At 37.2% G+C, this 72,089-nt stretch overlaps 1 protein-coding gene across 1 annotated transcript; it reads right to left on the reverse strand.

The window, feature by feature from the left end:
* Positions 1–32,825: 32,825 nt before the first annotated feature.
* LOC122734976 (tropomyosin alpha-3 chain-like) lies at positions 32,826–33,614 on the reverse strand. The gene has a single exon (XM_043976191.1). It carries the CDS (start codon positions 33,612–33,614, stop codon positions 32,868–32,870), a length of 747 nt encoding a protein of 248 aa, XP_043832126.1. The 3' UTR covers positions 32,826–32,867.
* Between the last annotated feature and the right edge of the window lie 38,475 nt (positions 33,615–72,089).

Here is a 72,089-nt window from a genome sequence, read left to right on the forward strand (position 1 = left end):
GTTTATATCTTTGCATCTGCAGAGTTTCCCATTCTGATGTTTCCTTATGGCATGGAAGTAATCCTAGATTGTTAAAGGCTATGTTAATATAGTAAAATTCCTGACGGGTCTTTTCAAACTGGAAAGTTATGGAAAGAAGCCTAAGAACAGATTATTATCACAGAGGTTCATTAGCCACCAGGCTATTAAATTTAGTGATGGCATCACATGAAGGCATAAAGAGGTCAGTGGAGGAATATCCACATGTATGAAGTTATGGATCTTTCAGGTAATGAAGAAGAATCTCTGATGCTCAGCCTAATACCTTGCATATAAATAGGCACTTAATATTCTTTTTTTTTAAATATGGATTTCAATTAAAGGATTCTGCTAGACTTTCTAATTTTATTTCTTTTTTCTCATTGTTTTGAGTGAAAATGTTCAGATTTTTTTAATGACTTTAAAAAGTCATAATTAAATGAAAATAATTCACCATCTGGATTGGTGGTTAACAGTATAAGTATACCAAGTATATAATATATGTGTGTGTGTATGTGTGTGTATGTATATGTATATGTATGTATATATTTATATTACAAAATTTAAGAGGTGAATGAGCAACAAATACTACGAAGAATTTTAGAAAACTTAAAGTGGATGTACTAGAACTACTGGCATAAAAATGAGCAAAGAAATTTAAATTTAATAAAAGGAGAAATTGCTAACCAATGATGTCTATTTAAATGTGATGCTTTCTGTTAAAGGTGAAATCTCTATAGCTGGAGTCATATAAAATGTAAGCAAATAAAACACTTGAGACTATGCATTAGGGATCAGTACTGCTTTGGCAGAACATGGTCTAGATGATCTAAGGTTTTTTCAGGGGGGTTTCCATCTTCAGTTTCTATGATTTTATAAAAACCGCCAAGTTAAAAACAGGTTACCAATTTGAATTGCCAAGTTAAATAAGACTCATAGTGGGCTAATTTGACCTCCTCATTGGATTTATAAACCCCAGCTCTTTGCTTATCTTGGCCAAATAAAAGCTATTCCTGAACTCACAATTTTGCATCACCTAACTCTTTTAGTATTTTTGTCACATTTCACATCACAGATGCATTTTTTTCTTTTACCAAGGGTCAGACATCCATTTCTCTTATAGACAGATGCTAGACAGACAAGTGATGAGTAGTGTATGCACTATACATACAAAAGTACACAGAGACTACAAACAGAAGTATATACTCACAAGCAGATGCTAGATAATGCTGGCCTAGGCAACGCCCAATTCATCATTCATGCCAAAAACCAAACTAATACATATGCAGTGTTCATTGTTCTCTCCATCATCTCAACACTTCCCTCTCCCATCCCCATCTGATCAGATAGTCACCATGCTTTTATTCATCCTTCTTACATAATCATGTATTCTTCCCTTTTATCCCCACTTTTACCCCATTTTCTATTCTCCCTCCATTAAAAAATACCTTCACTAACCACCATATATACCCCATTTCTAATCTACTACCTTTACTCAACCACACTTTCTCAATTGCACAGATCCTTTCTAAGTTGGCTACTTTTGCTATTTGATTCCCCCCTGGATCTCTCTCTCCCTTCCATCCTTCCAAACTTGCCCTTCTCTTAGACAAACTCTGATTTCTAAATATGCAAGCAAGGGACATACTCTATTGGGGAATAAAATTTTCAGGTGTGGGATAGGCTAAAGAAGACAGGGAGCCTAGTAGGGAACTTTGTGGTCAGGAAACTTGTGTGATAAAGGGAAAAAAGTTCAATAAGAGGCAAGGCAATGAAGGTGAAGAGTAGTTCAGAGGGAATATTTCTCCCCACCCTCTGCTGGTCAGGATATTGACTTTATTGCTAATTATGTTCATACTTTATAAAATAATAAGATGTAAGAGGTAGAAGGAACCTTAGTAATCATCCCAGTCTTACTGCCACACTTTACAGATGAGAGCAGGATGAATCATAAAGGTTAATCCCTGTGTTACAGAGCTAATTAGTGATGAAGCTTTAACAAGAAACCAGGTCTCCTGGACCTCAGTCCACTGTTATTCTCCACTACAACATATTGCCACCTCACTTGTTTTCCTTTATTTTGTTCTGTTATTTAAGAAGGTAACCTACTCAGTAAAAGATATCATCATGAGCCTTCAGCAACTTGAGGAAAGTCAGTCCTCACTGTGTCTTTGCAAAGGAGAACTTCATGATCAGAGCTTTCCTAAACAGATACAGAAGCACATTCTCACAACAGACCTCCTGAATATAATTTTTAAGCTAATGCATTCTAAAATGCATTCAATTTATAACAAAGAGCAAAGGATAAACAATTACACATCACAGATAATAGAAATCTAAACCCACCTGCCAACAATCAAACCCAATAATTAAAAATTTCAGAAGAATTCACATAAGCATGATCTCTGTTACAGTTGTATACACACACACACACACACACACACACACAGAGACAATTGTATTAAAGGAAGGGGGCATTTTCCTAATTAATTGCCTTCCACTGGCACTTGCTTCTTTTCTTTACATTAAACAGACGTGAGGCATTGTCAACTATGTTTCACTTTCTTTGAAGAAAAGTAGATCCCATTCTGCCTCTCTTGGGCAGGCTCTCATATACAGATGAATGTATTTTGTTATTTAGTTTAATAAACGTAGCGTTTGAACAGATGTTAAAACCTGAAATTGTCCAGAAAAGGGAACAATCCAGGTGGCAGCAATGCAAGTCCCCCCTCCTGCTGAGTTTTCTTCTTTGTCTTTGGAAGAGTTGCTTCCCCTGGTGAAAAGGCATCATAGTATTCAGAGCCAGTCAATTCTTCATCTCTGAACTCAGGCTTCTAGAAAGGGTGCTAATTAGTACCTGAAGTGAGGGAGGAGGTGCAGGTTTTTATGACGTTGGCACCTGGCCAGTAAATTGGACTAAGAGTACTAACAACACCTTTTATGGAAGCCTTCAAAAGCCAGCCATCCAAAGTGTAGTGGGTGAGTGTGAATGCAAATAAAAAGAAATACTTTATGCAAAGCCAGAATACTTGGTATGGCTATATCAGTGATTTGTCTAAGGGCTCAAAGCTCTTCTTAATCCTTCCCAAAGCCCTTGCAACTTCATCATTAAATTATACTTATTTTAGTGCCTACCTGGGAAAAGCTACATGATACATTAAGCAATCACAGTACTTAACCTTTAGGAGTCAAAAAACAGTGAATACTGATAGAAACTTCAAAGGACATGCAAACTCAGAATATATACTCCTCTTCATCCTTTTACTTTAAAGCCATTTCCACCTAGACTAGATCTACGCTAACAAGATTTAAAGGCAAAGGGGCAGCTAGGTGGCGCAGTGGAGAGAGCACCAGCACCTGGAGTACCTGAGTTCAAATCTGGCCACAGATACTTGACACTTACTAGCTGTGTGACCCTGGGCAAGTCACTTAACCACAACTGCCTCAAAAAAAAAAAAGATTTAAAGGCAAGATAAGCCCACCTACAAAGATAGTCCATAATGAGCTACTCTTCCTAAGGAGAATAATAATAAGGCCATTTTCCATTAGAGCATATGTTTTGGCCTTCTTGGGGATGGGAGAGGGGTTTGGGTCCCTTACTAAAAGACACTGTGACCTTATGTGCTTCCCCCACCCCATGCTGGAATATTAAATTTAAGACGATTGTGCACAAGCCAGAAAAAACAGTGTACTTAGAAGACCTTAAAAGCAGCATCTCTGTCTTCTTTCACTCTCTATTGCCATCTGTTGAGCAAGCGAACACTCTCAGCCTCTGTCTAGGACCATCCATAGAGGATAATAATCCTTTCCCACCAGAAGCTATAACAACTGTATGCACAAGGCAGTAAGCACTTGTGCTGCTTAAACTGAGTTTGAACTTCAGGCCCCTGGATGCCTCATCTGCTTTATGTTTCTTTCTTTGAAATAGGTGACCACACTACAATTCTGAGATTGATTTTTCTGGCTTGAAAAGCAACCTCATGAAGTTAAGAAGTAGAGATTTCTTGTATTCTTCAGTAGGGAGGTGGTCCCTATAGCTATTAAAATGCTTCTCAGTTGAGATAATGATTGCCAGGAAGATGTGACCTAGCTTACAAGAAGATATACATATTTAGAAAGTCATTTAGATAATACAGAGATAAGGTGAGGGGAAATGACTATGCAAAAGTCCCACAGAATAGTTCATGTTTAAAGTACCCAGGTCCATGTTTTAAGACTTTGTCAATGCATGCTTATGAATCATTTATATTTTAAATGTACTTTTTATGTGGAAAAATTAATTCTGGCTAAAATTGATGTACACATTGAATACCTCTTTGATCACTTTTGGGAATTCCCTAAACTTAAGACAAACCTAAACTTTAAATGATTTTCCCTGGGCATCTACTAGAAAGTATAGAGAGCCAAAGATTATAAGAAAGAGGCTGACCCATCCCTTTGGGGCCAGAATACTCCCAGCATTGAGCTTAGAGTCTGTTAAAGCCTAGAATTCAGGTCTCTTACTGTATAAAATAGCCCCAAATCCCAGGGCTAATGCTTCTGGGTTACATAAAACTATTTGAAGGCCTACATGTAGAAAAGGGAGTCTGCTTTCTCAAAAGGTCTTCTCCCTCTCACATATATCTGTGTATTCTCTGTGTTACAAAAAAAGTTTCTACTGACCTTCTTATTAACAATATGTGATCCTTTTACCATGATACAAGAATATAGAACTGTCTTTACTTCTGGATCAATACTGGTTTTTGAAGGTAATTTTTTTCAAGTAGCATCTTGTTTCTGTTCAATATTGAACGTTCAATGCCTCCAGTCTCAAATCATCAAATGGATCTGTGATAATATCAATACAAATGTTCAGTACAATGTTACAGATTCATCCATGCTTGCTCATCCTGTGCAATTCTTGACCATCTTCTTTCATAGATTTATTGCAAGTGATCCATACAATCTTCTGGAGATGTCTTATTTGTGCCCATGTGTCATCAATAATTTATCTCTTGCCCTCCAAAAATACTACAAACACAGCCAGAAAACAACTCCTGGAGCAGTAAAACCCACAAAAAAGACAGCTGAGATTATTTTCCAGCTAAAGACAACTTGGAATTTCAACAAAAGGAGGAGCCGGGCTGGAAGTGGAGTCAAGCCCCAGGAAGGCTGCACCAGAGAAACTTACACCCAGCTTCTGAATCAGGGGCAGTGCCAGCATCTTCTGGAACTAAGTTCACTGTCTGGTAAGAGGGCTGAACAGCTGACAGGGGTCGGGGGGGGGGGGCAGAGTGTACAGGGGTATATGCAGGAGCTAAGGGAGGATTTGGATATCCTACCCTAGGAGGGAACCAGGAAAAAACATTGAGTGCTGGTGGCCCAGGTGAAGGAGGAGTGCAGGCTCATCAGAACTAGCAACCACAACACATAAAGTTTTTCTGTCTGGTTGATTGGCGAGTTGTCCTGGGGTTATCTATGGAACAGAGAAAGGGACAGGCAGGTGAAGAAATTGTTCCTCTTTAAATTACAACACCTCCTGGTACCTAACAGATTGGACAATATGACAAAAAAGGAAAATAATAAATGTTGGAGAAGCTGTGTAAAAAAGTGGAACATTAATGCATTGTTAGTGGAGTTGTGAACTGATCCAACCATTCTGGAGAAGCAGTTTGGAACTATGCCCAAAGGGCTATAAAGTTGTGCATACATACCCTTTGACGCAGCAATACCACTATTAGGTATTTTTCCCAAAGAGATCATAAAAAAGGGAAAAGGACCCACATGTACAAAAATAATTATAGCTGCTCTTTTTGTGGTGGCAAGGAATTGGAAATCAAGGGATCAATTGGGGAGCGGCTGAACAAGTTGTGGTATATGAATGTAATGGAATACTATCGTGCTATAAGAAATGACGAGCAGGCAGAATTTCAGAGAAACCTGGAAGGATTTACATGAACTGATGCTGAGTGAGATGAACAGAAACAGGAGAACATTGTACACAGTATCAGCAACATTGTGTGTTGATCAACTGTGATATCCTTGAGTCTTCTCAGCAATACAATGGTGCAAGATAATTCCAAAGGACCCATGATGGAAAATGCTCTCCAAATCCACAAAAAAAGAACTATAGAATCTAGATGCAGATTGAACTATACTATCTATTTTTTGTTGTTGTTTTTCTTTTTTTGAGGTTTTTCCTTTTTGCTCTGATTCTTCTTGCACAGCATGACTAATGCAGAAATATGTTTAATGTGATTGTACATATATAACCTATATAGGATTGCTTGCTGTCTTGGGGAGGGGGAAGGGAGGGAGAAAAAATTGAAACTTGAAATCTTAGAAAAAACAAATGCTGTAAACTATGTGTACATGTAACTTGAAAATAATAAAATACTTTTATGGAAAAAAGAAAGAAGAAGAAAAAAAATCACAACACCTGGGATCACCTGAAGCTTGGGACAGTATAACCTGAAAGCAGGACCTCACACTAAGAAGGAGCTAAAAGTCAAGTGAAAGACAAGCAGGATGAGCAGGCAGAGAAAACTGTGAACCATAGAAAGCTTCTTTAGTGAAAAGGAAGATTGAGGTGTACCCTCAGAAGAGGATATCAACATCAGAGCCCCTATATCTAAAGCTTCCTAGAAAAATATGAATTGGTGTTAGGCCATAGAGGCCCTCAAAAGGGACTTTGAAGATAAATTAAGAGAGGAAGAGGGAAAAGTGGAAAGAGAAATGAAGGTTATGCAGGAAAGACATGAGAAAAAAGTCAACATGAAAAGCCAAATGGAAAAGGTCTCTGATGAAAATAGTTCCCTAAGAATTAGGATTGAACAACTGGAAGCTAGTAACTTTATGAGAAACCAAAAAACAATAAAGCACGTCCAAATGAATAAAAAAAAAATAGAGTGCAATGTTAAATATCTTCTTGGAAAAACTGCTGACCAGGAAAATAGATCCAGGAGATATCATTTGAAAATTATTGGACTACCTGAAACCCACGATCAAGGAAAGAGCTTAGACATCATCTTCCAGGAAATTGTCAGGGAAAATTGCCCTGATATTCTAGAAGCAGAAGGTAAAATAGAAATTGAAAGAATCCACTGATCACCTCCTGAAAGACAACCCAAAAGGAAAACTCCAAGGAATATTATAGCCAAATTCCAGAGCTCCCAGGTGAAGGGGAAAATATTGTAAGCTGCCAAAAAGAAAGAATTCAAGTACTGTGGAGCCCTACTCAGGATAGCACAAGATTTAGGAGCCACTAAATTAAAGGATCATAGGGCATGGAATATGATATTCCAGAGGGAAAAGGAATTGGGATTACAACAAAGAATCACCTATCCAGCAAAACAGTGTATAAACTTTCAGAGGAAAAAAATGGGACTCCAATGAAAAAGAGAACTTTCATGTATTTGTGATGAAAAGACCTGAAATGAATGGAAAATTTGACTTCCAAATACAAGACCCTAGAGAACCATAAAAAGGTAAACAGGAAAAGGAAATTAAGAGGGATGTTAAAAGATTAAACTGTTTACATTCCTACATGGGAAGATGATATGTCTAATGTATAAGAACTTTCTCAGTTTTAAGGGAGATGACAGAAATAAATTTAGACAGAGAGCACAGGTGGGAACTGATTATGAAGGGATATCTTCAAAATATTTATCTTTTGTTTATTTCTTTTTGTGGGGTGGTTGGAATTGGGTAACATGCCGTGGGGTTATTCAGTGAGTGAGAGCCTTGTGTCTGGGGCTGGATTTGTGTTCTGGTCCTACTGGGTCCAGGGTGGGTGCTTTGTCCACCGTGTCACCTAGTTGCCCCATAATGACATCTTTAGGGTAAAATTGAGAGTTGAGAGGAATGCATTGGGGAAGGGGGAAGGGGAGAGTTAGAATGAGATGAAATCCAACATGAAAGAAACAAGAAAGGGCTTATGGAGTGTGGGGTGGGGGGGATGGGGAGAGATGAGGGAATAGCAGGGCAATAAATGAACTTTATAATCTTCAGAATAGGCTCAAAGACCTGAATTTCATCAGAGTTGCCTCAAGGAGGGATTGACATAACATGCTTAATTGGGTGGAGTAATCTATCTAACACTACAGGAAAATAAGAGGGGAAGGGGATAAAGAGAGAGGGACAAAATAAGGGAGGGCAGATTGGGGTAGGGGGCAGTCAGAAGCAAATCCCTTTCTAGGAGGGATAGGGTGAAAGAAGATAGATAATAGAGGAAATATCATGGGAAAGGGAATAGGATGGAGGGAAACAGTTAACAATAGTAATTGTGAAAAAGAGAAAAGGGAAAAAAATTGTACAAAACTATTTATAGCAACTCTTTTTGGTGGCTAAGAATTGGAAATCAAAGGAATGTCCATCAGTTGGGGATTGACTGAACAAGCTGTGGTATATGATAGTAATGGAATATTACTGTGCTATAAGAAATTACAATCAGGGGGCCAGCTGGGCGGCGCAGTAGATAGAGCACTGGCTCTGGATTCAGGAGGAACTGAGTTCAAATTCAGCCTCAGACACTTGACACTTACTAGCTGTATGACCCTGGGCAAATCACTTAATCCTCATTGTCCTGCCAAAAATAAAAAGAAAAAAGAAATGACAAGTGGCAGTTAGGTGGCACAGTGAATGAAGCACTGGTCCTGGAGTCAAGAGGATCTGAGTTAACACTTACTAGCTGTGTGACCCTGGGCAATTCACTTAACCCCAATTGCCTCACCAAAAAAAGAAAGAAAGAAAGAAAGAAAGAAAGAAAGAAAGAAAGAAAGAAAGAAAGAAAGAAAGAAAGAAAGAAAGAAAGAAAGAAAGAAAGAAAGAAAGAAAGAAATGACAAGAAGGGTGATTTCAGAAAAACCTGGAAAGAGTCATATGAACTGATGTATAGTGAAGTGAGCAGAACCAGGAGGACACTGTGTACAGTGACAGCAGTATTCTATGAGCAATTGTGAATGACATAACTACTCTCAGCATTACAATGATCCAAGACAATCCCAAAGGTCTAATGATGAAGTATACTATCCATCTCCAGAGAAAGAACTGATATTGATTGAACACAGACTTTAAAAAAAAAGAATACTTGTGGATTGTACATATATAACCTATATCAGATTGGTTGCTGTTTTGTGGAGGGAGGAGGAAAGGGAGGGAGGGAAAAAAATGTGAAACTCTAAATCTTATAAAAATTAATGTTGAAAACTAACTTTACATGTAACTGGAAATAAATAGATGATAGATAGGTAGATAGGTAGATAGATAGACAGATAGAGAGATGAATGAATAAATAAATAAATAAAAAATGAATGAATGAATGAATGAATTGATTAAAGAGCAAACAAACAAATAAAGGAATGAATGAATAGATAAACAGATAAAATAAATAAATGGGTAAATAAATAAGTAAATAAATAAAGATAGAAATAATAATAATAATAATTTATCTTTTGCTTTTGCCATTTGAACAGACAACTTTATTTTCATTCATAAATATCACTTATGGGATACTCTGCTGTATTTTTAACTTCACTATTTCTATAAGTTTTCCTGTGTGTAATGTGCTGCAGCCATATATACCCACTGTATACTTTCACTGACTTCTGTGTGACACAAATTTTCAGTTCTTCCAAAAATGCAGTGTTCTATGACTCACAGCTATATAACAAGACCAGAAAAATTTTAATATTGGCTCTTTGTTTCTAGGAGAATTTGGGGTTCTTTTAAATAATGCTATAATGTCTCAAAGTCAATCCTATTCACTCACCCCCTTCTGTTCAATTCTAGGCCCAACTCATCCATTTGTAGTGTTTTTTACTGTCTGGTCAAGCTATATGTATACACATACATGCATGTTTGTGTATTTTTGTAATAAATTACAGACTTAAATATATATATATGTGTATATATGCATACGTGTGTGTATACACACACACACACACACGTATGCATATATACACAGAAGCAGATAAGTTCTAGAGGTTGTCCATTCAATTATACATCATTGCAGTTTGGTAAATAGGCATTCTTCTTGCACTTGGTATTTCCTTGAAGGACACTTAAGCACAAACTTGGGAACATCAGTAACTACTGACCTAATTTTCAAATATTTTACAAATATTATTTCATTTCATAAAGAGAATATAAGACAACACTGTACTTGTTGTCTGTTGAATATTTAAAAAGAATTTGATTCAGTAGAACAAAACGCTCTCCTCCAGTGAGAATTTTTTCCATTCATGAAGATTTTATAAGATTCCCCAAAAGAACTTTTCATGATGACCCTCTGATCATTAACATCAAGCAAAACAACAATATACAAACAATAGGAAGACATATGTTTGACAAAGGTAATTATACTGTCATAGAGGGGATCTAAAGTCCAAATTGAAAAGATATTTCCTTATATATGGCAATAGCCTTCAGATACTCCTGTTTTCATATTACATTTGTGCTGATTGTACCAGGCCCCAGATCATTGCAGAACCTCCTGGATGCAATCCCATTTCCTTCAAATATCATTTCATAAAGACCAGAAATTTTTTCTGTAGTGCAGACTTACACTAGAAATTGTGAGAGTAACATTGGTAAATAGAAAGCAATAGGCAGAAGGATGAGGTGATTTGAAGAGTTCAGTCTGTAATATGTTAGCAGCTACTGGAAACATGTCAGAGAAATTCTGTCAGGTTAAACAAGGATAGGAGCAAAGCAGCAAACCTGCAGTGTTGATGTTTCTTCATGTTCCAGAAAGTACAGAATGGTCACAGCAATTTCCAAATGTTATGAAGACACTATAATGGAAAATGTTCCAAGTGTTTCATTCTTAACAAATATGCTTCTTAGGCATGTCACAAATTTTCAAAAAATGCAATGATGGCCACACAATACAGTATAAAATTGGCAGGTTTCAAGAATTAATGAAATAACTTCTAAGAAATGTTAACCTTGAACATGGCAAATCACACATGCTGGCTTGTTGACTGCATTATATCCTCAGCAAGAAACTAAAATTATCAACAACACCAAAACAAAGACAAATAACCCTAGCCTAATGAAATTAGGAGTCAGTAAATTTGTTCTTAACTTGTAAGTTACAAATTCTTGAAAGAATAAGCAGTTTACCAAGGGCTGCTAAAATAAAATTGAAAATCTGTGTAGAACAAGTTTAACACAGCAAGCTAGAAAAGCTACTTCCAGGGAATACTCTAAACATAAATTTGAGAAAATAAGTAGAGAAAATTTCAGCAATCAACTCCCTTAATGCCATGTTTAGAACTGTGTGCAGTACTTCTACCCATGCTATTTTAGAGGGGGGCTGTTGATTGGGCATTTTTTTTCAATTCTTAGTCACTACCATTCAAAAAAGAAGATGGAAAAAGAGCCACCTGCCTCATGTTTAGTCAAATCATCATGTCTTATCCATGTAAATCAATATAAAAACCAGTTTAGATCTTCCCACCGCAACTTTGCTATACAGGCTTCCAGAAATACTCTGGCTAGAAAGTTCATCAACCTGAAGTCAGTGCTAAGTCTCTCTCAATTTAACTAAGCCAGTCCTTGGACAACAAGGTAAGACTAATACTTAAAGTGATTTCAGATTAACAGGAAATGAGGGTTTTCTCTGCTCCATTGCTTCTGAGAGGCTTGGATGACATCAATACCAAAATAAGACATTCAAGTAAGACTTTAGTAGAGAATATACACTACTTTAACACACTAAGCAAAAACAAATAAAAACCCTAAATTATGTAATTACCTTTGATTAGCAGCAATTATTTTTCAATGGACAGATGTTGGGTTTTCAGGATGCAACTTCATGTCTGATCTGGGTGAATTAAATCTAAATCGTCTGACAGACTCCTTGGCTGTCCCATTTATCAACTCTTACTTTTATGGTCAACTAAATGATCCATTGTTTTCCATTAAAAGTAAAATTGAAAAACATTTACTACAACAGTAGTAAAATTGAGGGTGGGGGGGCAATGGGGGTTAAGTGACTTGCCCAGGGTCACACAGGTAATAAGTGTCAAGTGTCTGAGGCTGGATTTGAACTCAGGTCCTACTGAATACAGGGCCGGTGATTTATCCACTACCCCACCTAGCTGCCCCACAGTGGGAGCATTTTGAAGAAGGGATAGTGGCATTCACTTATTAGAATTTGAAAGAGTTAACTATGTTCTCTTCCATGAATCCATCTTAAAGTTGAAGTTGAAGTTATACAATTAAAGAGAAGTTTACTGAGTGCTTTGAACTCTTTCTATTTTAAAAGATTAAACTATAAATTAATTAATTCTATATCATTTTACACTCCATCTAGCAGTATAAGAAATTATATATTGGTCTGGTTATCTTCTAGAGTATTAAGAGCCACAGAAGTGTATCATGAAAGGATTTACATAATTTGCTGAGCATATTATTGAACACACATCATAGTTGTTGTTACCATTATTGCTAATATAGTCATGTGAAATTTGACCTAATAGAAAACTAGGTTGCAAGGAAAACAAAAAAGCAAGACAAATTAAAACAGATTAATTTTAAAAGGCATTTTTACTAGTCCAAAGAGAATATAATAATATACTTGAAGCTTACAGTTTATTCTGAGCACAACTAAGTCAATTGTGTTAGGGAAAAGAAGACTTGGTAACAAGATGCTTTCTCCCAAAGTTCCGTTTTCTGAGCTCTAAGACCATTCTTCCATACACAGGAGATATTCAAGGTTCGTTCTCCCCCACCAAAGTCCTCTTGCAAGATGATATCAATGGCAGTGACTAAAGAAAGATTAATGTTTAAAAGGAGATTTGGGGAAAGTATGACTCCCCCCAAAATGAGGGTAGAGGTCAGACTACCTAGTCCTTCATCTCAGAAAAAGAACTCCTTACTCCTCAGGCCACTGCTAAATAGAAATTATGTTTTAGACAAAAAGAAAACAGAAAAATCCTAAATATTATATCATATTTCAACAGGAAAATTTCCTAGAAATATTGGTAATAGAATACAGGGTACATTTTTTCAGGACAACTGAGAAAAACCACAAATTTACATTAATCAAGACACTGATCAACCTTCAGAACTAAGACATCATAGAACAGATGTTGCTGGCAGCCAATTAAAGCCCTTCAATTATAGTAATAGCTAATATCTCTATAAGTGCTTATTATGTATCAGGTGCTATACTAAGCACTTTATAGTTATTATCTTATTTGATCCTCACATCAACTCTGAAAGGTAGGTGCTACTATTGTTCCCATTTTACACATAAGAAAACTGAGGCAAACAGAAGTAACTTGCCCAGGTTAGTACAACTAATAAGTTCTGAGGTCCGTTTTGAACTTAGATCTTTTTTATTTCAGTCCCAGTACTGTATCCACTGTATCACCTAGCTACCCAATTACTAAGAAAAATAAGTTATCAGATTACTCTAAACTACAATTAGTTTATGAGAAATAAAGTGGAAAATGGAGTATGATATTTGAACCAGCAAAGAAACCCAGTTTGTACTTCCAAATAATGTCCTATTATAACTACCAGGTTATACAATTTCCACAGAATTGAACCACGAACAACTAACTGCCTTTTTCTCTATGATGCTGCAGGGAGTCAGCAACTTTTTATAATATCCACTTTTCTGGGGAAGCACTATCTCATTCTAGAGGGATATGTATTTTTGGTTTTGCATATCAGATATTAGTTCTGATATCCATTCATCCACTGGAGAATCCAGATTATTTCTTGAAATTGATACATTTCAAGGAGAGCTGATCATGTGATCCTGTCAAATGGAGTCAATTCTACACAAGCTTGCTTGAAAGCTGTATGAAATTCTTTTTATTAGTAGTGCATTATCAATAAACAGATACTCCATAATAACTGGCATATAATGCATAAGAAATCAATAAAACATCTACCACGTCTGAGAACTTCATGGTCTCCTGATCTTCAGAAACTTTTAAATTCCCTAAAAATAAAATTAATCCAAATCAAGGAGTTCTAGGAAATGTTCAATTTTGATCTCCCCTGAGGCAACAAAAAAGTATAACAGTGTAGATCCCAAAGAATATTTGACTCCAGTTCCCAGAAAGTCTGATCACCATACCACTAAATTTCTGAAGGAATTATGAACCTGAAATTCATAGCACAAGGGAAGGATTTGGGATTCAGATGCAATTAGGGTCTAAATTTAGCTTAGTACATGGAATTTAATCCTGTATATATTATTGCTGGCAATGATTTCTCACCTCTTATGATTCAGCCAGGCTATCATTGGGCAGAGTGAGTAGATTCAGGGGATGGTCCTGACAAGAAATCTGTTGATGCCACTGTACCCTAGTGACCCCTCCTTCCTTGAATATATCACACACTCACACACACACACCACTTAAGCTAAGTTTTATCATTTACTGTCTCCCATCCCAAGATAATATTCCCTTAAGAGGAAAACAAAGGGGGCAGCTAGGTGGCACAGTGGATAAAGCACCAACCCTGGATTCAGGAGGACCTGAGTTCAAATCCAGCTTCAGACACTTGACAATTGCCAGCTGTGTGACCCTGGGCAAGTCACTTAACCCTCATTGCCCTGCAAAAACAAAAAAACAAAAACAAAAACAAAAAGGAAAACAAAGTGAAGGTACAATTCCCCAAAGATGAACTGAATTAAACCAATTATTTTAAAAAAAATAAGACTTTCAGGAAAAGGAAAGATTTCAAGTCATGTTATTTACAAAAGAAACTACAATTGTATGTGTCTATTTCAATTGTGTTTTGTGTAAATAACATATTGTTGGATTCTGGGTTTTAATTTATTCAGCTATCCATTTCTATTTTATGGGTGAATTCATCCCATTCATATTTTAGTTATGATTACTAACTGTGCATTTCCCTCCATCCTATTTTCCCCTGTTTATCTCTCTCTCTCTCTCTCTCTCTCTCTCTCTCTCTCTCTCTCTCTCTCTCTCTCTCTCTCTTTACTTTGTCACTCCTCAAAGGTCATTTTTGCTTCTGACCCTTGCCACCCTTAATCTATCAGCACCCCCCCCCAATTTTTCTTAACACTTCCCCCTCCTACTTCCCAATATGGTAAGATAAATTTCTATACCCAATTGAATATGTAAGCTGTTCTCTCATTGAGCCAATTCTGATGAAAGGTGAAAGTATAGTTCAAGAATTGCCTGCCACCATACACATCCATCTTCCCCTCCGATGAAAAAGCTCTTCTTTTCGACTTTTTGCCTGAGATAATTCCCCTGTTCTTCCTCTCTCTTCTACTTTCTTTCACTGCATCCTTTTCTCATCCTTTAATTTTATTTTTTGCCATCATCCAATCATAGTGAACTCATATCCATGCCTTCTATGTTTACTCCTTCTAACTTCACTAATGATGATAAAGTTCTTAGGGGATACAAGAATCATCTTTACACATAGTAATGTAACAGTTTAACTTTATTGACTCCATTATGGCTTCTCTTTTGTATTTATCTTTTTTGCTTCTCTTGAGTCTTGTATTTGAAAAGCAAGTTTTCTATTCAGCTCTGGTCCTTTTATGAGGAATTGTTGAAAGTCCTCAATTTCATTAAATGTCAAGTTTTTCATCTATAGGATTGTTATTTTTGAGAGGCAGATTGTAATTCTAGCTCCTTTGCCTTCCAAAATATCATATTCCAAGCCCTCCAGTCCTTTAATATGGAAGATGCTAAATCTTGTGTGATCCTGACTGTGGCTCCACAATATCTGAATTGTTTCTGGCTATTTTAAATCTTTTCTTCTTGACCTGGGAGCTGTGGAATTTGGTTACAATATTCCTAGGAGTTTTCAGGTTAGGATCTCTTTCAGGAGGTAATCTACGAATTCTTTCAATTTCTATTTTACCCTCTCATTCTAGAATATTAGGACAATGTTCCTTAATAATTTCTTGAAATATGATGTCTACACTCTGCTTTTGACCATGGGTTTCTTGTACTCCAATAATTCTTAAATTATCTCTCCTTGATTTGTTTTCCAAGTGAGTTGTTTGTTTTCAATGAATATTTCACATTTTTCTTTCATTTTGTTTCCATTTTTTACTTTATTTTATTGTTTCTTGATGTCTCATGAAATCATTAACTTCTACTTGCCCAGTTCTAATATTTAAGGAATTATTTTCTTCAGTGAGCTTTTGTACCTCTTTTTTAATTTAGCCAGTCCTACTTCTTAACTAATTCTTTTCTTTTGTGATTTTTTTGTACTTCTTTTTTCCAGTTGATCAATTCTGCTTTTTAAGGATTTCTTCTCTTCACTGGATTTTTGTTCCTCTTTTACCATTTGGCCAATTCTGTTTATGAAGCTGTTATTTTCTTCAGTATTTTTCACCTCTTGTACCAAGATGATGACTCTCTTTTTATAATTTTCTTGCATCAGTTTCATTTTTCCCCTACCTCTCTTATTTGATTTTTAAAATCCTTTTAGAGCTCTTCCAGGAATTCTTGTTGAGCTTCTGTCCAATTCTCATTTTTCAAGCTTTGCTGCAGCTTTTTCAATATTTTTGTCTTCTGTGTTTGTATTTGATCTTCCTTGTCACCATAGTAACTTGGTCAGGTTCTTTTGTTGTTGTTTGCTCATTTTTTCCAATCTATTTCTTGACTTTTAACTTTATATTAAAGTTTGGCTCTGTTCCATGGTGGAAGAAGCACTATTTCAAGCTTAAGCTTTTTTCATGCTGTTGTTTTCATAAATAACTCTGAGAGTCTGTAAGTTTTTGGTGCTTCCAAGGAGGTATGATCTAAGGAGATGCATGGTCACTGCTCACCTGGCCTGTGCTCTGGTCTTTACACAGGAAGGATTTTTGTTCTCCTGGAGTCATGAGTGCTATCTCTCCTTTTGGCCCTGGAAATGTGCCTCTGGTCCCTGCTCTCTTGCAGCCATAAGCACTAATGTCCCTTTCTGCCTTGGAAATGAGATCACTAGCTCCCTTGTGGTTGATCAAAAGCACCCTTCTTCACCTTGAAACTATGAACAAAGCCCCTGTTCTCCTGCAATTGCAAGAGGTTAGTACTCCTCTTCACCTTGGAACTGCAACCTGGAACTGCATATGGACATTACAATATGGTCCTATACCCATTGCCATCAAAAGGACCTTTGTAATCTCTTTTTGACAAACTGTGTCACCTTATTAGCATTTGTGGTCTAAGAATTCCCAAAGCTGCTACTGCTGCTGATGCCACTGCCTCTACGGCCTGCTGATGAATTTCCACAATAGCCTGTACTGCACTCTGGGCTTGACTACCACCCCAATGTGATAATCCTTTCCTGTTGACGACCTTCATTATTTTGGGCTGGAAAATTGTTTCACTGCAAACTTCTCTTGTCTATGCTACTCCAGAATTCAAATTGAAGAATTATTTTAAAGTTGTTTGGATGGGAATTTGGGAGAGTTCAGGTGAGTTCCTGACTCTGCTTCACCATCTTGTCTCTACCCTCTCAATGCTATTTTCAATCACTGATCCTTCAAAATTACCTGAATTTACTCACTGAATTTTCACTTAAAATTACTTTGTTTTCTCTTTCTTGAGCTAAATATTCTCTAGAATATAATGTTTTCTTTATCCATACCTTACGTGATAATTTATTGACTATAGCTCTACTTAGATAATTATGCTGGACATCACTTTAAATTCAAATCAGTATTATCAACTTATAAAGAAAGATAAGGGATTCCCACAAAGTGACTTTTTTCAGCTCTCCTCCATCTGAAGTGGATTATGCACTCATAATCAGGTGTGCACAGCTTAGTTATGCTTACATTGAGATGTAAAATATGAGAACACCTTAAGGATTTTTTAATCAAACTTTATTTGCATTTCCTTTGTGTTAATCATTTAGCATAGAAACCTAAATTCTGAAGACCCAACCTATTCATTGAATTGGAGTGGGGGGAAAAAAAACCTCAACAAAGAAGACTTGCTCTAAACCAAAAATACCATTCCAGTATTTTTTGTAATACTTCATTTTTAAGTGTGGCCTTTTCCTTTCTCATTCATGTACATTTCCTCTTCTCTTTAAATAACTACTTCTCTAACTATTGATAATACTGAAAGTGAGTCAGTCTGGGGAGCTTCAAGGATATCTTTATACCCTTAGTTTTCTCCCAGCCACCTTTATGCATCCTTTCATCTTAGATTCAACTATTTTAAAGCAGACATCTTAAACTACACAAAGGCTTGAATAGGAATACTACACAATTACAGAAGGAAATTCTCTCACAGTTATTTATAGTTTTTAACTATATCCAGTACATTACAAACACAAAGATGATAGATGAAACTTTGTAAATATCATTACCTTATCTCATTAGCAGTGGGTGTTTTTTAAATGGTGTAAGTTACAAATAAACATTTATACAGCAGAGCAATTAATGAAATTAGGAAAGATTAACACAAGGAGTAGGAGCAAGCAACAGAAATGAGGAGATGCAGCAGCAATTGAGGCAGAGAAATCAGTGTGGGATCAGGAGCCTCCCCCTATAAAACTTATTCCTGAGTCCTCCCTAATTTCTTTTTTTTAAGGGAGTTGTTTTTATTCTTATTTTCCTCCTGACTGAGCTGCCCCATCACCACCACTACCATAAAGGCTATCTTCATGACCCCCTGGGAATTCACCAGCATTCCCTAGGCTTAGGCTGGATGACTGCTGGTCAGGAATATTGTCAAGGGGTCAAACCACATGCTTCCAGGGGCAAACATACTGGAGAGCACTGGGCACCTGAGGACAGGAGCAGAAAAGTGTCTCCCTAATTTCTGATCTTCTCTTTCTACTTTTTCTTCCCATTAATCCTATGAAATTCTCCATCTATTGTTAAAAAGGCCCACTTCATCCTTAATATCCTTTCACATTTTTTCTATTTTCTGGTACTTATTCAAATGTAGTGGGGTTTTTTTTTCTCCTAAATACAATATAGTTCTTGGCACGCTTTCCAAGGTGATGCACTCCTTTCCTCATATCCCCTGGCAAGGAGTAAGCATTTTCCTTACTTCAAACTGACATTTTTAGAATTTCCCTTGGCCGCTATCATTCAATAACCACATCTCTTTTAATGTTCATTGTCTAGATCCTTGTGTCTATCATTATTCCACTCTCCCCATCCTCCTCAATAAGCTGACCTATGTCACAATCTTTTCAAATATTCTGACTGCCAAGTTTCTCTATTTCTGCGACTCCTATTACCTATGTCTCTAGTCGATGTACAGAACCAACACACACACACACACACACACACACACACACACACACACAACCATAAAATACAACCAGCTAAATCTTACCTGCACACTGGGATTCCTAGTCCTAATATATAATAATATACAAGAGAAGTAGAAGCACAAAATTCGACTAAATTTATCCTCCAGTTATGTCTTAAGCCCTGCACTTGGCATTGGGCAGGCTAAAGTGAAATAAGACATAATCCATACACTCAAGGAACTCATACTCTAAATCAGCAACTAGACAAATAACATGGAAGAATGTGGTAAATTCAAAGGAGAAGGCCAAAAAATAGTTCCATGATACACATGAAAAGAAAGAGGTCAATTCCAAGTGGGAAAGCCAACCTAATAAACATTTGTTGAGCATCTGACAAGAGCATAGCAATGTGCTAGGTCCAAATGGAAGGAAGGAGGAAAAACAGAGAGAGAAAAAGACAAACAGAGGGAAAGAAGGAAAGAAGGAGAAGGGGAAGGGGAAGGGGAAGGGGAAGGGGAAGGGGAAGGGGAAGGAGAAGGGGAAGGGGAAGGAAAGAAGGAAAGTTTTCATGGAAATATTCTCCAAATTGAGTCTTTAAAAAGGATAAAGATGTCTACAGACAGAGAAAGGATGGGGAGAGAAGTGAGATACAAATAAGAGAAAGAGGTAGTTTTGTTTTTTTTTTTCTTGTGTAACCTAAAAATATTATAGAAGATAAGATTTCATTGCTCATAATTTTTCTAGAAATTATATATCAACATGATTTATTTGTTCATGTTTTCAACAGAACTTGCTATACTTTGTAGAGTCAGATAGATAAGAATGTTACATCTGACTGTCACAGAATAAATGAAATAAAAGTTAGTTTATAGGTTCTACTTTTTAAGATTTTTATTAACATTTTTCTTTCTAATGACCTAGTTCGTTCCAGCCAATGTAATTTCTTTCTGGCTGTGATCTCATTTTATTTTTCATAGCAGATGTGTAATGGACAAGCCAAATAGTAAATAGTTCAAATTAGGGGTAAAAGAAACCCCTGCTTCAATTGTATAGTTCTTTTATTCCACCTATCCATCAACTAATACTAGTGTGATAAATGATGCAGTTTGGCAGACTGATTGGGATGGGCCACACCTGGCCTGTCCTGAGTCAGCAGGAGAAACCACTCTCCACAGGCAGTTTGAAGTACCTCCCCGTTTGGGGGAGGGAGAGTAAACGCTCTCTGAGGAGAGCTCAGTCTCTTTCCAGAGTCACTTTCTTTCCAGTGGTGCGAGCTGCAGGAACGAGCAGAAAGAGATTTTTTTTTTTCCTGACAGCTTGTCCTGTGGGCCCTGACTACAAAGCTCTTTCCCATTGAAGCTATGGACCCCAGATGGTGAGTTAACATACAGCCCTGCTCTTTTGAATTAGCTGAACTGCAAATGAGTTTGGGGATTGTATAGGATTTAGGTTAGAGGTAGGTGGATTATCCATTTTTCTTTTTCCGTATTCCCTTGTCTTTGATTTTATTAATTTCACCTTTGCTGTTTATTTTATTCCTATTAATAAAACCTGATTCATTTTTGGAAAAGAGGCTGTTAGGCTCCTTTCTTATTGGCCTGGGAGAAATATCTAAAAAGGCAGTTCAGAGGGGAAGGGGCTTTGGGCCTAGAGGTCCCTCATTATTTCCTGGACCCCAATATTACGGCAAGCCACTCAATTAACTCTCCCTATATCAAATTTGGCCCCAACACTAGGAAAGGTTTTATTTTATCAAATGAAATCATTTTCTATCTTTGAATTTTGAAGAGGGATTTAAAGAAAAAGTGCTAAATAGCATAAGGAGATATTTCTATGTGCAAGGAAGAAGGAGGCAAAAAGTTGTCAGTAAAGCCTTTAACCACATGGGAGAAAGGGTGAAAACCGCAGCAACAGCTCACAAGGGAAGAAGAGAACTAGACAGAACTGAAAAAGCAGGAATGCAGCAAGAAAAAAAATCAGAGGCAGGAACTTGTGCTGTGGAACACCTGCAAAAAACATCTGCAGACAATTTTGAATCCCAATTAGGAAATATGATTTTTGCCACCAGGGTCAAAAAGAGACTTTGACTACCTTTAATTGTTGCAGAACACAACATACGCAGAAAACTTACTCCTAATTGCTACACAACAATCCCAGTTCAGCTCACCCAGCAGAGAAAAGATGATAAAGCATTTAGCATTGGCAGAAATAAAAGAAAGTTCTTTCATCCATCACTTTCTCTATAACACTGCTGACAGGCAGCATGTGATAGTGAAACCAACTTTGAACTTAGAATCAAGAGGGCTTGGGCTCAAAATCTGGCTCTTCTCTTAGACCTTGGGCAAGTCATTTGACCCTTTTGGACTTTAGATTCTTCATCTTTACAGATTTCTACAATGAGGGTATAGGAGCAAGTGAACTCTGAGGTCCTTTTCAACTTTAAAGCTCTGATCCTGTGAACATACTTGCCTTATTTCTTTCTCTATTGTAAGCCAAAATAAAATATTTGTTTCCAAAAAAGGAAAATAAATTGATTTAATCAACTTTTCAAAGAACATTTTTTTATCTAATACTAGGAAATTATGTAAAGATTCCTAACACTTTCAAAATGGCAATCAACATACTAGTGGTTATGACAAAGGTACTAACAGCTGGAGGAGCAAACTCATAGAGCACACAAGTCACTGTCTAAGGAGTGATACTTATGATCAGGCTGGCCACCTGGAAGACTAAACAAGTCATTAATGGACACAGCTGTGAGACTTATCACCGTCTGCTCCCCCATATCTTTCCTGCTCTATACCCTTCCCTTCCAGTGCTTCATATAATTCTATTTACAGCTCATTCAGTGCTAATGTAGTGGAGAGAAAGTATAATAATATGAGAGACAGAGACAGACATAAATCATCCAAAGGAAAAGATAATTCCTTATATTGAAAGGTGGAGTCCATAGTTAGAAAATCATGATGTCCATTTCTAGACATGCATTACTTTTTTTTGCTCTTGTCGAATCAATTTTTCAGATGAAATCTGCTCTTTCATCGCCAGCTTCCACCCACACCAAATTCCCCCTAAACAATCCTTAAAGGTATTTTGATTGAGATGCTAAAAATCTCTAAACATGAATACCACCACCACCAACAACAACAACACTACCCAAAATGGGCCAGTAATAATACATTTTTAGGGAGAATGAATGATTCACAGAAATGAAGTTACTATGCAATTGATAAACCAGTTTGATGACTACCCAAAGCTCCTCTTAGAGACAATGCTTTAAAATTACAAGATCATCCACTCATGGACAGGAAATATGAAAGACCGGGAACTTAAAAATACATCTAATTACAGCATCCATACCTAAAATTCACATTTCTGGGATCTTTATGATACCAAGGTAGAGGAAAAATCCTTACTTTCCCCATCCCCCACTGGAATCATATTTTATTACCTGGAAACCTATAATCAAAGGAATATTATCTAGAAGCCATCTCTTCTTTTAAAGATGGTAACATTTCTTTCCCTCCCCATAGTTTCTGGGTGGAAGAACAACCAAGGGACCACTCAGAACCTATTTTGTCATATTAAATGCTATGTAATCTCAGCTACAGATCACCACATAACTGCAAGCAGCCCTAAAGTTTCCATAGAGTTGACCAGAATTAAGTGTAGAGTATCTTGTTCATATTCCATGGAATGGCACTCATTACAGTAGAATAATAGACTCTTAAAATCAATAGATTCTATTAAATTAATAGAATCTAACAATGGATTCTATTGAATTAATAGAAGCTATTGATTCTAACAACTTAGCTGTTCAGACTTTAAATATGAAATCCTTGTACAATGACTAATTAATCAAAATCATACTAGAGGAACCAAATAATATCAATCCTGATACTCTTCCTATAAGTCCAAAAGAAAGAAAAAAAAATGAAGCTAAAAGGAAGGATGGTTGACAGGTTTTCTTTGGAAATATAAAGGAGTTGGCAGATGTAGTTTTTTTTTAAAAATAATACACCTAAAATCAACCCAAAAAACACCCACTACTTTTTAAAATTTTTATTTTAAATTATAAAAATATTTCATTATTTTCTGGTTATTGGTAAAGATAGTTTTCAACATTTGTTTTTTATAAAATTATGAGTTACAAATTTTTCTCCCTTTATCCCTTCCCTCTCTCCTCCCCAAGACTATGTCCCAAAGCTATGATTCCACCCTAGGTCCACCAACTATGAATGCAGCATCATTTCCACTAAAGCACACTTTAGAGAAAAATCATAATAGAGGAACTAAAAACAAGAAGTGAAGCTGAACTAGATCAACTGTAAAAAGGATATCCTTTTTGGAGATTATATAACCAAAGGTATTAAAGGATCAATTCATAAAGTATCTTAAGAAGATATCAAAAGCATGGGGTGGGGGGTAGAATCTTCGGTTATATTAATGATAAAAATAAAGTAAATAGAACACTTAACAGCTGCCAACTTAAATGCCTACTTACCCATCTGTGTAACATTTTTATTAGAATTATCTCTAGACACATTGAGGGCATCAATGATTAAGATTTTAGGAAATACATGGTTTTTAGAAATAATATCCTATAATAGAACACATCTGAATAAAAGATGTCAAGATACAGGTTTCAGATAAACTTTTTTTTGTTGACTTTATATAAGCAAGTATTTAGGGAGTCAGAGTCAGTCAATAAACATTTAAGTTACTACTATGTGCTAAGCACCTTACTAAGCCCTGAAGATGCAAAAAGAGGCAAAAAACAGTGCCAGCCCTCCAGGCACTCACAATCTAATTGGGAGACAACAAGGAAACAAATATATACAAACAAGCAATATACAGGATAAATATGAAATAATTAAGTAATTAAAGATACTAGAGTTAAGAAGGATTGGGAAAAGCTTACTGTAGAAGATGAGATTTTAATTGCAACTTGAAGCCATGAAACCCAAGAAGCAGAGATCAGGAGACAGAGCATTCCAGGCATGGGGGGCAGGGGTGCAGCTGGAAAAAAATACCAAGAGCCAAGAGATAAAGTGCCTTATTTGTAGAACAATAAGTTATCACTGGACCACATAAGGCAAGGAGTAATATTAAGAAGACTGGAAAGGTTTTAAATAGAATTTTATTTTTCAAAATATATGTTAAAACAAATTTTAACATCAATTTTTTTAAACTTTGTGTTCCAACTTCTCTTCCTCCCTCCATTCCCACCCCCTACCCACAAGAACTCAAGCAATTCAAAATAAGTTATACATGAGTAGTCATAAAAAAATTCCCATATTAGCAAGTTGTGAGAGAAAACAGTAAAAAAAAACCCACAAAACTTCAGATTAAGGAATTGTCAAAGAGGAAAAGAAAAAAAAATAAATATGTTTCCATCTGTTTTCAGATACTATCAGTTCTTTCTCTGCAGATGGACTTCAATCTTCATAATTCCTTGGGGGTTATATTGGATCATTGCCTTGCTGAAAATAACCACGTGCTTCCCAGCAGATCATACCCCACTATCACTGTTATTTTGTATATAGTACATTTCACTCTGCTTCAGTTCATGTAGGTCTTTCCAGGTTTTTCTGATAGTATCCTGTTCATCATAACCTGTATATAGTGCCTTAAACTTTTCAGAGAATTTTCTTCATAAAGACCCAGCAAAGTAGGTACCATACATTTTGCCATTTAAAAAAAGGGCTACCATGGGAGCCTATGCTGAGTATAGCAAGACTGTCAATGTGCTATCATGTTGCTGTCCATTAGGGATACCTTATCTTTGGCTACCATGACCCCTTGCCTTAGGTTCTACTTTATTAGATTGATCTTGTCTTCTCTCAAAGGAACTCTAATCTCTGCTACTTCTGCTGAGATGCTTTCAATTTTGATTCTATTTCTTGCTGTTTTGCATGTTACTACTTTCCATGGTGTGCCTCCTAATACCCTTTTGTTTTTAGTTTCTCTGACAGCTGCTTACCCAATATCCTGGAACCCCAGTGGCTAACACTAGCCTGTTGGTTATTGGACACCACTAACATTTTTCCTTTGTATGGCACATTTGCTAATGCCTGACACAATTTAGCTTCAAATTTCATCAAATCAGGGTTTCTCTTTACTTTTCTTGAAAGATTATGGTAAACTACAATGAGGATAGATGACAAGTTCAGATCTAATAAATGTTTATTCAAATGAAAAAAAAGAAGACTGGAAAGGTAGGAGGGGCTAGATTATGAAGGGCTTTGAATGCCAAACACAGTATTTTGTATTTAATTCTAAATTCAATAGGTAGTCACATATCTATCAAATGGGGGTGGGAGGAGGGATTACATGATTGCATAGAGGTGGTAAATTAATCTATGGAAGCTAAAATGATCACTAAGTAATATAGGGAAAGGAGAAGAGGGAAGGAGAGGAGAGGAGAGAAGGTCTAGGACAGAACCCTGTGGGACACCTATTTTTAGAGGGTGTGATCAAAAGAAACTGAGAAGGAATGGCCATATAGGTGGGAGGAGAACCAGGAGAGGGTGGTATCTCAAAAACCTAGAGAAAAGACAGCATAGAGGAGAAGAGATGAACAACAATGTCGAAGGCTGCAGAGATGCTGAGAAAAATGAAAATTGAGAAAAGGCCATTGGATTCAGCAATTAAGAGATCATTGGTAACTTTGCAGGGAAAAAAATGATAAAGTCAAAAGCAGATTATAAGGGATTAAGGAAAGAATGAGAGGAAAGTGGTGGTACCTGGTATAGATGACCTTTTGAAGAAATTTAGCCACAAAAACCAGAAGAGATACAGGATGATAATCAGCAGAAGTGGAAAGATAAAGTAAGGGGTTTCTGAGAATGGGGGAGATTTGAGCATGTTTACAGACAGCAGACAAAGGCCCACCAGACAGGAAAAGACTGAAAATAAGTGGGCATGATAGAAATGGCTCTCTATTGGAGGAGGCTTGATGGAATGGGATTGGTTGTGCAGCTAGAGAGGTTAGCCTTTGTAAGGAGTAAGGCTACCACTTCATGTGAAACAGGAGTAAAGGAGAAGCTAACATAAGAGGCATCCAAATGATATGACATTAGGAAGAAATAAAAAGAAGAACATATTGTCACAAGGAGTTTTATAATAACTAAGAAATCAAAGTCTAAGTGAGGCAATTTCTTAGCAAGGCACACAATTACAGAACAAATCAGGTTCAGGGTCCCCTCAGGAAACATAATGTAAAGAATTAATTGTTATTTGAGGTTTTTATGCCATGGTGAGCATTGGCCTAGGGCTCCACAAACTGCACGGTGCTCCACCCACTGGTTGTAGCCGTTGCCATGGTGCTGGCACCTCATCACCACTTGCGGATGCCTACATGGGCTTGGCAAAATTATAATGATTGGAAGCCTAGTGAGGCCAGTCATGTGACTGTCAGAGTGGCCATCCAATTGGCAGGGGGCTGGGGAGTTCTGGGATTGGGGGAGGAGAATTTACCATTCTAGCTGGACACTGGAAGGTGGCAGGAACTCTGCTGTGTATTCTCAGCTGATTCCTGGGCAGTAGTATTTCTTCAGGTTGTATAGAGGATTAATTTCCCTTTCCCCGTTTTTTTTTCCTTTCCCTTGATCCTACAGATCCTGTTTGTGTGGTTTTTTTAAGTTCATTCTTGTTAAAATAAATCCTATTCTATTTTGAGGGAGGCTGCCCGTCTCCTTCCTTGCCCCAATATTGTGGTGAGCCGCTTAGCTAACACTCTCCAATTAAAAATTGGTCCCCACAATAAGGACCCCAAAGAGAAATTTACAAAAGTTTTTTTTCTGTTTAGAAATTTATTTTCCAAATTACATGTAAAAACAAATTTTGAAATCAATTTTTTAAAACTTTGTGTTCCAACTTCTCTTCCTCCCTGCTTCCAAGCCCCACCCCAAGAATTCAAGCAATTCAATGTAAATTATACATGAGTAGTCATGCAAAACATCTCCATATTAGCCAGGTTGTGAGAGAAAACAGACAAAAATAAACTTCAGATTAAGGAACTATCTAAAAAAATATGCTTCAATCTGTTCCAGATACCATCAGTTCTTTCTCTGTAGATGGATTGCACTTTTCATAAGACCTTCAGAGTTATATTGGATCACTGCATTGTTGAAAATAATCACGTGCTTCTCAGCAGATCATCTTACACTATTGCTATTCTTTTATATACAGTATATTTCACTCTACTTCAGTTCATGTAGGTCTTTCCAGGTTTTTCTGATAGCATCCTGTTCATCATAACCTTTATATAGTACCTTAAACTTGACAAGGAATTTTCTTCACAATAGCCCAGCAAAGTAGATACCATACATTGTTCTACTATAATCGATCCTCATAACTATTTCCCTCCATCTTATTCCCTTCCCATGATATTTACTCTATTTTCTATCTCCTTTTACCTTATTCCTTCTCAAAAGTTTTGCTTCTGACTGCCTGCTCTCCCACTTTGCCCTCCCTTCTTTCACCATTCCCTCCTTATCCTCTTCCCCTCCTACTTTCCTGCAGGGTTAGATAGATTAGCCAACTCTGATGAGATTAAGGTCTTTGAGCTAATTCTGAGTTCTAAATTTCCTTCCTCACTCCCTTCTCAACCCTCCCTATGAAATCAAGTAATGTCATAAAAGTCATACATGTACAGTTATGCAGAACATCTTCACCTTCCTCAAAAGTGTTTTGTTATTTACTGTTCCCTCCCCCAATCTGGCCTTCCTTCCCCTTTCCCCTACCCCCCCCACCTTATCTCCTTCCCCTCCTTCTTTCCCTCAGAGCAAACTATATTACTATACCCACTAGAGTATATATGTTATTCCCTCTTTGAGCCAATTCTGATGAGAGTAAGGATGACTAACACTCCCATTCCTTCCCATTCTTCCCCTCCCCTCCATAAACTTTTTCTTGTTTCTTTTATGTGAGCTACTTTTCCCTATTCTACCTCTCCCTTTCCCTTTCTTCCAATGCATTCCTCTTACTCCTTAACTTTATTTTAAATATGTCATCATGGGTTAGCTAGATGGAACAGTGGACAAAGCAGCAGCCCTGGACCCAGGAGGCCCATGAGCCCAAATCCAGCCCCAGACATAAGCCACCCCACCCTGCCTACTCCACAAAAGACAAGGATAAATAAAAAATAAATGCTTTACAGATATCATCCCTTCATATTCAGTTCCGACTTGTGTCTTCTGTCTAAATACATTCCTTTCACCTGCCAGAATACTGAGAAAGTTCTTATGAGTTACAAGTATTATCTTCCCAGGGGCACCTAGGTGGCACAGTGGATGAAGCACCATCCTTGGATTCAGGAGGACCTGAGTTCAAATCTGGCCTCAGACACTTGACACTTACTAGCTGTGTGAACCTGAGCAAGTAATTTAACCCTCATTGCCCCACAAAATAAAAAAAGGAAAATAAGAAGTATTATCTTCCCATGTAGGAATGTAAACAGTTTGTTTTTTTAATTTTTATTTATTTATTTTTCCCATATAAATATTTTATTATAAGGTGTCGGTCTATACCTAGTTTCTGCCATACTCTCTTCCAGTTTTCCCAGCAGTTTTTGTCAAATACTGAATTCCTATCCCAGAAGCTGGAGTCTTTAGGTTTATCAAACAGTACATTATTAAAGTCATTTACTACTGTGTCTCCTGTGCCTAGGCTATTCCATTAATCCTCCATTCTATTTCTTAGTCAGTATCAGATAGTTTTGATGACTGCTGCTTTATAGTAAAGCTTCAGATTTGGTACAGCTAGCCCATCTTCCTGTGCAATTTTTTTCATTATTTCCTTTTATATTCTTCACCTTTTGTTTTTCCAGATGAATTTTGTTATTATTTTCTCTAGCTCTATAAAATAATTTTTAGGTATTCTGATTGGTATGGCACTGAATAAGTAAATTAATTTAGGTAGAATTATCATTTTTATTATATTAGCTTGGCCTATTGTGTTCATAGAGTTCCTGGGTTTGTCTTGCAAGTGGACTTTCAAGTATTTTAAAAATTGTCTACTGTTACTTTAAATGGAATTTCTCTTTCTATCTCTTGATGCTGAGTTTTGTTGGTCATGTATAGAAATACTGCGATTTATATGGTTTTATTTTATATCCCACTACTTTGCTAAAGTTGTTAATTATTTCAAGTACTTTTTTTAGTTGACTCTCTAGGATTCTCTAAGTATACCATCAAATCATCTGCAAAGAGTGATAGTTTTGTTTCCTCTTTGCCTATTCAAATTCCTTTAATTCTTTTTTCTTCTCTGATTGCTAAAGCTAACATTTCTAGTACAATATTAAATAATAAAAGTGACAATAGACATCCCTGTTTCACCCCTGATCTCATTTGGAATACCAAAATCATATGGCTATCTCAATAGATGCAGAGAAAGCTTTTGACAAAATACCTCTCTACCCATTGGGAGGTGATTCAATATAGGTTATAGCTCATTTAACTTCTCCTTTAAGATTCTGGATGTTATACCACTTGGCTCAGACATGTTTAGTATTGATATTACTTCATTAACTTTTAGCAAGTTGTAGTTTCCTTCCTTATCTCTTTTAATTAGATCTATTTTTGCCTTTGCTTTGTCTGAGATAAGGATTGCTCCCCTTGCTTTTTTTACTTCAGCTGAAGCATAAAATATTCTTTTCCAACCTTTTACCTTTACTCTGTGTGTATCTCTCTGCTTCAAATGTGTTTCTTGTAAATAACATATCGTAGAATTCTGTTTTTTAATCCACTCTGCTATTCACTTCTGTTTTATGGCAGAATTCATCCCATTCACATTCACAGTTATTATTGCTAGCTGTTTATTTCTCTCCATTCTATTTACCCCCTTTGTACTTTTCCCCGCTTCTTCCACCCTATTCCTCCTCAAAAACAGTTTGCTTCTTACTCCTGCCTCCCCCAATGTGCCCTCCCTTTTATTAGCTCCCTCCTTTTCTTTACTCTTTTCTCCACTGCTTCTGTCCTCCCTTCTATAATTCCCCCTATTTCCCCTTTCCCTTTTACTTCTCTAAAGAACATGCAGAGTTTCTTTATCCAAATGAACGCATATGTTATTCCCTCTTTGAATCAAATCCAGTGAGAGTAAGGTTGAAATAATGTTCACCCCTCCCTTCTTTCCCTCTATTGTAATAGGTGTTTGCACCACTTCATATAATGTAATTCACCCCATTCCACACCTCCCCTTTCCTCTTCTCCCCATAAACTACTTATTAACCCCTTAATTTTCTTTGGATCATCACATCAAAGACAATTTATATTCATACCATCTGTGTATAATCCTTCTGTCTGCCCAAATATATACATATACATACATACATACACACACACACACACAACACATATACAGTTCTCAAGAATTATAGGTGTTATTTTCTCGTTATGTTTAACCTTATTGAATAATTTTCCCCCTGTTTACCTTTTTAAACTGCTCTTGAATCTTGAATGTTAAGATTGAATTTTCTATTCAGTTCTAGTCTTTTCATCAGGAAACCTTGAAAGTCTCCTATTTTATTGAATGTCCATCTTTATTTGCTGGGTAATAGATTCTTGGCTGCAATCCAAGTTCCTTTGCCTTCCAGAATATCATATTCCATGCCTTGGAATCCTTTAATGTTGAAGCTGCCAGGTCCTGCACAATCCTGATCATGGCTCCATGATATTTAAATTGCTTCTTTCTGGCTTCTTGGAGTATTTTCTCCTTCACCTGATAATTCTGGAATTTGGCTACAACGTCCCTTGGAGTTTTCCTTTTGGAGTCTCTTTCAGGAGGTGATTGGCAGATTCAATGATGATTTTGTCCTCTGATTCTATATCAAGGCAGTTCTCCTTGATAATTTCCTGGAATATGGTGTCTAAACTCTTTTTCTGATCATGGCTTTCAGGCAATCCAGTGATTCTCAAATTGTCTCTCCTGGATCAGTTTTCCAGGTCAGTTGTCTTTCCAATGAGGTATTTCATTTTTTCTTCTATTTTTTCATTTTTTTAATTTTGTTTCATTGATTCCTGGTGTCTCATGGAGTCCTTAGCTTCCAACTGTCCAATTCGAATTTTTAAGGCATTTTTTTCCTTCAGTCAGATTATGCACCTCCTTTTCCGTTTGGCCAAATGATTTTTTTTTCCTGAGGTTGTAGGGACTGGTTCTTTATTTCTTTTTTTGTTTTGTTTTGTTTTGTTTTTAGTGAGGCAATTGGGGTTAAGTGACTTGCCCAGGGTCACACAGCTAGTGAGTGTGTAAAGTGTCTGAGGCCGGATTTGAACTCAGGTCCTCCTGAATCCAGGGCCGGTGCTCTATCCACTGAGCCACCTAGCTGCCCCTGGTTCTTTATTTCAAAGACATTTTGTCAAATTTTCAGTATCAAAACACTTGCACTATTGGTTCCTCTTTCTAAAGATTGGCTCCCAAATAGACCACACTGAAGGAGAACACACTTAAGCCAATAAGCTGCATGATGCGAACCTAACACAGACCTCACAGAAACCTCTCCAAAAAAATTCAAACCATAAAAATAAAAAAATCAAGCACATTTCCAGCCCATGGACTGCAGACAGCACTCACAGCCAGATTGGGGGGGAGGTGGGGTAGAGGTGTGTTGGGGGGTTGGTCTTGGCACTCCCCACCTAAGAGAAATAAAGCTTCAAAAATAATATATATATAATATTTTTAAGTTTTGTACATAAGCTATTCAAGATTTCTCCAGCACTGAGTGATACAAAGCACAATGAGATGGCACCTTTAGAGACAGCAGCTTCAGACCCAGAAATGGTAATGAGATGAATTTCACTTGGCTAATCAGTGGAAAAATGTTATTTTTCAAAGAAGGTGGAGTGGGGAATAGGAGTAGACACCCCAATTTCTGGGGCACATGATCCATTCTGTGAGTGAATGAGGAGAGGGAAGATAATTTGGTCTCAGAGGTCTTGTCTGTGTAGTTTACATGTTTGCTACTGATGTAAATGTCTTTAAAAAAAAAAAGGAAAAGAAAAAGAAAAAAACACCCCAATACACCTTAAAGCTGGATACCTGAAAGCACTCTTTTTTGGCAAACTCCTGGAATGACCTTTCTGGTTTGGTTGGTGCTTGGTACATTAGGCAATGAGGTTTCTCATGTTGGAGTCTTTTCTTGGGCTACGTTCAGCTCTTGGTAGGGCAGGCTAACACCTCTTTCTCTCTTCTATGGAGAAGGGCCATTGTTTTAGGTAGAAATATTTACCATCCAAAAGGAAGAAAAGTGAATAGATGCAGCCTAGGAGCTGGGGAATTAGCTGGAATGTCTTGCAGATGGTTGCTACCGACAACAACAAAAAAGGTAATTACAAAATGTATACATCATACAACATGCTTTTAATGACACCATTGCATTGTGCTCATGTTCCCTTAAATGTTCCCAAAAGTGTTCAACCCTTAGCCCATCTGGGATTTCTAGGGGAAAGTGGCAGAGACAGTTTGGTGAAAATGACATGGGGAGTTGGGGGGTAGGGGGAGAGTGGAGAGAGGTTATGCAAGGACCCAGAGAAGAAAGCGGCCTTCAGGTTAAAGATCAGCCCTCAGTTTAAAGGTCAGCTTCAGGCAGGCTGGCCTCCAGCAAAGTCAGAGTCAGTGGAAGGAGCAGCGACAGGGTGGGGCTGGGGGTAAAGGGATTTCTACATCTCATTCAGGTCAAGCAGAGTCTGGTCTAGCATCCTTTGTGTGCATAGGTGCTCCTCTTTGGTGCATTTCAGTTTATCTTCCAAGTCATCAATTGTCTTTTCCAGTTTGGCTACCAGTCTCTCAGCAAACTCAGCATGGGTCTCTGCCTCCTTGAGTATATCAGTAAGAATCTTTATCTCTTCCTCATATTTGTCTTCTTTCTGTGAATACTTTTCTTCAGCAGCATTCAGACACTTCAGGTTCTGGTCCATCAGTCTGATCTGCTCATCCATCTCCCAGCAAAGGGACTCAGCCAGCTCCACCTGCTCCTCTGTGCGTTCCAAGTCTCCCTCAATAATCACCAACTTTCGGGCCACCTCCTCATACTTCCTGTCTGCTTCCTCTGCAATGTGCTTGGCTTCTTTCAGCTGGATTTCTTGCAGCTCCATCTTCTCTTCATCCTTCAAGGCCCGATTTTCAATGACCTTCATACTTCTCTCACTCTCATCGGCTGCCTTCGCTGCCTCTTCTATCTTCTGCAGAGCTGTCGCCAGGCACTCCTGAGCACTGTCCAGCTCCTTCTCAACCAGCTGGATCCAACGGTTCAAGGAAGCCACCTCAACCTCAGCCTGTTCCAGGGCCCACTTCTCCCCCTCCCCCTCCCTCTGGAGACACTCAGCCCTCTCCTCGGTGTCATTGGCCTGCTGCTGCAGAACCTGAATCTTGTGCTTCACTGCCTCAATGGTGGTGATACCAGCCATGGTGCCTGCCCCTTCAGCTCCCACTCCAACTGCTGCCTCCTCCACTCGGTGCTGCTGCCACTTCTCCCAAATGAATTTTTTAAGGAATTGTTTTCTTCAGTCAATCTTTGTGCTTCCTTTTCCAAGCTGCTGATTCTTTTTTCATAATTTTCTTGTGTTGATTTCATTATTCTCTCCATTTTTCTTCTACCTCTCTCAACTAATTTTTGTTTGTTTGCTTTTTGTTGTTTTGTTTTTTTTGTTTTGTTTTTGCAGGGCAATGAGGGTTAAGTGATTTGCCCAGGGTCACACAGCTAGTTACGTGTCAAGTGTCCGAGGCTATATTTGAACTCAGGTCCTCCTGAATCCAAGGCCAGTGCTTTATCCACTGCGCCACCTAGCTGCCCCCTCAATTGACTTTTTAAATACTTTTTGAGCTCTTCCAATAAGGCTTTTTGGTCTTGAGACCAATTCATCTTCCCTCTTGAAGTGTCACATATAGGTAATTTGAGACTATTCTCCTCATCTGAATTTGTGTTTGGCTCTTCCCTGCCAACACAGAAGCTCTCAATGATGAGAGTTCTTTTTTGTTTCTTGCTCATATTGCAGCTTATTATTTTTTTTTTAAGTTGAGGTCCTCTCCTTGGGCACCAGGGTCATTGCTTCAAGCTTCTTGTTCTGGGAGATAGGGGCTCTGTCGCTGGCTTTCTACTCTGAGGCCTCTATGGCTTGTGGATTTCTCACTGCCCTGGGCTTCCTCCTGCCACACACTGGGATGGCCAGGCATGGTTATACCCATCCTGTGGGTGGCCCCTTAGCTGGCAGCCTGCCCTCTCAGCTGGTACTGGTGGATCTCACCACTAGCCTGCTGCACCACTAGCTCACCAATCCAGGATCAAAGGGCCTCAGTTGCTTCCCACTGATTTGCCCCAACATCCTCCACACTGTGCTGCGCTGAGGTGTGTGGCGCTACTCCCCTGCCTGAGTGAGACCAATCTTTCCTGAAGTATTATAAATTATTCTAGTTAGGAAAATTGTGTCCCTCTGTCTTTTTGTAGGTTCTGTAGTTTCAGAATCTGTTTAGAGGCTTGATTTAATGTTGTTTTTAAGGGAAACGGGAGAGCTCAGGCAGTTTCCTGGCTTCTCTCCACCATCTTGGCTCCACCTCCCAGAATGTAAACTGTTTAATCTTTTAATATCCCTCGTGATTTCTTTTTCCTGTTTACCTTTTTATGCTTCTCTAGGGTCTTGTATTTGAAAGTCAAATTTTCTATTCAGTTCAGGTCTTTTGATCACAAATGCCTGAAAGTCCTCTTTTTCATTGAAGTCCCATTTTTCCCCTGAAATTTTATACATAGTTTTGCTGGGTAGGTGATTTTTGGCTGTAGTTCTAGTTCTTTTGCCCTCTGGAATATCATATTCCATGCCCTCCGGTTCTTTAATATAGATGCTGCTAGGTCTTGTTTTATCCTTACTGTAGCCCCACCATAGTTGAATTCTTTTTTTCTAGCTGCTTGCAAATCTTTCTCCCTGACCTGGAATCTCTGGAATTTGGCTATAATATTCCCAGAGGTTTTCCATTTGGGATCTCTTTCAGGAGGTGACTGGTAGATTCTTTCAACTTCTATTTTACCTTCTGCTTCTAGAATATCAGGGCAATTTTCTCTGACAACCTCTTGGAAGATGCTGTCTGAACTCTTATTTTGATCATGGTTTTCAGGCAGTGCAATGATTTTTCATATGATCTCTCCTGGATCTATTTTCTAGGTCAGCTGTTTTACCAAGGAGATATTTCATATTGCTTATTAATTTGGATTTGCTATACTGTGTCTTTGTTTCTCATAAAGTCACTAACTTCCATTTGTTCAATCCTAATTCTTAGACAATTATTTTCTTCAGAGAGCTTTTGTATCTCCTTTTCTATTTGACTTTTTTCTCATGAGTCTCCTGCATTTCTCTCATTTCTCTTTCCATTCTTCCCTCCACCTCTCTAAATCTTCCTTCTATCTCTCCTACTTTCTCTTCAAAGTACCTTTTGAGCATTTCCATGGCCTGAGATCAATTCATATTTTTCTTGGAAGCTTTGGATATAGGGGCCCTGAGGTTGCTATCCTCTTCTGAGGCTGCACCTCAGTCTTCCTTGTTGCTAAAGAAACTTTCTATTGTTCTTAACTTTCTTTGCTTGCTCATCTTGCCATCTTTTACTTGACTTAACTCCCTCTCACAGTGGGGCCCTACTTCCAAGATACACTGTCTCAAACTATAGAGGGTCCCAGCTATTTCAGTTTGAGGAAGGGCAGGTTTTTCTCTTGCTTGGCATGTTCTCTTGCCAACCCAACTTGCTAATTAACCAGCCAGCAGAACTTTGTGTCCTGTGATTCTTAGCTCTGACAAACCTGAGCCCCTCCCCCACCTAGGCCTTCTGCCACTCCAGACTTCTTCCTGATCTCCCCTTGTGGTGGGATAGCTGAATTCCTCCTTAGTTACCACAGACACCCCCGTATTTTCCACCAACTGTTCCCTCCCACCCCCACCCTCAGCTAGCCAATAAGCTCTCTCACCCGACCATAAGCTTAGTTCCAGAAGACGCAGGTGCTACAGCTGATTTGGAGGCTTGAGGGTAAGTTACTCTGGTATAGTCTGCCTGGAGACTGTGTTGGTGTGAACCCAGGGTTGGATTCTTCTGGCAGCCCAGCATGGCCCCCTCTAAGCTGTCTTTGACTGGAAAATAATCTCATCCCATATTTTTGTGGGTTTTGCTGCTCCAGGGGTTGTATTATGGCTATTTTGGGGGGTAATTGTGTCAGGAATTCTGTGCTTTTAATGTCTTTCCTCCACCATCTTGGCTCCACCCCCCCGCCCCCGCCCCCCCCCCCCAGCCAGGTCTTTAATTCTAGGCCTTCTCATGCTAGATGTCATCCAAAGGTTTTTATATTAAAGTGAAGTTACTATTTTTGGTAGTTAATGTTTTTAGATTTAGGGACTTTACAGAGTTCAGGGATTCTGACTGGTTGCATCCACTGCATCCTTCAGAATAGTTAGTAACACAATAATAAATTATTTCACTGAAATTAGGTGATTTACAGGACAACTAAACTCAGGAAAAGACAACTCCATCAGCTATACAAAATGTCAAAATGATACAAAATAGAGTTGGTTTGGTTCTCTCAATAGGAATGGCTTCAATTGTTTCTATAAAATATGAAGAAAGGTTCTCAGCTGAAATGAGAGGAGAGAAGTCACAGAAGGTTTGAAGAGGAATAAAAAAGTTTGGAAGAACCACTGTGAAGATTTGTATAGTAAAATGATAATGGGGACATAGGATTGCCCAACAGCAATGAAGACTGGTTGATATTGTGTAACATATATTTGTAGTTGATCAATTTTGAATGGCTGTTTGATTTTCTTCACTTTCACTTAACCTTGTTTGCCTCAGTTTCCTCATATGTAAAATGAGTTGGGGAAAGAAATGGCAAACAACTCCAGTACCTTCATAAAGAAAAGCCCAAATGTGGTCATGAAGAGTTGGATGTGACTGAAAAAAACGACTGAACTGAACTGGAAAGCCAAGAAAAAGGACAATGTAGATTAGAACTGTTTCACCAGGGAATTAAATGGGGAACATAGAGAGTTACTAGTATAGAGATGATGGCCTGAGAGAGAACTGAGGGGTCAAGGGATTGGAGGTCCAGTATGGAGGAAGAGTAGTGTTTAGTAATGGAAGGCTATGGGAGAGTTGGAAAGCCAATACTATGTGGTCAGATAAAGGGATTTCAAAAATCATGAATATGGAAGTGGTGGATTTGTGGCTGATGGCAAGATAAAGGGTATGAACATCTTTGTGTGTGGCTGAGGTGCAGTGGAAAATAGGCATGGAAATTAGTAGGTTGAGAAACAGAGCAGCTACCAGGATTTTGTTTAGATGGTAGATATGGATTGCATAAGCCTCAGAGGAGGAAAAGTTATAGAGTGATGAAGGAAGTGAAGAACATGGAAAGAGCAAAGGAGAACAAGATGTATTTTGGCTACCCCACATCAGCAGAGGGAAATGAGTAAAGATGTAGCCAATACTGGAAAGGCTAGCCAGGGAGGCTGTGTCATCAGGTGGGAGCCAGGTTTCAATAATAACTGGATGAAAGGAAGTAGAGGGGAAAAATTGGGATGAAGAGAAGTTTATTGACTATGGAACAGGCAAACCAGAGTATTCAGAAGGGATGGATGGTATTTGGTTGAAACTTTGGAGTGGGAGCGTTAACAGCTAGAAATAAGGAATCAAGTGAGATGATGAAGAATGGGGTTTGAATGTGTCCATATTGACAGGTGTCCGTATTGTGGTTGGGAGAATAGGCTCACCAACAGGAGGTAGAAGTTACCTTGTGCTGGCAAGGATGGAAGTTGCTTCCCCAGTCTCTTAATAGTCTTCTCTTGGGAAACAGTTACAATTAAAGATGAGGTCAGAGAAAAGTTTCCCTTCCCTTTTTACCTGAGGCTTGAGATCAGGTAGGCAAAGGAGAAGGCAGAAGTTTCCTCTCACAGGAAAACATCATTTTGAGACAGATGGAAGTCATCAGCCTGGCCCCTCACCACCTTCCTTCAGGGAACATACAATTGAAAATGTAAATACATTGTTAGATGATGGCCACACTGAGTAGTAGCCAGTAGTTTCAGTGGAACAAAATGTTGTCTTAAAGGCTTTCTCAAGGTGTCTCAAATATATATGTCAAAATTATATAAGATTACTTGAAAGATATAATAAGAGAGATAACACTGTTCAATGATTATCTGACCATTAATATCAGACAAAATACAAGATACAAAATACAATCCCTGCCAAAATATTTACCACATTTATAAAAAGGATCCAGAAGAATCCATGTTGAAAAGCAATTCCCTATAAGTAGAAAGATCCTCCAAATGCTTCTGCAGGCATAAGAATTATCCTAATGGCATAAAAACCTAGATTAATGAAGCACCTCCTTAACAAGATGAATAACCACTCAAAAGGATTGGACCTAACCTTCCAAATGGATAAAATATGCCCATTATCAAGATTATGATGTGAAGTTGGATGAAAAACTACAGCAATCATCCATCAGTGGAACACCCCTATTGATGAGATCACAGATCTATTTTAATATATACAAGGCACTGGTATTTTCCTCTTGGACTTTTTTGGGTGTGCAGGAAGAAAAAGTAAGTGAAAAGGAAAAATGTTAGAGTAATGTAGAGGGGAGAAGAAATGACATGTTTGTTCAGTGTGTACTTTAGTATATGATACTATCATTTGTCCTTCCTACTTAGCATATCTTGACAAATATTTATGAACAGACATTAGGTACAGCTATGGTTTTATTGGTGAATAGAGCTGTATGTTTAGTTTGGGGCCTACCTCCTTTAGTTGATTGGGGTCCTAATTAATAAAATATACTTAATGTCTTTTACATTCTGTGCTCAGTTAGTACTGATGTTTTTAGGTCCTGAAAGTTAGTCAGTCATCACTTGTCCTTGCTAGTTTTATACTGTTGTTTTCCTTATTTTCTTCTTTGCTTCGGTTTATACAAGCCATCTGTACCTCTCATCCTGTGTGTTTAAATAAACTACCTAATTACATGGTTTTGCATTTTTCTACTTTATCCTTACACCTGCTATTTATCATTTCCCTCAAAATTAAGCAACTACTCTTTAAAAAGTCATTGCCGATGCTTAAACGTGCTGATCTATGTTAGAGCTGCCTAATATCAACTGTTCTAACAGTTTGTATAATGTGTAAGAAAATCAAAAGTCATTATGACTTTTAATTGCTTTTTAATGGTATATGACACAGCAAAAAGGGGATAGAACAAGAAAGGTCAACTAAGGTACCCATTAGTTGGAAATAGAACATCAGAATCCAGGAGACTTATGTACTAATCAGAACTCTGCTGCTGAATAATTTTGTGACTTTGACTAAGTCATATTCCCTGTAAGAGCTCCAATTTCCCCATCTGTGGAATGAAGGATTTGGCCTCAATGCTCACAAAAATTATTTCAATCTATAATATTCTATATATTTGATGAATCTTCTTATATTTTGTGACATCTTTTCTAATTTTTTTTAATTTATGAAATAAAAAAAGAATTTTTATAACAGTATAATTAAAAAGATGATCACACATGAAGCTGCAAATCTATCCTAGCAATAGCAATAAGAAAAGAAAAAGAAATAGAAGGAATAAGAATAGGGAATGAAGTAAGAAAACTATCTTTTTGCAGACAATATGATGATATACTTGGAAAATCCCAAAGATTCTATCAAAAAGTTAGTTGAAACAATTGCTAATTTTAGCAAAGTAGCTGGATATAGAGTCAATCTAACATCTAGGAAAAGAAAATCCTTTAGAAATTTACAAAAGGGTGATGACCATTTAAGCTCATTTTCTTTCTAAGATAGAATTATTATGTAGTAAAATATTCATCTGATACATTTTAATTCTAATTTTATTACTTAAGGAACATACATTATAATCATTATTTGATATTATCCCAGAACTTGTAGTCACTCCCAAATTTCCTGAATATATAATATCAAATATTAGCTGCTTTTGTTCCAAACTAGAATCCGAGAAACAGATACTCCTTGAGGACATGAACAAGCAGCTGAGTTTGGCATCAATATACACTCGCTTTGGGGTAAACAAGAAAAAACAAATCAATTAGTCCATAATTTCATCACTGGGGGTACTGTTTCTATCTATACCCATAGGAACCCCTTTATAACTTATTAGATAGTCTTAGGGACTTGCCTAAGGATCAAATAAGTTAAGTGACTTGTCTAGGGTAATACAGCTAATAAGTGTCAGAAGTGCAATGTGAATTCATATCTTGTTAATACCAAGTCCAGCACTTCATCCATTGCTCCACAAGAAGAAATCAAATGTGAAAATGAAAAAGCCTCTGGTATATTGGTCTGTGTATTGTGATGTAGACACTGTACCTTTGATTACATCAGTGTAGTGAGAAACTTCCTCTACTAATGGAAATTGGTACCTATTCTTCAACTTAGTCTTAAACTGCTTCCTGCAAACACAGAGAGGTTGTCACTCACCTAGGGTCACAAAGAAAAACAAGTCAGAGGCAGGACTCGAACACAGGTCTTCCTGACTCTAAAGCCACTTTCTATCCATTGCCCCATGCTACATCTTATGAAAACTCAATAAATTCCTATTAACTGAGAGAAATGCAATATTTTTGTCATCTTTATTGTTGTGGATGCAAAGATCCACATGTAAAGTGCTATGATACCATTTCTGTTTCAAACATCTTTAGTACAATCATAATTCCTAGCAAAACAATAATTCCATGGAATCTTCCAATTAAATACTTAACAATTTTATGAGGATCCCACCACACAAGGTGCAATATAACACAACCTGTGCTAAGTAGATAGAAATGCAAATCACATATGCTGGCACCTAATTATCATGGTCTTTTGAAAATACCAACCAATGCTACAAGTGATGGTACATTCCTATAGTTCCCTACTGTTGGGGAAGCTGAAGGTGGTAGATTGAATTCCAGTTCTGAGATGCAATAAGAAAGGAAGGAGGAAGGGGAGGGAAGGAAGGAAAAAAGAAGTGAAGGAAGGAAGAGAAGGAGGGAGGACTTAATTGCAAGGGAACAGAATATTTTCAATAGGTAAAAGACTTGACACACATAAAAATGTTTCCTTATTTTTTACTTGATTTTATATATTAAATTGCTTCCTTAATTGATTGTCTACCCCAATGCCCATAAGGGCTATTTTAAACCTTCCCTTATTTCCTCAGGCCTTCCTCTAGTCTTCTTCCCTACCTAATTAAGGATCTGGCCACATACTATACTAAGAAAATAGAGATTATTCACTGTTAGTATTTCCATCTCCCCAACTTTACATCTCAAAACCCTTTGACATCATCCCTCATTCTCTTCTCCTTTACTCCAGTCATTGATAAAGTGATGGTCCTTCTCTTTGTGGAAAGCAAGCCTACTATATGGATTATTGAACCAATTCTTTCTCATCTTCTCCAACAAATTGTCCCAACAATCATTCACCATCCCTATTCTAATCTTTAATCTCTATCTGCTCGTTTCACCTCTGCTGCTGACAAAAATATATATGCCTACATCCCCTCCAACCTTAACAAAAAAAGAAAAACTCCCTAACACTACTATCATCTCAAGCTATCCTATATCATACCTCCCATTCACAGCCAACCTTCAAAATAAAATTGTCTACTCTCCTTGCCTCCAATTCCTCTCCTCTTATTCTTCAACCCTTTGTACTCTTGCTTCTGATCTTATGATTCAACTGACATTGTTCTTTCCAAAGTTATCAATGATCTCTTTTTTTTTGGGTGGGGCAGTGGGGGTTAAGTGACTTGCCCAGGGTCACACAGTCAGTAAGTGTCAAGTGTCTGAGGCCGGATCTGAACCCAGGTACTCCTGAATCCAGGGCCGGTGCTTTATCCACTGCGCCACCTAGCTGCCCTTCAATGATCTCTTAATTACCTTTTCTGATGGCGTTTTCTCAAACCTAATCCTTTTTGACCTCTCTGCAACATTTGATTCTTTTGACCAAACCCTCTTCCTTGATACTATATCTCCGCTGGGTTTTCAAATGTGAGCATTCAGCCCTCAATCATTTCTTCTGGATTATCACTCAGTCACACATCCTAATTATTTGTATACCTCAAGACTCTATCCTGGGTCCACTTCTGTTTTTTCTTTATAATCTTCCACTTGACCATCAGTGTCCATGGGTATGATTAACATCTTTATGCAGATGATTCTGAGATCAATATATCCGACCCTGGTGTTATCTCTTGAGCTTCAGTCTATACACATCTCAAAAACAACATGTTCAAAACAACTCAGTTCTTTTACCAATCCCATCTCTTTTCCAAACTTTCCTGTTTCTGTTGAGCATACCACCATCCTTCCAATTATCTCTCCTCTCTGACCAATATATTAATTCAAACCCTTATCATCTCTCACCTGTTATCATAGTCTAATGGGTCTTTCTGACTCAAGTTTCTTCACCAAAACAATCTAACTTTCCCAGAGATGTTCAGTGATTGTGATTAAGCAGAGTTCTCATCAAGTTACTCCCCTACTCAATGCTTTTTATTGTCTCTAGTGCCAAATATGATTCGTCTTCCATTTCTAGACCTTCATAACCTGGCCCCAACCTATGTTTTCCATCTTTATCATACATAACTCTCTTTTCTGCACTACTAAACAAGACAAACAAAGACAAGTCAAACTAAACTATTTTTTTCTATTCTTCATATATGGCATTGTATCTCCAGCCTCTATGCCTTTGCATTGGCTATCCCCCCAGCTGTGAAATAGACCCCTCTCTATAGACATTTGACTCTTAGAATCACTTGTTTCCTTCAGATTTCAGCTTGTGTCAGTTTCTGCCCAATCCCACTAAGCTCCTCATGCCCTCCTCCTCCAATTATCTCATATTTCTCTTTATTATATTTGTATATATTTATTTATATTTATGTTGTTTCTCATTGAGGTTGAGCTCATTGCGAGCAGGGCCTTGTTGTTTTTTTTGTCTTTCAAACCCCAGTTCTTCACACAGTGCTGGGGACACAATAAGCACTTTAAAATTTTTTATTGGGGCAGCTAGGTGGTGCAATGGATAAAGCACCAACCCTGGATTCAGGAAGACCTGAGTTCGAATATGGCCTCAGACACTTGACACTTACTAGCTGGGTGACCCTGGGCAAGTCACTTAACCCCCATTCCCCCCACAAAAAAAATATTACACAATTTGTTGAATTAGCCCTGAGTTAGCATCTGAGGCTGTAGTCAAATTTCTATGTTGAAATAAAGTCTCAAATGCCTATATTTAAGTGAAAGTACATAATGCCTAAAATTATCTTATTTTAGGGCTGGAAAGTATATTAGAAGTAATCTATTTTAGTGCCTTGATTTTATAGATTAAAAACAATACTTAGAGAAGTACACAATGTCACAAAGTGGGAAGACTTCAAGTTAGACCACATTGCCCTGGGATTATTTTTAGATACTAGTTGGGAGTTGTCACCAGATTGTCACAGGAGGGCAGAGATACAGTCTTCACTTAGAAAGACAATGAATGGAATTTTATCCAATTTAACTTTCACTTTTAAAAAAACTTTTCTATGTCATAGGATTTCCCGAAGGGAATACAGGACGACTAAAGCCACTGAATCAAATAGCTGTGACAATAACCGGGAGCAAAATACTTTAATTGCATCCTATTAGCACCTGCTGACAGTAAGGTTTATGTGTGTCACCACTTCCTACCATAACTTAAGGAACAATTTGTAAAAATCAATATTGTATTCAGGTTCACTTCTTAATGAATACTTACTGTACTTTCTATTGTTAAAAGAAAAAGATTTAAGGATCTTAGGCTATAGCCATATAGGATAACCAAGCTATAATCAAATCACCCAGAAAAATCAGAGCTCTCCCCCCCAATGAGGTTTCTGAGCTACAAAACAAGCAACAATTTCATTTTCATACCTCCTAAACAGCAAGCAGACAGGGAAGCTATCAGTTTTGAATTTAATGGTAATTTCTACCTCTATGGCTTCCACATCCTCAGAAAATATCCTGAGACTAATGGGGGTGGGAGGAGAGAAACACCTCCTAAATTATCTTCCAGCATATATCAGGATATTTCAATTCTCTAATGAACCAATGGTTTCATCAATGTGGATATTTCCTCCAGGGATGAAGATATCAATACATCCCGTCCTGTCTTTTCTGTCTGACTATTGTTCATGACTTCCCAAAGCTTTCCCCAGTTGGTTCTTCCAATATCCTAGGGGGGTTCCTCAACTTCTCCTGACATAGTGAGCATCATCAAGTATGCATGTGGACTATTCATTGGTCATCCTTCTCTCTTTCACCATGTACCCAACCCATAATTCATTCATTCATTCTTATTTGTTTATTTTTGTAATAACTTCTTTACTTGTTTTTGAGACTGTGTCTCCTCTCACAGGCCCAAACTGTTTTTGTTTTTGTTTTGTTGTTGTTGTTACTCTTAATGTTTTTGTTGTTGTTGCTGTTGTTGTTTTCTGGGCAATGAGGATTAAGTGACTTGCCCAAGGTCACACAGCTAGTAGGTGTCAAGTGTCTGAGGCCGGATTTGAACTCAGGTTCTCCTGACTCCAGGGTGGGTACTCTATCCACTGTGCCACCTAGCTGCCCCCTCAGTATAGAAGTTTTGACCTGTTCTATTTCCAACTTGGTCTGCTATGTACCTCCTTAGGCAACCTGGTTGCCCCTACTCTTAGGAATTCACCATACTGGTGCTAGACAGCGAAGACATCCAACTGGCTTTAGCCCTGCTACAATTCAGAATTCCCAAGTTCAGTTCAGGTTCAGGCTCACCCTCCCTGGTAATAGGGATTACAGGCATGAAACACTATCCTAGCAACCCATTTTTTCTCAATTATACATATTTTATGATATGCTTTATACCATTTCTTCTTAATAACTCCATGTTGGTCATGTATTTCAGCCTACTCACACCCACCCTGGACCAATCCATTGCTTGCTCAATATAAATTCTTTGGAAATCATAGTGATCCATGACTCATGGGTATTCAACCTCACCAGAAGAACATCTGTGTTTAAAAAAGAAATGAGTCTTTGTTTCAGGAAGAAACTTGGGACCATGAAAAGTACTTTGTAGTTTTCCAAAGACAATCCAACCAACTCTCTCTTCTTCAGTCCTAAGTCCAACTCATTCATTTGTACCATTTAATGAAGATTTACATGGATATAGATGATATTTAGGTGTTAGATATATAGATGATATGAATATGTAGATATTCACTGATAGATGAACACTATACATTGTCTATCTAATTGCATATTGGAACCTAGGTTATGGGTATTCTTCATCTAACTGATTTTCCCTGTATGGTTCATAGATTTAGAATTGAAAGAGACCTCAAAGGTTATTTATTCCAACTTTCAGGTTTTATAGAAATTGAGTGACCTTCCAAAGTCACACAGGAAACAAAGGGCAGGACTGGAACTTAATCTCATATCCTTGGACTCTAAATCTAGAGTTCTTTCCACTGTACAACCCATTTGAAAGGACTGTTAATCTGGAGTCCATGAACTTATAATCATGTAATTAGTTCCTTTTGTAAATAGGTATTTTATTTTATTCATTTGAAATATTATTCTGAAAAGAGATCCATGGGATTCACTAGATTCCCAAAGGAATCCATGTTTTAAAAAATGATTATTACTAATAGGAGTTGTTGTCTACGTAAAATGTAAAATAAAAGTTGTACATGTTTAAATAAAGTCACATTACTGCTTTCTTTTCTTACTAAAATGGAAAATATTGATGCACCACACTGATGCTTGCCAGGCATCTTCATCCTATGCCTCACACCAGCCTCTGCTTCTAATTTCCAACCCAGAACTTTATCTGCCATTGTGCAACCCTGGTTTCCTGATTCCCCATATTGAGTCTACCACACTCTTCTCCAGCCACCTTCATCCCATGCTACTGCACACATACTATTCCCTTGACTCCCCTGCCCCTAGCTTTCCACCTTTGGCTCTAGGAAAGTGATGAACTAAACACTGCCATTTCTGAAAGGTACAAACCAATTGTCCTGTGGCTCTGTTCAACATCGCTGTAAATTTTAAAACCAAATCACCCATTGTATAATCTCCTTATCCACAGGATATAAAATAAATCCACATAAATCATTAGCATTCCTATAAATCACAAGCAAAACCCTACAAGAAGAGAAAATAAGAGATACCCTATTTAAAAGTATTCTAAACACTATAAAATACTTGGGAGTATACCAGCCAAGACAAACCCAGGAATATTTTTTTGCAGGGCAATGAGGGTTAAGAGACTTGCCAAGGGTCACATGACTAGTAAGTGTCAAGTGCCTGAGGCCGGATTTGAACTCAGGTCCTCCTGAATCCAGGGCTGGTGCTTTATCAACTGTGCCACCTAGCTGCCCCCAGGAATTATATATATTAATATAATATTATATATTAGATTATAATTAATATATAATATAATCTATTTATATATTACATATATATATGAATTTTGTACAAATAAAATCAGATTTAAATAATTGGGAAAAAATTCATTGTTCATGGGTGGGCAGGGCCAAAATAATAAAAATGAAAATTTTACTTAAACTAATTTATATATTAAATATCATCCCAATTAAATTACCAAATAATATTTTTCAAGAGGGATAGAATTTGCAACTCAAAATTATAAATGAAAATGTTTATTATAAAAAATAGTTTTCAAAATTAGAAAAAAATAACAAAATTTATTTGGAAGAACAAAAAGTCAAGAATATAAAAGAAAATAATGAAAAAAGTAAAGGAAGAAGGTTTAGCAGCACCAGATCTTAAACTATATTATAAGTTTGTCATCATCAAAATTATCTGGTAGCATCTAAGAAATAGAATGGTAGATCAGTGGAACAGAATTGAAATATAATTTATAGAAGAAAAAGGAAAAAGTTACATTATATCTTTATTATAAATTTAAAAGTAATAGCAAGTTATACATAATACATTTACAATTTCTTATGCAATTGGGCAGATGGAAGTTGATAACTCCATGAGACACCAAGAATCTGTCAAGCAGAATCAAAAGACTGCAAAATAGAAGAAAATGTGAAATACCACATCGGAAAAACAACTGACCTGGAAAATAGATCCAGGAGAGATAATCTGAGAATTATTGGACTACCTGAAAGCCATGAGCAAGAAAATAATCAAGACACCATATTCCAGGAAATTATCAAGGAGAACTGCCCTGAAATTGGAAAATCAAAGTATAAAATTATCATTGAAAGAATCCACTGATCATCTCCTGAAAGAGACCCCAAAATGAAAACTTCAAGGAATATAGTAGCCAAACTCCAGTATTATCAGATGAAGGATAAAATACTCCAAGGAACTAGAAAGAAACCATTTAAATATCATGGAGCCACAGTCAGGATTGCACAGGACCTGACAGCTTCAACATCAAAGGATCACAGGACTTGGAATAGAATATTCATTAAGGCAAAGGAGCTTGGATTACAACCCATAATCAACTACCCAGCAAAATGTTCATTCCCCTTCAGAGGAAAAGATGGACATTCAATGAAATAGGGGACTTCCAAGGCTCCCTGAGTAAAAGACCAGAACTGAACAGAAAAGTTGATCTCTAAATACAAGACTCTAGAGAAATATAAAGAGGTAAATGGAGGGGTGTGTGTGTGGGGGGGTGTTTAATGATGTTAAACTGCTCGCATCCCTATGAGGTTAACCCTTGGGATCTGTATCTCTGTTAAGGTATTGTTATTAAATTGACTTTGATGTCATGATATAAAGAAACTTAAGGGGTAGAATAAAAGGAGACTAGGGGGAGGAGAAGGGGAAGGTGGAATGGGGTTAATTACTTCATATGAAGAAGTACAAAAAAAACCCATTACAATAGAGGGAAAGAAGGGAAGGATGATCATTGTTGCAACCTTACTCTCATCAGATTTGGTTCAGGGAGGAAATAAAATAAAATGTCTATTTCCTCTTATAACTCATTTAACTTCTCCTCTAAGAATTTGGATGCTATACCACTTGGTGCATACATGTTTAGTATTGATATTACTTCATTTTGTATCATACCTTTTAGCAAGATCTAGTTTCCTTGGGGGTAGATAGATGGCGCAGTGGATAGAGCACTGGCCCTGGAGTCAGGAGTACCTGAGTTCAAATCTGGCCTCAGACACTTAACACTTACTAGCTGTGTGACCCTGGGCAAGTCACTTAACCCCAATTGCCCACTAAAAAAAAGAAAGAAAGAAAGAAAGAAAATATGTAGTTTCCTTCCTTATCTCTTTTATTTAGATCTATTTTTGCTTTTGATTTGTCTGAAATAAGAATTGCTACCCCTGCTTTTTTTTTTTGCTTTTTTTTTTGGGGGGGGGGGCAATAAGGGTTAAGTGACTTGCCCAGTGTCACACAGCTAATAAGTGTCGAGTGTCTGAGGCTGGATTTGAATTCATCTCCTTTTGAATCCAGGGCTGGTGTTTTATCCACTGTACCACCTAGCTGCTCCCACTCCTGCTTTTTTGATGTCAGCTGAAGCATAATATATTCTGCTCCAACTTCTTAACTTTACTCTCTGAGTATCTCTCTGCATCAAATGTGTTTCTTGTAAAAAACATATCGTAGGATTCTGATGTTTAATCCACTCTGCAATTCACTTCTGTTTTAAGGCAGAGTTCATTCCATTCATATTCACAGTTAAAATTGTTAAATATTTATTTCTCTCCCTTCTCTTTTCCCCTTTGTACTCTTTGTCCCCTTATTTCACCCTATTCCTCTTGACCAGTATTTTGCTTCTGATCACTGCCTCCTTCAATCTACCCTCCCTTTTATCAGCTGCCTATCTTTTTCTTGCCCCTTTTCCCTCTACTTCTGCCCTCCCTTCTATCAATACCACCCTTTCCCCCTTCCCCTTTTGTTTCCTTAAAGAGTAAGATAAGTTCTTTTATACAAAAGAACAATGAAGTGGAAATTAAAGCAAAAATTAGGAGCTATTTTGCCAAACAGTATGCCAATAAATTTGATAATCTAAATGAAATGGATGAATATTTACAAAAATATAAATTGTCCAAATTAACTGAAGAGGAAACAAAATCCTTAAATAGGCCCATTTTAGAAAAATAAATTGAACAAGTAATCAATGAAATCCCTAAGAAAAAATCTCCACAACCAGATGGGTTTACAAGTGAATTCTACCAAACATTTAAAGAACGATTAATTCCAATACTATACAAACTATTTGGAAAAATAGGTGAAGAAGGAGTTCTACCAAATTCCTTTTATGACACAAATATGGTGTTGATACCTAAACCAGGCAGAGCCAAAACAGAGAAAGAACATTACAGACCAATTTCCCTAATGATTATTCATGCAAAAATCTTAAATAAAATATTAACAAGGAGATTACAGCAAGTGATCACCAAGATAATACACTATCATCAGGTTGGATTTGTACCAGGAATATAAGGCTGGTTCAACATTAGAAAAACTATTAATATAATAAGCCACATCAATAACAAAACTAACCAAAATCATAGAATTATCTCAATAGATGTTGAGAAAGCATTTGACAAAATACAACACTCATTCCTATTAAAAAGACTAGAGAACATAGGAATAGGTGGAGCTTTCCTTAAAATAATAAGCAGTATGTACCTAAAACCATCAGCAAACATTATTATGCAATGGGGATGAACATTCCCTCAATTTCCACTTTTTTTTTTTTTTTTAGTGAGGCAATTGGGGTTAAGTGACTTGCCCAGGGTCACACAGCTAGTAAGTGTTAAGTGTCTGAGGCTGGATTTGAACTCAGGTACTCCTGATTCCAGGGCCAGTGCTCTAACCACTGCGCCACCTAGCTGCCCCAATTTCCACTTCTTTATTGAGAATCAAGGGAATGCCCATCAATAGGGGAATGGCTAAACAAATTGTGGTATATGAATGTCATGAATACTAGTTGTGCTATAAGAAACGATAAGCAGGAGGAGTTCAGAGAGACCTGGAAGGACTTATACTAACCGATCCTGACTGAGAAGAGCAGAACCAGGAGAACATTGTACACAGTAACAGCAACATGGTGTGATGAACAATGGGGATAGACTTGGCTCTTCTAAGCAGTGCAATGATCCAAAACAATTTCAAAGAACTAGTGATAGAAAATGTTCTCAACATCCAGAAAAAAGAACTGTGAATTATGAATGCAGATTTAACTCTACTGTTTCTACTTTTGGACTGTTTTTTTTTTTTGTCTTGTTTGAGGTTTTTCCTTTGTACTCTCATTCTTCTTTCACAAGATGAATAATGTAGAAATATGTTTAATGTGATTGTACGTATACAACCTATATCAGACTGCTTTCCATCTTGGGGAGGAGGGAGGGAAGGGAGTGGGGGAGAAAAAAAATGTAGAACTAAAAATGCTGTGAAAACAAATGTTAAAAACTATCCTTATATGTAACATGTAACTGGAAAATAATAAAATACTTTAAAAAATAAAATAAAATTTCTTTGAGCACCAATAAGCAATGATTATTTGCCCAATCAGGTATTATATATTTTACATGTTTTCTAATCACCAGCAGCTAGACCATCCCCTCTTCTTAGACCCTGATGGAGATAGATCATGATCCTGAACCCAAGAGTCTTGGGAGTAACAATGTTCTAGCCTGGACCTTGTTGTCATCACTAAAAGAAGAAATATCTGTGGAGATAGAGCCGACCCTTCTTGTCACCACCAACACCAACTGCTAACAAACTATCAACCGTGGACATATAAACTTATACAGTCATAGCATCCTGCCCTACAGAGCACTGGACCTACTTCAAGCCCAACCCTGAAAGCCACCATCCTAGGAAGCATCTCATGTAGAGATGCAGCCTGACAAAGTCTTTTGCCCTATCAGATGATTAAACATAAGAAACCAACATGATTTTGTCATAAAAAAGACTTTAAAGATGTTGCACAACCATGTGCTCTGTTACTACATTGTAAGGGTCATGGGACCTTTCCATCTAACTTGTAACTGAAACCTTATAGGTGTGTTATCTCTCCCATTAAAAATTGATAAATGGTCAAAGGATATATCAATAGGCATTTTTCCAATGAAGAAATCAAAACAATTTATAATCATATACAAATAATCTAAATAATTATGCAAACTAATTAATTAAAGGGAAATACAAATTAAAACAACCATATTATACCTATCAGATTTGGTAAAATGACTAAGGGGAAAGCAACAAATGTTGGAGTAGATGTGAAAAAATTGAGACACTAATTCATTGTCCATGGAATTGTGAAATGATCCAACCATTTTGGAGAACAATCTGGAATTATGCCCAGAGTTATTAAAATGCCTATACCCTTTGACTCAGCAATACCACTATAGGGTATATTTCCAAAGAAGATTAGGGAAAAAGGAAAATAATCTATATGTCCTAAAATATTTATATCAGTTCTCTTAGTGGTGGCAAAGAACTGGAAGTTGTAGAGCAGATACCTATCAACTTGGGGAATGGCTGAACAAGTTGTGGTATGATTGTGATGGAATACTACTGTGTTATAAAAAATGATGAGCTCACTGATCTTAGAAAAACATGGATAGACTTTCACAAAATAATGAAGATCAAAATGAGCAGAACCAAAAGAACATTGTATACAATAACAGCAATATTGCTTTAAGAACAATTTTGAGCAAATAAGTCATTTTGACTACTATAAAAACCCAAATTAACTACAAAGGACATATGAAGGATGACACTATCTTCATCCAGAAAAATAACTGATAAATAGAAATATGTATAAAATGATTTTACATATAGATAGATAGATGATAGACAGATATACACATATTTACATCTAATGGTAGCTATCTCTAGGCCATGGAGTGAAGGAAGAAAAAAAAGAAATTTGCATGATAATTTCATTATATATTTTAAATGATTAGCAAGTTATACATAATAGATTTGCAGTTTCATGTGCAATCATATTTTTATTATACTATTATGTAAATGCTTGTTTTATTCCATCAATTAAAAATAAAATAAATAAAACATTTTTAAATTAAAAAAGAATGTGATTTCCTTTCAATCAGGAACTGTCTTGCTTTTCTATTTGTATCTCAAAGTTTAGAACAGTGTTTTGCACATTTATGCATTTAATAAATAGATTATTTTGCATCATTCATTAACATTTAGGCAGGTAGGTGGTACAGTGGCTAGAGTGCCGTGCCTGGAATCATAAAGAGTTAAGTTAAAATTTACCCTCAGATACTTACTGACTATGTGACCCTGGACAAGTCACTTAACCTTTGACTCAGTTTTCCCATTTGTAAAATGGCAATAATCATAGCACTAAACTCAGAGTTGTTGTAGGGATCAAATGAGATAATATTTGTAAAGTTCTTGCCACAATGTCTTGCATGTAATAGGTGCTAAATAAACACATATTCCTTCCCCTTCCAATGTCCATTTTTAGCTCCATGTCCCAGGATCCTTTGAAAAAAGCTCAGGGAATAGGGATATCTAAATTGCTGAAAAGTAAGAGTAATAAATTAAGAGTGAAAGGAAATAAAAGCCATTGAATGAGATAAAGAGAAAATGCTTAGGTTCAAAGTAATAAGATTATAGGATTATAGACATAGAACTAGAAAGAACCCCAGATGCCATACAATTCAGTTCCCTCATTTTACAGATGAAGAATTTGAGACAGAAAAATTCAATGACTTGTCCAAGGTAATTTAGAAGCAGAGGCAGGAGTTGAGTTGATGGTAAAGATACCCTAATTATGGAATGAGGAAAATATAGTATATAAATTATAAAAGTATGTCTTAATAGATCAAAGAAGCCCATAGTAGAAAGAGTTGGGAAATCCCCATTTTTGTCATCTTTATGACATTATTCATTGGTGATGATGAACATTCTGCATGTGAGAAATTGTTCCTACCCCTCATCTTCATCCTAGTGATTAATAGCCCATGTTACAGAGAATCCAATTCAGCTAATGTAGGAACACAACTTCCGTGTATTTCATGGAAAGGCTTTTTTTTTACTTAACTGGTATATCCTCCCTCTTTCAATTCCTTCAAAGAAAAAACATAAAGATAATAATGCATGCTAAACAGCAGGTGTAATCAGCATGACAAAAATACGATATGATCTTGTTTTAGAAAAATTGACTTTGTTCTCCTCAGCACATAAAACATTCAAATGATTCTACTTTATATTTTGGTCAATGGTGGCATGTGATTTTAAGATTTTTTTGGCCGACTTTATGAAGCATATTTTGGTCCCCTGCTCTCCATAGTTTTTTATTCAAATTATAGCATTGAGACACCATGGGAATAATCATTGTTTCTCAAGTCACCTATAATTTCTCTGTCAGCTCCTTTCAGCAGTTCTCATTTCCTTGTGAAGAACAATTTTAAGCATCAAGAAAATGAGAAAGATTAACATTTATTCTGTAATACTGTTTTTCTCACATTTCCAGAAAAAAAAAATTAAATACTTGGCTAATTCTTTTCTGGTGTGAACTTTACTCACTTGCAGAATTAAATGATACTCCTTCATGCTTGGTTCTGGGACAACTCTGTGAAAAAATGGTGTTACAGTTTCCTTTCAGCTGGACTAAATTATTCAGTCATGTGGATTTCACCTCGAATTGCACTGTGACAGATTAAAATGGATTTAAATTTCCTCCTCTTCAGCATGTAATGATTTCTTAATCGTCAATGAACCAGGTTCTAACACCACCTCAAACCAGGGTAACATAAGCACCTTGTTTTTTAGTACTGTGAACTAGGTCCAACACCTAAAAATATAAAAAAGCTCTTTAGATCTTTCCTGTGATAGGAAGAGAATATTTTGATATGCATGTTAAACATAAACATCCTAGTAAAAAAGGAAAGAGGACACTACTAAGATGCCACTGGGTCCTGAGAAGGGGAAGATTTGGAAGGGGAAAGGGTCAATTTAAACCTAGTCATGTCTGCTTTTGAAAGTTAATCTTACTGCCTATATACTTCACATGGGACTATTTGTTAGCAGATTGCTTCCTGTTCATTACAGCTCTCGTTTTCAGAAAGAACCACAATTGGCCAAACCAGTAATATAAATGCATTGTATGTTCTAGCCTCCCCCTTTATGATTAATTCTACCAGTGGTACAAATTTGCATGAATGAATGTCAGTGTGTTTTCTGCCCTGAACATTTCCTGCTGGCTTCAGTTCAGCCCTGCTGACATTTATTACAAATAATAGCTAAATATTCCTGATTTAATGGCTGCAGTGGCCCCACGTCTGAAGGTGATGTCTGTAATAAAAGCAGACAAGACAAGCTTATAACAAATACTAATCAGATTGTGTTTGCACACATAATGGATAGGCCTCACAGATACACCAGAAAAATGTGATGGTTGTTTATAAAATGCAGCTGCTAGAAGTCACAGTTCAAGAACACATTGGTTACTTTATTTCTTTGTTCAATTCCCTTCTTTTTTTCATATCCTTAAAGCACTCAGGGTCTCATAGATCACGAATGAAAGACTGAATATTATCCCAGTATTTTTTTTCTGGAAAAATAGGATACCAAATAACAGAGGATGGTAGTGTCCTCTGATTATTTTTTTTATTCCTCCTAAACAAAGAACATTGTCCCTAGATAAGTCCCATTTTCAGAATCTCATTCAAAGGTTTACACATCAGATACACTGATTCCAACACAATGCCATGACTGGCAAAGATTTGTATAGTTTTCAAGATCCTTTCAACCTGTTGACCTACGTGTCCTTTCTGAAAGATATTGAGCTAACCTCTTACCCCTCTTGAAGATGATAAAGGAGGATCTAAGGTCTATTAGTGGGGAAAAGAGGATAACAGTTAAAAGATGTAGTACCAACCAAAGACAAGTTTAGAAAGCAAGCAAAAAATATTCTCTCCTGCCTCAAATCTCACAAATTTCTACATGCAGACATAAGAAGATCCAGTAAGTCCTGTTTTAATTTTTGCCAATGAAATTACTTAGCATTGGTTGCAAGTACCTTTTTGAAAATGTAGGATTTTTTTTAACCAATCTGTTTGTTTTTCCCACTGATGAATAGGGATAAAGAGAAATAAGTATAATCACCAGATTTTTTAAAATGTGGGGTTTTTATTAACTGGCATAAACTGAGATATAAAATCTTAGTGATTGACATCTGTGAGCTGACAGAGGAACATAAATTTATAGCTGGACGTTGTCCAGTCCAACCCCCTCATTTTACAAATAAGGAAATCAGGTGCAGGAAAGTTGACTTAACTAAGTTACAGAACATCAACTACTTATGTTATAGAGCACCAAATCCAGCTAATATAGGAACATAACTTCCATGTATTTCATAGAAAGAAAAGATGTGTCAGGGTCGGGATTCAAATTCAGGACTCTGACTTCAAATCCAACATTCTATCCACTGCATCAAGAACTGAATGAATAGAATTTTATTTTCCAAAATATATGTAAAAAAAAAAAAGAACTGAATGAAGATCTTCCTCAAAGTCTCACTGTAAGCATTATACAGTTATACCTTCCACAGCTCAACTTTCCCTATAGTAGTCACAGGTCAGCATAAGAAATTAAATGAGAGTTTCAGGGAAGTTTTGTGGGAGCCACAGAGGACAAAGTCTAACCGATGACAGAAAAAAATTTAGAAACATAGAAATGTATAAAATATATGTATAATATTGTATAATATCAACATATTTTATATTTTAATACCATAACAATGCAGACTTCTTCTCTGGTATGAAGGGAGGGGCAAAAAAACTTTATGTGGATTTTCCAGGTCACCAGGGCGCTATGCCCCCATGATAAGGAAGGCATAACTGCATACAGTTGCCCATGCTAACAGGAATCTAGTGGCTTCCCCTCTTCTATGGATGTGCCCTTAGAACTCCCAATGATTGTTGTTTGTCCTTTGTCTCTGAAGAGGACCATAACATCAGGTTGATGTCATGATTCGTCCTGGATTGTATTTAAGTAAGGGAGGGCAGTGCAAGGTCACCAGCTTCACTCTCTCCTCCAGAGCTATCTGGGACCAGTGGCGAGATATATATATTATATCTATCTATCTATCTATATCTATAGAGAGATCTCACCACTGGACCTAGATGGCACTATGTGTGTGTATGTATATGTATATGTGTGTGTGCATATGTATATGTGTGTATGCATATGTATGAATATGTATGTATGTATGTGTATATGCATACATACATACATACCAAGATGATTGGAGATGGTCCTGGATATTTAAGGCAATTGGGGTGAAGTGACTTGCCCAGAGTCACACAGCTAGTAAGTGTTTGAGGAGAGATTTGAACTCAGATCCTCCCAACTTCAGGGCCAGTGCTCTATCCACTGCTCCATCTAGCTGCCCCTCCCTATGATCAAAACTGTTATAAAAGTGAAAATCAAGGGGTGGGATACAAATGCTCTGGGAGATGGGTGGGTAAGTTTCATTCTCCTTTTCCTACTTAGCTTCAAAATGCCCACTATAATTACCATCACAAAACCCAACTGTGACACTAGACAACAACCACATTCACGAAGCAATGCAGTGGGTATCTTTTTACACTGGTTTTCATTTTCCTCAGAACAATTATTTCCAGATTTCTGTGGGGTTTGATTCACTGCATGATTCTAAATAAAGGGGAACCAACAGATAGGACAAAAGGAGTCTCTTTTGACTTGCAGCTGCCATTTCTTGATCTCTTAATCTGACATACAGTTGAAAGGAATCTCTAATACAATCCTTCATTTCATAAATCAAGAAACTGAGGCCCACAGAGGCGAAATGGATTGTCTAAGGTCATATCAATAGGTTATAAAGTAGAGGAGCTGAAATTTGCACCCCAGTACTCTGATTTCATACTTTTTCTGATTACTCTTTAGCCTTTCTTACATGATGCAAGTCAGTATCACACTATCCAGTAGGCACTAGATGGTACAGTGGATAGACAGGACTTGGAGTTGGTTAGACTTGAAATTGAATCCTGCCTTAGACACCTAACTAGCTGTGTGAATCTGCGTAAGTGACTTAATCTGATAGTGTCAGTTTCCATCTGTAAAATGTGGATAATGATAGTACCTTCCAAATAGGGCTGCTGAAAGGATCAAATGAGATAGTTTACATATTTTGAAATCTTAAAAATACTATATAAATGTTATTATTGTTATTTATTCCTGTCTAATAAGGCATGTTGCACATATACATATCCCACTGGATTTTTTTGACCAATGCAATCTCTCATGGTCAAGGACTCTACAGAGCTGCTTTCATGAGAATCATCATGATGTTCTAAGAGAAGTGCCTTGGAGATACTGTGAGGCATGTATAGACATTCCTTAACTGCTTATGTTTTGCTAACCACGTGATGAATGGCTTCAGAGGCTTTCAGAGAATCTGTAAATTTCAGACACTTCCTCTTTTCCACTCTGTTTCATCGTGTGTGGGGGAACTCAGTGACTTCTTCACCAAGGTATCAGGTGATACACTAGGCAGTAAATAGAAAATGGCATCATGAGGCCATCCGGCCCCAGAGAAATGGGCCTTAGTTTTTGGCCTCTTTGTCCTTTTTCTATTCTAGGCAAAGTGTATGAAGCTTCATGATTTAGTGAGTTCCAAAAGTCATAAGTCATCATAAAGGTATTCTGCCAATCTGGCATTATAAACCCAGGGTTCCAGGTCAGATTTTGAAGCTAGCACATTGTTGACTTGAGGAGCAAGGGATGATCTTAAAGAACTGATTTTTGGTACCTGAGCTCTCTCTGAGCTCATGTAGTAACCATGCTGCCTCTGGACATGAATTTGGGGAACCTCTAGGTGGTTCAGTGGATAGACCACTGAGCTTAGAGTGAGGAAGTTGTTATTGAGCTGTTTCAGTTATGTCCTACTTACTCTTCATGAGCCCATTTGGGGTTTTCCTGGAAAAGTTTTGATTGAGCCTGATCTCCAATGACTGAGATGGCATAAAGGAGAATATGTCCTAGAAGGATTGGGGAAAATGTTTGTTCTTGCTACATCTTTGAAGTAAATATCCCTCTGTAAAAGCTAATCTAGAGGCAGCTAGGTGGTGCAGTGGATAAAGCATCGGCCCTGGATTCAGGAGGACCTGAGTTCAAATCCGGCCTCAGACACTTGACACTTACTAGCTGTGTGACCCTGGGCAAGTCACTTAACCCCCATTGCCCTGTGCAAAAAAAAAAAGCTAATCTAGTGGTTAGTGGTTTTTTTTGGACAGGGCAATGAGGGTTAAGTGACTTGCCCAGGGTCACATAGCTAGTAAGTGTCAAGTGTCTGAGGCCGAATTTGAACTCAGGTCCTCCTGAATCCAGGGCTGGTGCTTTTGTTACTTGCTCTTAACAAATGAAGGGAACATAGCTGGTGAGGGCTTAAACTGATGGCAATAGAGAGGCAAGATATCTTAATCTCTTGGAGGATGCTAGAACCCTTGAGAGAAAAGGGGGAGAGAGAAGGTTGGGTGAGGCAGCAGGTCAGGTTCCTAGAGAGTTGGGATAAGGTATATTTGCTATACCTGCCTATCTTAAACATCCTGTATGCACTTCATGCTAAAAAAAAAAAAAAAAACAACGTGTTATCCATTGTTCTACTCCCTATATTCTCAGTCTCCCAAATGTAAACTGTCCACTCTTTGGGATCCATTCAGTCAGGGGCCTATCTTGTTTTGTCAGTGAGTCATGTGGCCCACTGATAGCTTTATAGACATTTGACCAATAGTGTAATTCTAATGGGTCACGTTCAGACACAGAAGTGTCTGTCCATTTATTTCTGTGTTTCACATAGTCTGTGACCTTTTTGTGATAGACTCTTTATAGACAAGCATTCAGGTTGCTGTCCCTTGTTCCTTTTATTTTTTTAAGCACCTTCTATTTCTCTGGTTAACATATATTACCTTTTCAAGGAACCAATATATGTTCCTTGTCATAGAAACATTATAACTTAAAGGTTCTCAGCCAAATCTAATTGGAGCATAGGTTATTTCTACATTCTGATTATTTTTAAACATCTGAGTACCTGAGACATTCTAAGGACTATATTAAAAAAAAGATATATAAACCATTACTGCCAAGTGGATTTTTATAATCTGGACAACTGTATATCATAGACTATATCTCAGATTCCACTTACTCATTCCCTTTGAAAGAACTGGGTGCCAAGGGAAGCCTACCAAATCTGTCAAGTCTTAATATTTTAAAATCATACCTTCGTGGGTTTTTCCATTGTAAAATATACATGTAATAAAATTTACACATGCTGTATAATTTCAGTGTTTCATACTGCAGTAATCTGTTGTTTTGTTTCAAGGTCCATAATATTTGTTGCCACATTTCTTACCAATACATATACATTTAGCTAAATATATAACTACAATTTCAAAGTATTTGTTTTACATAGTTATCTCTTCCCTGTGTCTGCTTATATTCTTTTTAATAGCTTCCAAATGAGCAATGCTCACATCACAGGTTTTAATTACCTGGAATCCTTTTTTGCTTATTGATTACTAGGAGCAAAGCAGCTTTTTGTGTTAACCTTTCAAAATGTCCAATTTAATTTATGAATACAGTCTTTTCTCAGCTCAGTGTATATGTATGATGCATATGGTTTTATCCTACCATTATAAAAAAAGTGTTCTAATTATATAGCAGAAATGTGCCTGGGGTTGGAAATTGAAAGAGTTCACAAGCAGAACTGACCAACAATTTGCAAAAAGAAATACAGCACCTGTGAAACAATTGTATCTGTGATTAGGGAAAGAACACAACCAGCTCCAAGTGACATGAGTTTTGATGTCACATTATGATTAGGTCCACTATGCAATATTCCATTGTGGCTGCCTTGTTTTTAGATTTTTTTTAAATGAAGGCATGATTCTCTAGGTTCCTACAAATAATCTAAACACTGGCACAAAGCCTAGAGCCTTTTTCTAGGGTGAGAAAGTGCTGCTGTTGGTGGGGTTGAACAATGCCATTTGAATGGGGGATGGAAATCCCTTTTAGGCCAAATGCTATATTGCTAATTCTTGTAAACCTCAAGGTCACCGTGCCAAAGCAGCCTCTTAATTGCAGATTCTGGTGCCTTAGCCCTGGGTTTCTCTGCCCCTCTTTCAGGGTGAGTTATTTTTCCCTTTCTCTCTCTTGCTCTTTTTTTAACCATTTTCTGGTCTTTACAATTCATAAAGCAATTGCACTCCAGTAACCAAATCAAAATACTTTCATGCAAGTGTTCCACAAAACAGAAGGAAAAAAAGTTAAATCAAAGTCAAATAAAGTACAGGCATAGACTAAAGTCCACTGAGTAAATAAAACCTGTTTTTAAATGCAAATATTGACAAAGCTATTTAAAATAAATGCCAGTTTCATATGCTGAATACTTTGTTATTGACTCACAGAGCTGCAAATGTAAAGAATATATTCTTTTTCTCAACACAGCCAAAGGCAAATCTCTTGAAAACCAAACATTGTGACATGTTTTAAGTGGATTGTCATCATGACGATTGTTACATTCGGTGTAACTTAACGCCTGCACATTCATTAAGCTTACATTTTGCAATTAAGGTACATATGTTTTTCTTCTCCAAATGTCTGAAAGCCAGGTGGAACAAGTCAATAGCACTGGTGACATTGAGCATTTCTACAACAATGCTGAATTCTAGCTTGGTATTTTGCATAGTCTGCCTATTATATAGAAAACTGAATTGCCGATATGTCCTTTTGTGTAAAGCTGTAAAAGCTATGGAAGATCTTAGCAAATGCTAGCTATGTAGTGGCTAACGTACATGAAGCAGATGTCTACAATTATCCTATTTAAAAAGTTTCATTGTAAAAGACCCTTCAAATAAAACACTGCTGCTTGTAATTGTACATTCCTTGGCTTTTTTTCCTCTCCAAAAATCTGCTTGAGCCTAACCCTCCTGATTTGCTACATTTCAAATAACTTTGTATACAAAAAACTGAGGTTTACTTTTTTTTTTTTGCTATTCTTTGCTTTCAAGTCTGGTTAAAGAACCTCTAGAAATACCCTGTGACATCACTTGTTAATCCTTTATACCTTGTTTTCTTGAAGAAAAATAAATTAGACCTAATTTCCATTTGGGCTTAAAATCAAGAGAATGATATGAAACATAGGGCAGAGCAAGCCTGGGAAAACGGTACTAAAGGGAAAAAAGCGAGTCTTTATTCAAAACTTGAAATTCTGCTTTCTTTAGGCAACAGCTATGCGATTATGTCAACTGGCTGAGCAAAATAGAGTATTTTCTAATGACTCCCAGAAGGCCAGTTTTTAATACCTCTCCAAATGCATCACCTTTAGGTATGCCATGGTGTAAATTTAAGAGTAATGTCAGGAAGAGCTAATTAACTAAGTGCTAGATCTGAAGTAAAAGGACAAAATAAAGATTGATTCATAATTGCTACTGCTATGAATCTACAAGAGACTAAGGCTTGGAAGATTGCTTAAAATACAAAAGTCATTTCTCATATTTCTGATAGTCAAAATGTACCAAATTAGAGAAAGCAATTGTAAAAAAAAAAAAGGGGGGGGGAGCTGCTAGGTGGGCCCAGAATTCAGGAGGACCTGATCTAATCTGGCCTCAGATACTTGACACTTACTAGCTATGTGACCCTGGGCAAGTCACGAAGGCAGGAAGGCAGGAAGGCAGGAAGGCAGGGAGGCAGGAAGGGAGGCAGGGAGGCAGGAAGGGAGGAAGGAAAAGAAGGAAAGAAGGAAAGAAGGAAAGAAGGAAAGAAGGAAAGAAGGAAAGAAGGAAAGAAGGAAAGAAGGAAAGAAGGAAAGAAGGAAAGAAGGAAAGAAGGAAAGAAGGAAAGAAAGAAAGAAAGAAAGAAAGAAAGAAAGAAAGAAAGAAAGAAAGAAAGAAAGAAAGAAAGAAAGAAAGAAAGAGAAAGAAAGAATAAAGAAAGCAATTGTAATTGGGGTTACGGGTGTGGTTGTTCTTTGCTGTTAAAAACATATAAAAGTATCTAAATGTTTGAGAAATGTTTCAACTCTTCTGAAGTTCTCAGAAGATATATCTGAAGTTTTGAAGTAGATAAATGCATGTTCTGTCTGTTTCCACCGTTGTGTACTATTTGGAGGAATCAAATGTCTTTTCAGTATTACTCAAAGAAACGGTTATATGGAACAACAAATAGATTGAAATTTACTCCAAAAAAAGATATAGATAGCATTACCAGAGGGATAGAGATGAGAAAAAGTTAAGGTAGGAAGTATTTATCTAGTGTCATTCCCTACTAGTTCTAACTTCTGCTTTATCTGTGTGATGGCTCCTGAGGCTCATTCTCTTTTACTTCTTTGATAATTACAATGATGGATCCATCAGATTTATTCAGGAATCACTTTCCCCAACATTTTGAGCTCTAGAAGCATCATTATACCAGGGGCGTGTATCCTAAATTCAAATTTAAATTCCCCAAAAAGTTTTTAGACCTGTTAGGAGCCAATCACTGTGACAGAAGATACTGATTTTAGGGAAACAGTTTCCATCCTCGTGGAGTTTATACAGCAATAATACAAAATAATAGATAATAATATTAGAGAAATTAAAAACAGAATACTATGTAAGGTGCTTGAAGGATATGATTGTTACTAAATGTAGGAAATAGGAATGGTTTACTGGGAAAAAGGTCATTTGAGGGAAGCTTTAGAGGATGAGGAGGAATCCAACAAAAAACAGGAAGGATGGCACAAAAATATTAAACTATAAAAGCATAGTCTGGTTCAGGGAATAAAAAACAGCCCAGTTTGACTGGATAATAAAATACAAGACCAAGAGTAGTATGAGATGTACATAGAAAGGTAGAGTGGAGGCAGCTAGGTGGCACAGTGGATAAAGCACTGGCCCTGGATTCAGGAAGATCAGAGTTCAAATCTGGTCTCAGACACTTGACACTTACTAGCTGTGTGATCCTGGCCAAGTCACTTAACCCTCTGTCCACAAAAAAAGGGTAGGGGTAGAGTAAAACTAGTTTGTAGAAGGCCTTGAATGCCAGAAAAAAGAGTGTGAACTTGCTCAGTAAGCAATAGTCTCTAAAGATTGAGAACAGGGGAATAAGATGTTTTAGATGTATGTGTAAGGAATATTACTTTGCAGTAAATTCTTTAGAGGATGCATTGAAGAGGGCAGAGAGTAGAGATTAGGGAGCCTTTTTAAAGAAGCTGTTGCAATTCTCCAGGGAGGTAATAAGGAAGAACTGTTCTTGGATGGTGACAATGGAAGTAGAGAGGAGAGAATAGTTTTGAGAGATGTTGTAGCTTGCCTATGGAATTGCCTGATATAAATCCTCTTTAAATAAACATAAATCCAGGCTTCCTGACAGTTTTTATAAATATTAAAACAAACAAGCAAATAAAAACAATCCCTTTCATAATTTTCATGAATATGTAATCATTGCTAAAACACCTCAGGGTTATGCATGTCCCACAAGACGATTTTTTAAGGACTGAAAAATCTTCCCAAGTTTGTATCTGGGACTGAAATGACCTCTTAAAAATATAGCAAAGAATAAATAGCAGCTAAGAAATTTATCTTCATGCCCATTTTCTTCTTTGTATTCTTCACTGGGGGTGATATGGAAAGTGGAAGAGGGAAGGAAAACTTTAATCTCCCTGTTAACTACAGTATGGAGAAGCTTTCCTCAAAAGTCTTTCTATCTTCTCTTCTAAAAAAGTGATTAATCTTAGTTGGATAATAACAATAATTGGGGCAGCTAGGTGGTATGGTGGATAAAACACCAGCCCTGGACTCAGGAGAACCTGAGTTCAAATCCAGCCTCAAACACTTGACACTCACTAGCTGTGTGACCCTGGGCAAGTCACTTAACCCCCGTTGCCCCGCCCAAAAAAAGGGGGGGGCAGCTAGGTGGCGCAGTGGATAGAGCACCGGCCCTGGATTCAGGAGGACCTGAGTTCAAATCAGGCCTCAGACTTACTAGCTGTGTGACTCTGGGCAAGTCACTTAACCCCAATTGTCTCACCAATTTTTTTTTTAATTTTAAAAAATTTTTTAAAAGAGAGAATAACACTAATTGTGAATTAGGCAGTAAAATTATTGTTTTCCCATTTTGTCAAATGAGGAAATTTGAACTCAAAATTATGTCAATATGTCAGAGAAATATTGTATACACATTTGCCCTGGATTTGGAAAAGTATCAACATGTCATATGATATCCATATGGGCAAGACTAAGAGACGCATGTACAATTATAGTATAATTTAGTGGAATTGGAAATGCATAAATGTACAGGCTCAAAGAATAGTCATGGAAGAAGACCTCCAGTGGATCACCCCAAGGAGCTGTCCTTTGTATTGTCTAACTTTTTTATCAGTGGCTAAGCTGAAGGCATAGATGGCATACTTATTGAATTGCTATATAACATAAAACGGAGAGGAAAAGCATGATATTGGCTGAAAGAATCAGGATTTAATAATATCTTGATAACTTGACAGGTTAGAATAGCATGCTAAATTGAATAAGGTGTAATTTAATGGAGATAAATATAAAGCTTCAGTTGGGTAAAAAAAAAAAGTAAAAGCATACAAAAATAAGAAGAGAGTGAGGTGGGAGATATGGCTAGACAAGATTTCCTATGAATAAGATTAATGGGTTGCAGTAGACTAATAAGTTAATATGAGTCAACATCTTGACATGGCAGCCAAAAAACCTAATGCAATCTTAGACTTCATTAACAGAACGTAATGTTCTGAACTCTACAGATAATGGCCATGCTATACACTGTCCCCATGTGGAGTATTGTTTTCAATTCTGGGTGCCATATTTTAGGAAAAACAAAGTCAACCTGAAGTGTCTCCAGAGAAAAGTAATCAATATAACAAGGGGCCTTAAGATTAAGAATGGTTGGAAAAAATGGATTGTAGAAGGGAAGATATTCTGTCATCTGTATCTGAAAGATTTTCAAATAGAAGAGAAATTTATACTTGTGACCCAACTCCTAATGAAGGAAGCTGCATGGGTAGAGAAGTCCTGTGATGCATGTTGCAGCTGCATACAGAATGCCATTCCAGATTGGTGTAGAGAATAACAACTTGACCCTGTGTGATTCTGTAATGCACAAAGCTTCCACAAGAACTTTGGAGAGGAAAAATCTTCCTTTCTTCCTCAAGAGAGTAGACTCATGGTTCCATACTCTCCTTAGGATTGACTGCACTAGGAAAAAGAAAAGAAAAAAAGACTTTGGAAGCAGTAAACATATAGGCAAAGCAGCAATTTCAAAATACTTCTAATTTCTAACATTCTTCCTAAAGACGTTGAAGATTTTCCATTTTGTGATTGCTCCCTTGGTTGAGAAATAATTACTATTTAAAGAGTTCATATGTATTTTCTGCTATATTCTAATCTACAGAACTCCATTTTATGTCTGATGCTTGGATAAATAGGTTTACTCATTATTCACCATTATTTTTAAGAGTCCTCATTTTACAAATGAGGACACTAAGGCAAAGATTGACTTGCCCAAGGTCACACAGCTAATGCGTCTTGGGTTTTTATGACTACAAGTCCAACACTATGCCACCTACCTAGGCTATATTGCTTCTTAAGGTACCTTCTAGATTTGAAATTCAGTGTGATAGGCCAAAGTGGTTTGACCAATGACTTCTGAATGATTTATCTCAGGATCTTAAACCAGAGGACTAAATTTCATTTAAACATAGCTGTTCCCTAAATCGAGTAGAAACTAAAACCAAAGGGGAAATAATGCAAAGAGATAAAATATATCATGAAAGGAAATTTAACTTGAACAAATTCCCCAGCATTCATATGAGTATGGCTAAAACAAAACACAGTTAATCAAATAAGCTGCCTCAGTGAGTCTCAAATCAGTTAAGTTAGAAGGAAAAAAACTCAGTAAAATCAGTCAAGTCTAAAATTAGTCAGTTTGATGTAGGTGTTGAAGAGAAAGAACTATTCAAATTATTTGATTGAATTTCCTACTTTACTTGGAAGAATCAAAGGTTCAATTCAAAGAGAAAGAAGGATCTTGTTTATTACACAGTATTATTTCTAATATCATAGCAGAATTGGATCCCCATAAAGGAAACATATACAAGATCAGAGGAAAAGGCAAACAGGAATATTGAAGGAAAAACTTAAAGGAAGAAAAGAAAAAAAGAAAAGAAATGATAATGCCAAGATGGAACTAGATTATGTCTAAGGTTCTTAGAGTTCTAAAAATTCTACCTTTTTTTTTCTCTAATAAAATGTATAAACAGTTTAAGTTTTACAGAAAACACGTGTACAGATTCTCATGGAACAACAATGCCACCTTGTGGCCGCTTTGGATATTACCACTAAAGATGCTTAAAATTGTGTTGCATTTTTTCAACTTCTGGTGTATATGATACCTTCATCTCTGAGTAGTTTGCCTGAGAATCAGATGAAGTTAAGGAGAAGACCATTTGCAGTCCACACCTAAAGCTTCCCATCCTCATTATCAGGCATGATAAGATATAATGAAGAGGGGCAATGGCTCTTACTTGATATAGACCATGGATCCAGTATACTGAACAAGGGCTGGTATGTATTTATTTGCCTTTAATGAATAAAAATCCAATAAAAGAAAGAGTAGAAAGAAGTGGGAGAATTAGGAAATATCTCATTGTAAAAAGTGACTTCTGAACTGTGCTCTTAAATTAGGTATTTTACAAAATGGAAGTAAGGTAGGAGTACCTTGGAGACCACTTTTGCAAAGGAACAAGGAAGAAAGAGAAAGAGAGAGAGAGAGAGAGAAAGAGAAACAGAGGCAGACAGAGAATATCATGTATAAGGAACAACTAGTACATAATGCAACACTAAGCTGCATTCAGAGGCATAGTGTCCAAGACTAGAGAATACAGTCCTTTTGGAATGTTGAGTTCTAGGTATATGGAAGACAATGAGTCCCTAGTCAATTTCTAGACTGTATCCATGATGGTATATGGATTGACTGAAAGAACCAGGGATGTTTAAATAAGAGAAGGCTTAACTTAAAGGAAACATGATATTAGTTTTCATGTATTTAAAAGCATTGTTTCATAGAAGAGAGATTTGTCCTGCTTGATACCAAAGGATAGAACTATGAGAGCAATGGGTAAAAGATACAATAAAAGACAAATCTAGACTTCTTATAAAGAAAAACTTCAGATCTTACTATACAAATCTTAAAGCTTGAAGGAGCCTTACAATTTCCTTAATCCTATAAAGTTAAACTGAGGCCCAGAGTCATACAGGCAATAAGTAGCACAGCTGAGATATTTGAATATTTTTAATAGTTATATGGATTTTTCTTCAATACCTCAAGTTATGGGGAACCCATTGCCTACCAAGGGTGCAGATTCCACCTCCGGAAAGTTCTAATTGTTAGGACGTATGTTCTAGTAGTAAAATGCATGGGAATGAATGCATGGAATGCATGCATGCATAGATGAACAAATGAATGAATGAGTGAATAGATGAATGAATGAATGCATTGATGAATGAAGAAAAATAACTTATTAAGGCCTTACTACTGTAATAAGTGTTAGAGATACAAAATACACAAGTGAGAGAATCTCTTTTTTCAAGGAGTTCCTATTCTAATTGGGGGAGACAATACACGTATGGAAGTAGTGACCAGGGGAGTAACTATTCACAAGGATGGAGAATTGATCCATAGGGCAATCATTTGATCTGTGCTTTCTTAGCAAGTTGTATGAAATGGAGGTTCATAGTTTCATATAGAATTCTTTTTTGTGTTCTCTATGTATGTGAAAATGCTCTTTTTGCAGTGTTCAAATTTAGAAGGAAAAAATTTAAAGAAAAACATGAAGAAATATTCTTTACACCTTTCTACAAACAACAGCAGTATGAGTATTGATTAGATTACTGAAACCAGAATAAAAAGTGGAAGGGAGAAACCGATTTGATTGCAGGACAAATGGCAAGATGGACAGTGTAGATGGGAAGATTTCAAGCATGGTCTGATCTGGTGGTCTAGGGCAGGCCAGCTACATAAACTGGACCGGAGGAATTTGTACTCAGTTATGCATCAATGAAGACAATTTGGCCTGGAGTTCTAACACTGTGTGGAATAACTCCTCCCAGAGAGTACATTTTTGGGGGGAAATATATAAGATTTTCTGGGAATACATATGATATAAATGGTATTATCTGAACACATTATAAAATGGGATACTGGACTTAGATCCTGAAGAAACAAGTCAGAGAATTGGCTCTGCTACTTAGTTATCAAAGACAGCCATGTTGTATGGATAGAAAACTGACTTCAGAGCCAGGAAGAAAGACTTGGATGGAAGCCCTGCCTCTGTTATACTGACCCTGGGTAAGTTACTTAACTCCTCAATGTCCCAGGAAACTCTCTAAAGCTAAAAAATGAAGAGTAGTTGGCAATATGCATTGGTAGAGGGAGTTTCCTCATGAGGAGATAACTTCATGGATCAAATCACAAGTTCAGACTGAAAAATAAGAAGAATATAGTTCATAGGTGGATTATTCTAAGACACAAATATTATCCTTATACTGTACTTTGAATGAAAATTTCTCTTAGTACTGGCTATATTTTATTATGTTGGATTCAATCATGTATAACGGCATTTGGAGAGTCTGAAAAATAAATACATCGCATTGCTTTTAAAGCAGAAAGAAAAATATTCAGTCCCCAGAAGACTTTACATAACAAAAACATTGTAATATTTCACATCTAAGATTACTTCAAAGATTTTTATGCCACATAAAGGAGGTGCATTGCCCTAAGCATTCACACACAATAAGTTCTTTGCTCAGGAGCCATTTCACTATTAAGAGACAGGAGGTTTTGAATTAGAGTACTTTTTCCACTTCAAAAATTCATTAACTTCGTTATTTTCAGTAATCTTTTACACTACAGCTGCTAATTTTCATATAAACAAAGTGCTTGATATCTTCCTCCTGCTTCTCTGGATAAGTCTGGAATACTTCTTAAGAAGGCACATTAGTATCCTGTCTTTGTTCTTTTAAACACATTGAAGAAGAGAGATTTCCTGAGATGAGAATGTCCATTTCCTATCTTCCCTTTGAAATGTAATCAATTCCCAATTAGCTATACAGAGATTCCCAGAACACCTGTCTCCATCCTCCTCCCCAAAGCATATTTCAGGCTACCTTTTGTATTGCCTAGCCATCCTTGGGACTGCAAATGTTATCCTGTTTTATTCCTTTGTATAAAAATCAGTGGCAAGACTGAATTCTGAGAAAAGGACAAGGTTTTTTTCCCCCATCAACCTCCTCCCATCTGGCCCCAAAGTTAGTTACTAATGTTTCCTTGCCACACATTTATTCCTAAAGCCACATTCCCCTGCTCATGGTATCCTATATCCTAGAACTGGAATGGACCTTGGAGGTCACCTAGTTCAACCTCTCATGTTACATGCAGTGTGGGTGGACTAGCCTATGACGGCCATTTCTTGAAAAGTAAACAGATATTCCCCTACATGGCTTTACTCTAAAAAAAATAGAGAAACAATGGGCTGTTTTCTAGCCAAGATGATGCGTGATGATAATTTTTTTTTTATTTGAAGACAAAGCAGTGGGGGCTGGGAAGAGAAGAAAAAATGATGACTGTGAGGTGCTGAGTTAGAACTAAACAAACACAAAAGAGGTGACTCACCCATCTCTTGTTCTTTTTGCAGCAAGTGAGCTGCCTGAGGGCACATTCTTCCACCAGTTTGCTCTGCATCCATGAATACAGAGCACCTCAATATCTTTTCTGTTTATCCTTCTCTGAGCTTAGGTAAAAGAATATTTCAAGATGAGAGTAATCATGTAAACTTGTGAGATACTAGGTTCTCATCAGAGCTGTCACCAGTGACCAGGGTCAATAGCAGAATCCACTGGAAGCTGTAGCAAAAGCTATAGGAGTTAGGAAGTAACCAAGTAGTAATCATGAGAGTCCAGTGACCTTCTGGATATTAAAAGGTCTAGAAAAAAAAATGTCAGGGTATCAGTTGAACAGCCAAGCCAGCAAAGATCCAGTGTGGCAGCCAGACCACTATTAATGTCTTCCTCTTCCCCAGTGTCTGAACAGAAATGGGAGGGAGGGGGTGCAGTCTGGAGAGTAGAGAGCACCAGCAGCAACAGAAGCTGCCTGCCTCAGCAATGGATGCTCTGCCCAGCAGAGATCTATACAGCTAAGAAAATCCTCAACAGGACTCCATAATGAGAGAAAAGAATCTCTAGGGACAAAAGTCATAGGTACTCCTTGGCCACACTTGTTCTCTATATGTGTGACTTACTACCATTATATGTTAAGTCTGAGCCCACTCTCCTCAGGGAGTACAAGAGAAGATGTCACTGCCAATTTGGGGGGAATGTTTTATACAAAATGGTCTTACTGTACCTTGCCAATAAATCACTTTTCTAAAAGCTAATGAATCCTAGTTGATGGGTTGATAATGGTGGAGGATCCCAAGCAGTGCTATTAGAGGTTGGGGTTTAAGTTACCCTAAAACCCTGAGAGAAATAATGAGTCACCTTCTGGGCTATACCCTCTGAGAACACCAATCACTTCTGGAAAAATGACCTCAGAGAGGGTAACAAATAAAGATGAGGAAACTGAGGTCCGGAGAGCTTAAGTGATCTGCCCAAAGTCACAGAGCTAAGCATCCAAGGCTGGATTTGAACTCAGGTCAGCTTATGTCAGTGTCAGTGGAATTTCACCTATATCATGCTTCTCAGTTCTTTCTCAGACTCAGCTTGTATCAGTGTTAAGGAAAACCTATAGGGTATGGAATGTAAAGAATTTTACTACTGAAAAGGACACTAAAGATTATCTATCTCTTATAGAAGAAGAAAAAGGCTCAGACATGAAGTGGTTTGGTCAACATAACCTAATGATGTTTTCCTTTACCTTGACTAAATACCTTTAGTCAGGGCCCTAACTACCACCCATGATAATGGACGAGGGCAGAGGAAAATCCATTTATGTTTAATTATCCACATCACTGCTTCCTTCCATAATCAAGAATTGACTCTCTATGCAAAACAGACAGGCAGAAATGTCAGCTTATTACTTTAACCTTGAAAAAGATTCTCACAAAATGCAGCTCGAGTACCTTCTGGTCAAGATGTCTGAGCAGTTAAGAAAACCAAGGGGATTGATTTCTCCAGAAACTTTTTTTACTGAGCATAAAATGCACCTGAAACTTTCTTCATTCCAATAAGAAAAATGAGGGAAGAGGTAGGAACAAAAATAAAGACTGAAAGCTATGGAGAGAGAGAGAGAGAGAGAGAGAGAGAGAGAGAGAGAGAGAGAGAGAGAGAGAGAGAGAGAGAGAGAGAGAAAGAGAGAGAGAGCGCGCACTAATGTTATAGCTAATGTTGCTATGTTGCTGTCTCAAGGGCTGTGTTCTGGGACCAGTACCTCAAGAACCTTAAAGTCTGGCAGGTCACAGACCTGGTGCTTTTGTCCCCTGAGTGTCTATATTCAATCTCTAAAATGTCTCTCATTTGTCAGGCTAGAGGCCTGGGGAATTTGGAATTCTTTTTTCACTAACCCTCTGTCCTGCTTAGCATTGGCCTAATCTCACCATGTTTTGATGACTCATCAGGGGATGGACTCAACTAGAAAAACTTTGAATTCTTGGCTTTCTGACCCAATCCTAAACTAAGTCTTCTCTGACTCATCCCCAGTGACTAGAGCACAACCAACGTCCCAGGGAGAACCCAGGGACTTTAAGGTTCTTGAGAGACTTTCTGGTCACCATCCCAAAGCAGACAGACCTGATCAGAGAGGTGGGGCAAATGAAGGTCCTAGACTGACTGAGTTTGGGGCATT

The sequence above is a fragment of the Dromiciops gliroides genome, chromosome 1 (assembly GCF_019393635.1).
Source record: "Dromiciops gliroides isolate mDroGli1 chromosome 1, mDroGli1.pri, whole genome shotgun sequence".
NCBI lineage: Eukaryota > Metazoa > Chordata > Mammalia > Microbiotheria > Microbiotheriidae > Dromiciops > Dromiciops gliroides.

Coding starts and splice junctions, on each gene's coding strand:
- LOC122734976 (XM_043976191.1), bottom strand. CDS start 33,614: ATGGCTGGTATCACCACCATTGAGGCAGTGAAGCACAAGATTCAGGTT.